Here is a 71,580-nt window from a genome sequence, read left to right on the forward strand (position 1 = left end):
CCATCTCAAATGTGTGTGTCCCTCTGTATTTTATCTCATTTGAGCTTCAGAGCAGACCCATGAGGTAAGGATAAACAGCCCCACTTTTACTGGGAGAAAACAGAGGCCTGTTCCAAATGGGCTAAGTCACTAGTGCTAGCCTAACTAGCACGTAGAGACCTGGACACCCAGGCTTCCTGACTCCCCAGCTCTCATCCCCTTGTGCTTTTGCTGCCCTCCAGGACCCCACAGAGGGACCGCCCAGCCCACCTCCCCCTCCCCTTTCCCCCTCCCCCTTCCCTCCCGCCCCCACACCAGCCGCCCTGTCCTTCTCCCAAGTGGCTCCTTGAACTGGCCAGCTTGTTCCTGTCTTAAGATCTCTGCCCTGGCCATTCCCTCAGCTCTTCCTGTACATGAATCCTCATGCAGTTGGCTCCTTCCTGTCATTCCGGTGTCAGCTCAAGTGTCACCTCCTCCAAAAAGCCTTCCTTGTCCAACCGACCTAAAATAGCCTTCCAGTCACTCTCTGTTGCATCACTGTTTTATTTTCTTCCCAGCAGTCATGAATCTCTGGTAACTTCTTGCTCCGTTACTATTGTTAGCCTCACCTCAGGTGTATAGTAAGAACTATCAGTTACATCGCACAGAGCCACCACATGCCATGCAAAGTTCCAAAAGCTGTACATGCAGCAGCTTCCTTAGTCTTGGCAGCCATCCCTTACTCCACCTTCTGTTATAATCCCCCTTTTGCAGAAGAGGACACTGAGGCAGGAGAAGTTCAGAAACGTGTCCAAGATTCTACCCTTAGTAAGCTCTGCTCCCAGCACATCTAAAACATCAGCCCTTCAACAACCAAGTTTTTATTTTTATTTTTATTTATTAATTTTTTTTAACAACCAAGTGTTTAAATGGTCAAGACACTTGGACATTTCTCCAAAGAAGATATGGCCCACAGGCACATGAACAGATGCTCAACATTATTAGTAAATGCAAATCAAAACCACAATAAGATACCACTCCACAACTTCTAGGGTGGCTATCATCAAAAAAAAAAAAAAAAAAAAAAAAAAAAAAGAAAGAAAGAAAGAAAGAAAAGGAAAATAACAAATGTTGGCAAAGACATGGAGACTTTGGAACGACGAGTGCAAACACTGGGTAAAGGGGTATTTTACATTTTTTCTTAAAGATTTTATTTATTTATTGATGAGAGACAGAGAGAGGCAGAGACATAGGCAGAGGGAGAAGCAGGCTCCCTGTGGGGAGCCCAATGTGGGACTCGATCCCAGGACCCCAGGATCACATCCTGAGCCAAAAACAGACACTCAACCACTGAGCCACCCAGGCATCTCAGGCCCAAGTTTCGGATTCAGAAAGTCTAAGTGGGGCCTGAGAGTTCGCATGTCTGACAATTTCCTACTGGACCTTGGGGGCCACACTTTAAGAACAATTGTTCTCTATTCCCATTAAACTGCAAGAGAAAAAGAACCTTGATACAACCTAGTACAGAAAAGATAGGGCCCACATTTCATTAAAAGAGAGAGATTTGAACCATCTGAAAACTGAACTACACCAAAAAATGAGTAGTCCATTTTAATCCGTGGAAAAAATCTGAGGAGGTTAACTGGGCTGTATGAGATCTACTGGCTACCTCCTTGGGGCCAATGCTCTCCCTCTCTCTTCAGAGATGAGGTCACTCTGGCTTTGTGGAAGCTCCTCAAACAAACCAGCTCCTTTTCCCACCTCAGGGCCTTTGCACTTGTTGTTGCCTCTGCCTGCAATAGCATTCCCCACCTAAACCCTCCCCTTGTCCTACCTCTCATCTCCACTCCATCTTTTTTTCCAGCTAATTCTCTCACAATCATTGAAGTCACCGCCCCCCCCCCCCCCCAAGAAGCTGTCCCAGACAAGCCACACTGGATCAGGAACTTAAAGATGGTTTAACATTAGGGAAATCACATTAATGTTATTGTAAAAAAATTAAAAATTAAATAAAGGGAGAGAGAGAGACTTTATCTTGGATAATGAAGTAACGCCCAGTAATCTTTTAATCTTTTTAAGCAGTAATCGCTACTTATATGAAGTGTTTACTCAACAAAAGAATTTTCACAATAGCATTTTTGAGGTAAGTACTGTTATTATTTCCATTTTATAGATAAGAGAGCGGAGGCCCAGAGAGGTCGATCAACTTGCCTGAGGGCACACAGCTAGTCAGTGGTAAAGCCAGGAGTGGAACCCAGGCAGTCTGGCTCCAGGCCCGTATTCTGAACCACTGATGTCTGCTGCCATCAAGACAGTCCCGGCACGCTGTTGCTGTCACTCACCTGCCATCTGAAAAGCTGTCGTGAGTAGGGGGGAAGGTGAGGCTGCAGCAAGCTCACTGGGAACTATAGTACCCGAGCCCCTTTGTCTGTGGGCATCGGGGGAGTGTGTTCTGGGCAAGTACATCCATCACAGATGTCAAGGGGAGGAGGTTGAAAGCCAGGCTCTATATGACAGATGCAGACTCGCCTCTATTCCTAAGGGGAGCATTTGCCGCTGAGAAATGAACCATGCCCGGAGGTCCTGGAAGCTCAAAAAGGTCCCTCCTCTGCTCAGACATAAGACCCTGGTTCCCTGTGGGTCCACTGCATTTTTCATTCTGCTCTAGTCCTTCTCTCTATTCTGACCTGTTAGTCTCAGGCCCTTGCATTCTGTGCCCCCCCCCACACACACACACACACACAGATACACAGGTACTCAGCTCCTACTTCTTAGCACCCTGAGAGGCAGGTAGCATGAGGTACTGAGCAGGAGCGTCCTGTCTGCCGCTGTTCTGCGTGCCCCAGGCAAGTCCCTGTGTTCAATGTCAGAGTCCGTGAAATGGCTCTGGCACTTGACGGATGCCCCCCTACCAGGTGAGGGATGCAATGGTGTCTCGGTAAAGACGCATGCTGAGCCCTCAAGGAGCTCAGCTGAGAAAACCACTTAATTCCAGGCAGAAGGATCTCAGGTTTAGGGCACAGGTACAGTGTTTGGGAGAACAAGGGCGATGAGGGGCTTCTTAGCTTCAGACTCCCAGCTGCTCTACCTACCAGTTGCGTGAACTTGAACAAACTGCCTGTGGGAGGCAGAATAATGCCACCCACATCCTAATCCCTGGAGCCTGTAAATATGTTACCTTACATGACAATGGGGAGGCAGGGGCACAGTAATCAACTGGCCCAAAGTTAGTGAGGTTGTCCTGCTTTATCTGAAAGGACCCAACGTTATCACAAAGGTTCTTAACAGTGGAAGAGAGAGGCAGGGGAGACAGACGACGACGTGGTGTGAGAGAGAAGCACTTGTCACTGCTGCCTTTGAAGGTGGAGGAGGCGGACACCCGTTGAGAAGTGCAGGAGCCTCTAGACTCTGGAAAAGATGAGGAAACAGATTCACCCTTGGAGCCTCCAGAGAGCAACGCAATCCCGCGGAGTGAGACTTCTGACCTCGGAATGTAAAATGATAAATTCACGTTGTTTTAAGTCACTAAGTTTCCGGTAATTTGCTGCAGCCAAGACCGAAAATGAATACACTATCAAAATTCTGTAAAGCTCAGTCTCCTCCCCTATAAAGTGGAAATAATAAACCACATCTACTGCGTGGGTGTGATGATTCAACAAAAATCCTAGTATGTAAAGATCCTAGTGCCGGGCTTGGCCCTGAGATCCTCCGTGACTACTCCCTAGACAAGCCTGCCCAGGGTCCCTTGGGTCAGGTGACAGGCCCTCCCTCCCCACTGTAACCCAGGGGACTTGGGCCACTCTCCGAACCACCAAAAAGACGACGGCAGATTCTCTGTAGGACCATTCAGCCCACTTTCCCTTCCCTCCCAATTTCTGCCTGCTTCTGTTGGTCTTTGATAGTGTACTCTCTGATTCTGGGAGTTGGGGGTACGTGAGGGACATGGGAGCCACCATCCATTTTCCACCAAAAAAAATGTATCCTTTGCTAGAAGACCAGGGTGTGCACCTGGTATTAAGTGATGCCTCTATTTCCAGGGCAAGCCTTGGGCAAGTAATCCCTTTACCAAAAAAGGATGGTCCTTGTGAAAAATTGCTAGGTATTTTGTATTTGCATCCATCTATTTATTCACAGAACCATAAGCTTTCCAATGCTGGATTCACAGGCAAGGAAATATCAGCTGTCCTTTTTGGAAGGAAAAGAAAGGAGACAGCACAGAAAGTAGGTTTAACACCAGTGTTTATTAGAGCAGACAGGATGGAGGGCGGAATAGATGACGGGACCCCTTTGCAACCCCCAGGGCTGGGCTTCACTATACCCTGCAAGACTTTCCAGAAGTTCCAGCTCATTGGCCCCAGGTGAGCTTCTCCTTCTGCCCACCCTATCAAACCTGCAGGAAGGCCATGAGGGGCAGGGAAGGGAGTGATACTTCAAGCTATTGGCTTTAATGAGTGATGCACGTTAGTCAAATGAAGCAGCATACATGTATATATATTTGCCATCAATCCCCGAGGCAGCCTTTGCCACAGAGGTCTGAAAACATCCGTTTCCATGGCTGAAAAATAAAGAAGGAGCCTCATCCGGTGTTTCAACAGTAGCCAGGTCGTTGCTTATCAAACTGCTGGCTGGAAAAGAACAAGAAAAGAACCATCTTGTGATGATCGACTTGATAAAAAGGAGAGAGGGAGAGGGCCAACAGCCAGCAAGCTGTCATCTCCTAGCACTCCCTCATATGCACCAGGGCAGCACTGTTTTCCATGCATCCGACTTTTTTTTTTTTTTGCATCCGACTTTTTTTTTAATTATTTATTTATTTATGATAGTCACAGAGAGAGAGAGAGAGAGAGAGAGAGAGGCAGAGACATAGGCAGAGGGAGAAGCAGGCCGGGAGCCTGACATGGGATTCGATCCCGGGTCTCCAGGATCGCGCCCTAGGCCAAAGGCAGGCGCTAAACGGCTGCGCCACCCAGGGTTCCCTGCATCCGAATTTTTTAATGGTCAGAAGGACCACGTCAGGGAGGAGCCCTTACTGTCCTCATTTTGCAAATGAGGAAGCGGAGAGAAAGTGACATTGTTTCCTGTCCCCCCCCCCCCATCAGTCTTTATGACCCGAATCCTCTCTGAATCCACATTCCAAGTTGGTGCATCCCTCGGGCCACTGCTTCCCTGTTTCCAGGTGAGCGCCAGCTGCCTGCAGTGAGGCCCCCGTGGAACCTGGCTTTGCAGGAGCCAGCCTAGTCAGCACCCCGGGGTGCACCCGGAGGCAAAGGCCTTCCTCAGTCAGGCCTTGGAGGGCGCCACCCTGGGGGGCTCGCACCCAAAACCTCTGCTCTCGCCCCACCCACACAATGGCAGTAAGTGTCTCCCTCTATGGAAAGGTGTCAGTCCAACTCCGGCCCCTCAAAAGCAGAGCTTCTCTTCCACTGCCGGGCAGATGCTCCTCCTCTCACTGTTGGCTGATGCCCCTCAGAGGGACTCCACATGCCCCCACCCCCGCCCCCATCCACAGGGAGGGTGCCATCCCAACTACTGCCTGGCATGAGTGAGCGGCTTAATCACGCTCAGTTAGCTCCTCCATAACACGGGGCTAAACATATGCCTTTAAATGGCACAGGGGTGTTAAGAGGATCAAATAGGAGACGTCACGTGAGAGCACCCCGAAACTTACAAAGAACCCTAGTCTAGAGGGACTGCTCCTCCGCTGGCACAAAATCAACAAGAACGGAGATGTACGATTTCTCCCAACCGCAGATGATAAACCACCCAATCATATCCTGTCCTGCTTAGTCCATAGTACAGAGAAGGAGAGACACCCACTAGGCTCACCCTCCAAAGGGATCTGCTACTGTATCTAACAGGATCTGGGAAGGGGGAGACAGTGAGGGAAAAAGCAAGTGGCCTCGCGGGAGCAGAGCGCAGGCAGGCGCGCAAGGGCGCAGGGAACGCTCACAGTCCAGCGCAGGTGGCCTGCAAAGGCAAACCCTGAGCAAGAGGGATGCAGAATGGGTGGGCTGGGCAGACCCCCGGGGTTGGAAGGCTAGGGGAAGGCAGGGAAGATGTGGCTGGTCCTGGCCACAGTGGTGATGGTTGTGATGGAGGTCACTGGTCAAGCCCACGGTTGCCCACCCCCGCTGTAAAAACCAGAGTCTCCACTCACCTCTAGATGTGTATCCCGGAGTGACTTTGGACAGCAAATAGGGTCACATCCCTCCCCTATTTGGGATCTCTTGGTGAGTCTGTAGGGGTCGGTCTGTGTGTCCCCAGGACCTCTCTCATCCTGGCTGCCGCCTCTCCGCCCTGCGTGGCTCTTGCCACTCCCTAGCCCTCAGCCAGCTGCTTAGCTGGCTCCCCTAAGCCACGGCTTTGAAAGCTCCGGGCCCATGCACGTGCCGTCCAGCACCATCTCCCAAAACCAGAAGGCCTGGGTAGGAAAAGGATCATACCAGAAGCTGGTCCTGAGCCCCTTACACGGGATGGACCACATTCCGGTCACAGTGGGGCTTGCAGTGAGGGTTCAGCCAGTGCTCCAGGAACTGCTCCTCGGCGCGGTGTTCCAGGCGGAGCAGATGGTGCATGTACTCCTGTCAAAACAAACCCACACAGCAGAGAGTCTTTTATCCACAGTGACAGCTGAGTTGCTCTGGAGCATGGCACGGCGGTGCCTCTGAGACAGGGCGCGGACAGGCCGAGGGAGGCTGGGAGGTCGGACCAGAGGCAAACCCGTCATGCCCAGGTCTCTGTGGGGGGGGGGGAAGCAGTCAGGCAGCCCGCAGTCGATGGGCAAAATAAAGAAATCTGACAACCCTAAGTGCTGAGAGGGCGTGTGTCTATGGGAACTCACACACAGTTAGTGGGGTGTAACGTGGAGCCACCACTTTGAAAATTGTTTGGTGGCCTACAATCCAGAAATCCCACTCCTCAATTAGATTCTAAGCTGTGGCCCTCAAATATCAGGCATCAGAATCACCTGGAGGGTTTGTCAAAACACAGATTGCTGGGCCCCACCCGCCAGAGTTTCTGATTCACTGGGTCTGAGGTGGGGCTCCAGAATTTACATTTTGGGCAAGTTCCCAGCCAATGCTGATGCTGCTGGTCACTTTGAGAACCAGAGAAATGTATATCAGGAGCTGTGCAAGAATGTTCACAGCAGCAAAACCCTGTAGTAACAACACACTAGCACGGTGCCAAATATCCATTGACAGGAAGATGGATACATAAATTGGGGCAGGGTCACACCATGGAGTATTATACAGCAGTGTCCATGAATGAATTATAGCTACCTATGTAGTCACAAAACATGAATCACTAAATAAAATATTATTTGTGGCTGCATGCATTTGTGATAAAAATCATTTTTTTAAAGAGGCAAGGGATAACTATAAGAAAGCTGAAGTTGCTCTAATACTATTATCAAACAAAAGAGACTTTAAAACCAACAAAACAGGGCACCCGGGTGGCTTGGTGGTTGAGCGCTTGCCTTTGGCCCAGGGCGTGATCCTGGAGTCCCGGGATCCAGTCCCATATGGCACTCCCTGCGTGGAGCCTGCTTCTCCCTCTGCCTGTGTCTCTGCCTCTCTCTGTGTGTCTCTCATGAATAAATAAGCAAAATCTTTAAAAGCAACAACAACAACAACAAAACAGTACTAGGGAGAGAGGGGCATTTCATAAAAACAGCCTAGTAGTTCCTCAAAAATGTTTTTATTTTTTAAAGATTTTTAAAAATCTGATAGTCTCAGCTGCACTCCTCCATCGCTGCCACATCTGTAGGTCAGGTCCTCAGTGCTCCCCACCCAGGCTATGACAGCCTCCTCCTCACCCCTCCACTCCTCACTTAGCCCCCCTACCCCTCCACCCAACACCACACCTGCCCCCAACATCTCTGCTCCATCCTGACAGTGACCAGTTCAAAATGCTGTCCAAAGGGGTCACAGCTGCCCTTGGGCCTTCACCAGCACTGCTCACCTGGACGGAGGAGCAGGTGACAACTCACTCTGCCCTCAGGGTTGGTCTGCAGCCCTGGATAACAGTCACTGTACCCAGCAGGTAAGGGCAGCTTCCTGTAGGAACTACTCCACTTCCCCATGCTTCACAACAACAGAGAGAGGCCCTGCCCCCTGCCCTGCTCCACACTTGTCATTGACAGCCTCATTGATTTCCGAGCTTCTCTAGAATCACTTTCTCCCTCATATGGTTCACCTGAAGGGTCTTTAATGAAGGGCCATTCACGTCCATGAGAACAGGGTTAAGGGGACCACCAAAGAACATTCCAGCACCCAGGGACTAGCAATAGAGGGAAGCCATGGACACGCCTATGCCTATACAAGGCTCAGAGGAAGAGGCCATAGAGGTCATGGAGGGGTGCAGCCTCTGCCGAGCAGGGAGGGAGCAGGGAACAAATGCCCCAGCCCCTCTCTCCTCTTTTTCCTCTTGCCCTCCAAGGCCTGCTGAGCCCACACAGAAGCCAGCTGGCCAGGGAACCCAGCGGTGCAGACTGTGCAGGTCAGCCACCTGAGCAGAGCAGGGTACGGGATGGATGGGGAACAGGATGGAGACAACCAGCAGCCGTACAGGATCATGGGTGCTAGGGTTGCGCCGTTGTCCAAGAAAGGAGCACAGAGCACAGACAGCAGATGCTACCGACGTATGCTGCAGAGGAGCCGCCCACTGAATACACCGGGATCCAGCCTCGGGAGTACAGCTGTTTGCTTTGCGTGAGGTGGTTCTCCCTCCCCTCACGTCCTTGCTCGCTCATGCTCTGCCTCCATCCACGTGAGGGTCGCTTCCAGGGTCAGGGTGGTCTTGTCTTCCCAACAAGGCTCAGTCTTCAACCAAGCCAGCTCAGCCTGTGGGTTTCCCACATTGTTTCTCATTGCATTATCTCGTATAAATGATACACAAGATGGAAAAAATGATAAATGATAAATCAACAGGTTGCTTCTTAAATAAGAGTGAAGTGACAAAAATCTCTTCCTTCCTTAAAGACCTTGTCTCTCCATCTCCTGATCCAAACAGAGAAGCCCAGACTGCCTAGAACAAAAAATCTACCCATGTTGCTTCCTTGATGAAATTACTTGAATGGGATACACAGGGCTTAGGAGAAAATTTTAATTCCTTAATGTGGTTTGTATGGCTCTCTGTGATCCAGCCTGACCTTCCCTCACCATCAATCTGCCCGAGCCTTCCTGGATGGGTCACACTTGCTCTGCTCTCTGAGCTTATGCTATTCTCTCCACCTAGAACACCCCCGTGCCTTCTCTTTTTCCTGACTCACTTTTACCTGACTTTTCAGGACTCAGCCTAAATGTTACCTCCTCCAGGAAGCCTTCTCAGATTCCCTGTGACCTCAGAGCTCTCCAAACATCCCCCAGCATTGCCCTGGTCACTCTCTTTGTCAGTGACCTCTCCCTGAGGGTAAGGATGTATTTGACCTACATCATATTTTTTAGTGGTGGTGCCATGTGGGTGGGCTTACATACTGGCACATGAACTTGATAGTTTCTCCCCAAAAGGGAGTAGGTGAAGATGAGAATAATTTTTAACTTGGAGGTAGGCTGTTGACATTGCTCTGAATGAAGTCTGGGTGCTGTAATTATGGGATGGGAACCATTGCAAAGTGTAAAACAGATCCATATAAACACACATGGGTATCCCAAAACAGCAGGTCAATAATCAGAGAAGTGATATCTCACTTTGGGAGAGAGTAATCATATTCAGTAATATCTGTGCAAGATTAAATTATTTTGGTATGTATAAATATCATAAAAATCCCAAATCCTGAACACTCTCCTATGGTATTGTAAAGCTTTGAGAGAGGAATCCAGTTTAGAACTGTAATTTTTTAAGTTTCTATGAAACCCTATAGGAAGTCTGCATCTTGTATTAAATATAGCCTTAAAAAAAAAAAAAAAGCAGGGATAATGGGTTTCTCAGGGGTTGAGCGTCTGCCTTGGGCTCAGGGCGTGATCCCTGGGGATCCAGGATTGAGTCCGGGGAGCCTGCTTCTCCCTCTGCCTGTGTCTCTGCCTCTCTCTCTGTGTCTCTCATGAATAAATAAATAAAATAAAAACAAAAAACGTTTTTTAATGACAGTGCAAAGGAATGAATTATAAAGTGTCCAAGTTTCCTGAGTTTTTTTTTTTTTTCCCTTTCCTGCAGGACCCATGCAGTTTGAATTTGTTTTGTTTATCATTGTTGTTTTCATCTGACTTGTCAAAATGCATTCCTTGTCCCAGGCAGGGAGTCTCTGGGGCAGCCAAGGAGGAGGCAGATGGTGAGAGGCTCCTGCGGGACCCCACTGTCGGACCACGACTCCCTAGCAGCTTGCAAGGACCTGTTTGTGAGTTTTGGGCTGAATCCTGCCCTTTCATGCCCTGTCTGGGGAGTTTGGGGGCAGAAGAAGAAGAATTGGGGGAAACAGGAAAGCAGTGTGGAGTCTTGTAAATAAAGAACAAAGTTTTGCCAGCACACAGCTGTCCTCCTACAGTTCCCTGCGAGCAGCTCACTGAAGGAAGCCCACATGGCCACCTTCTTGCCTGCCTGTGTGCCAGGCGGTTGGGTAGAGAAGCTAAGAGGTCTGGGTGTGAGCCTGGGGCGGGGTCTGTTCAAGTCCAGACTCTGCCGGTATCGGTTGGCCTGTCCATCTTCATTGCATCCATCTGCACGACAGGGATGGCTCTAGCACCCATTTCCCTGGGCTGTCAGGATTAAATGAAATGATACAGGTTCTGTGCCACATACGTAGTCTCCATCTATGCCTTTCAATCCATTTCTCTCCTCCCTCACCTGGCCCTATACAATGAGAAGCTGGCCTAGAAGTGCAGCCCAGACTCCCTTAGGAACCTGGGGCTTGCAGATGGGTCTGAAGTAGAGACCCCAGCAGGGGATTAGACGTAGGAGAGAGGGATGCCTCCAGTGAAGTCCCAAAGTGTCAGATGGCTGCATCCTCTCCTGAAGGCTCTCTCATTCCGGGAACCTGCCTTTCTGCTTCATGCCCAGGGGCTGTGAGCCTGGAATTTATCATCTCTTGCTAGTTGACCTGAACTCTGCAATGCCTTTGCAAGAAGCCTCTTCCTTATGAGCTGCCCAATTCTTTGTGGTTACAATTAGATAAGAAAGATCTGAGTCTGTCTTGAAGTTGTAGGTGGAGCCCCTTTCCCAGGAACTGGTCTGCAGGAAATTGTCAATAAATGCTGGCGGAATGAAAGACCAAAGCAGCGGTCCTCAAAGTGGGGTCTATGCTCCCCCTCAGGGCTCCATGAGGTCAAAACTCTTTTTAGGATAATCTAAGACATTATTTGCCTTTTCATAGGTGGATAAAACTGGTGCCTTAACCATTTTAGTGATGGTGACAACCATTATCACTGTCCTTGTGCCTTTTACCATCACACACTCACAGTGAGAATACATAAATAGATATAGAATATTCTAAAAATGCCTGTTTCTCTGAAGAACACCCCTGTGAGGCAGACGAAAGTGACCCAATGTGAAGCATGCAGGCAGCACCTCTGTCGCATGGCCAAGTACAGTGGTTTCCTCAAAGAAGAACCCTTAAGTGACTGTTGGTGTCAAGGACTAGCTGTGTTTGGCAGGCATCTTTTTGAAAATGAAGTGAGCCTGTCACTTCAAGGAAAACAACTGACAGTACTAGTTACTAAACGATAAACTTCTTCCCATGAGTCTGACCGTTTCCCAATACGTACAGATTTTTCTGATGAGATCAGTGGGGATTTTAACAAATGTCAGCCACTAGCATATAGCATTTGTATGCCTCATTTTTTTAAAAAAAGGATTTTATTTATTTGAGAGAGAGTGTACGAGAGAGAGCACGAGCAGAAGGGGCAGTGGGAGAGGGAGTAGCAGACTCCCCGTTGAGCAGAGAGCCTAATATGAGGCTCTATCCCTGGACCCTGAGATCATGACCTGAGCCAAAGGCAGATGCTTAACCAACTGAGCCACCCAGGCACCCCACATTTGCATACCTCTTATATGCTTATTTGCATCCCTACTCATTTAATTTCTGTCCCATTCAGCCAAACCTCCAAACAGGCTTTTTAATGGCAGTGATCAAGGTATACCTAGTATAAGGCTTAGCACTTGGCACATAGTAGGACCTCAATAAAGATCACTGGAGAAATGTACAAATGAGTAAATGAATAGATGAAATTACTCTTTTTCCATAATCCCTCTAAACCCCTCTTGGAAATTTCCTCAACATCTGTGTCAATCTGCTCATTATAATGGCCCAGGCCAAACATACATAAAAAGCATCAAAGAGTAATATATACCTCACACTCCTAAATAGCAGCTGAAATCAGCATTGAAGAAAAACAACCAAAACAGACACACACATAGAGAGAGAAAGAAACAAGCACTGGTTTCCATGACATTTCCCTATTTATTTAAAACGTTAGGAAAATGGATATGCCACAAAGGCCTAGAAGCAATCATTAGTCAAAGATGAAAAGCCAAACTGCAAATCTACTGAAAAACCACAAATTCAACAATTGCATTGGCTGCATTAGAAATGACCCAGCATTAATGATAAACTCAAATGTTCCTGGATCAAGAAAGAAAGGATAGATGGAAAATAAGTTTTAATTTTTTTTCAGATTCCTTTCTTTTAAGGGGAAAAAATTTAAAGCAAAACAAAAACCAGTATCTGCATTCCATGTCCAATCCCAAGTGTAATGATTTAAGTAAATAATCTCCAGTAATTAGAGAGGAAATTGGAAGCGATCCTTTGTGATGGCACTGGTGTGATAATGAAATTAAATACTCACTGGAACCTGATCTAAGCAGAGAATTATTATAGAGTGGACAGTTAAGCTATCAAGGCAGGAACTTTTTCCAAGAAGGCAAAATCCTTCCTCTGACATTTGCGTGAAATTAAAAGTCCATCAACATTTGGATGAATTATTTTGCTCATTAGTACAAGCAAGATAGTCCTCTATGCAGGACGGGGGCTCCAAACGTAACTTTAGGGCTCAGCGCTAAAAGAAAGCAGATCAGTGATGTGTGCGATTTACATCATTGTCACTCCAAACTGGCCTTTGACATCATGGGGCACAAAAGGGTAGTAGAGTGACTACACATATTTGTCAAGGAGCTAAACATGAAAGCATATTTTAAGAAGACTACTTACAATAAAGCTAATATGATTTATACATGCCCAACAAGAACTTTCCTTAAAGAAACACAGGCCGAATGGAAAGCATATTCCCAGGGCACATGACCACTTATGAATACACTCACAGAAGACATAATTTTAGCTCCAATGTCATCTTTCTAAAGAATTTCCATGGCTCACCCCAGCAGTTGGCAGATAATTTCTTCCCTAAATTTTGGGATGATTACAAGAAACGTAATGAATTTAAGTGAGGCCATAGAAAAGATGTCTTTGAAATAACCTCCTAGTTGTAGGATAGAGTTATATCCTCCACAATTTCTCCCCTGGAGAGAAGAAAAAAAAAAAGGGAATGGAAATAAGTATAATGAGCATCTAGTAAATGCCAAATACTGTGCTTGGTGATGAGGACCCAGAAATGCAACAAAAAGTCCATCTGCTCAAGCAGTTTAGAATAGTCTAGTAAGAGAGACAAAAAAAAAAAAAAAAAAAAAAAAAGAAATAGCTATCTTGTGTTATGCCAGAGTGGTGCTCTAATTCATGGTGGGGAGGGTACGAGCATCAGGGAGGCCTCCCAAAAAAGGCATAATTTACCATGAATCTCTGTGAACAAGTAAGAGTTAACCAGGTAGACGAGAGCAGAAGAAACAAATGCAAAGGCAAGTGCGATAAGAGAATTTCAAATTCAAACACCATCATAGCAGACAACCTGCTTCTCCTCAGAGCTTTCTAATGCCAATGAACGGTGCCAAGTTGTCCATACAGACACCTGCAAGTCTGGATTCAGACCCAGCCATCTGTGACCACCTCTTAGCACTCTCCTGTATTGTTTTTGTGAGACTTCTATGTTTATTGAAACTAGGAGACTGGACGTACTTGAATGAATGGTGTCCTCCCCAACATTTATGTTCATCTGGAACCTGCACACATGACCTTCCTTGGAAGGAGGATCTTTGCAGATGTAACCAAGCTAGGATGAGGTCATCCTAGATTAAGGTGGGCCCTAAATCTGGTGACTGGTGTCCTTGTGAAATGAGTGCAATTTGGACACAGGGACACATGGGACACAAGGCCCTGTGATCACAGACAGAGAGCCTGTTTGAAAAAACACCAAGGAAGGACTAAAGAAACCATCAGAAGCTGGGAGAGAAAGCCAGAACAGATTCTCCCCCAGAGCTAGTTCTCTGCCTTCATCCCACCCCACCCCCTCGGCAGGAAAGAACCAAACGTACCAACATTTTCTTTTCAACTTCTGGTCTCTAGACCTAGACTAGAGAATCAATGAGAGAGAGAATTGACGTCTGCTGTCAGAAGCCACCCCACTTGTGCCACTTTGTTATGGCCACCATAAGAGACAAATACACTGAGGAATAGGAAAAAGGATGTGAAAAAAAAAAAGAAAAAAAAAAAAAGGAAAAAGGATGTGAAGATGAAAGTAAAAAATTTGCCCTGAATCTTATCACCAAGAAAAATATGGTCCCTATTGTTTGGCAACATGTCTCTATAAACATGTACAGATAGAAGAGTAGGTAAGTGTGGTAACTTTAAAAAACCTTGTTTCTTGGGCGCCCAGGTGGCTCAGTGGTTGAGCGTCTGCCTTTGGCTCAGGGCGGGATGCTGGGGTCCTGGGATCGAGTCCCCCATTGGGCTCCCTACAAGAAGCCTGCTTCTCCCTCTGCCTATGTCTCTGCCTCTCTGTCTCTGTGTTTCTCATGAATAAATAAATAAAGTCCTTTGAAAAAAATAAATAATAAAAACTTTATTTCTTTTCATTTTGAAAGTACTGGCCAGAGTATAGGGACCCGAGTACTCTTACGCATGCTCGAGGTGAGGGTTGGTACAGTTGATTAGGCCATTTGCCATATTTAATTCAGCTAAAAGTACATAAGCTCTCTGACCCAGCCAGTCCATTTGTTATCATTGCACTCGGCAAAACACATGTGCACACATACCCTGGAAATAACCAAAAGTGTCCCTTGTTCTGGGAAGGGCTAAATAAGTTAAGTTGAAAAATGTCTCCATCCATTTGGGCTGCTCTCACAAAACACCACAGACCGGGTTGCTTATGAACAACAGAAATGTATTTCTCATGGTTTTGGAGGCTGGAAGTTGGAGATTAGGGTGCCAGCATGGCCGGGTAAGAGCACCCTTTCGGGTCACAGACTTCCCATTGTAGCTTCACTTGGCAGAGTGGGCTAGGGAGCTCTCTGGAACCAAATACCATCACATGGGGGGCAGAGGGGTGGTAAGGACATTGACATATGAATTGGGGAGGGGGAACCACTGACATTCAGACCACAGCATGATACATTTCTACTATGCTTCAGCTAAAAATGAGCAAGATGAAGACATATTGCTGAATGAAAAAAAAAAAAATAGCAAGTTGCAGAACAAAGCCAACCCTACTTACCATACAGCCTCACTGCAGCTGCGAAGGGATACGTTAAACCTGATGCATTCAGAGCACACTGATGAGGCCAGCTTGCAGAGCGGAGGACGAGGTGGAGGCCGAGATGGGGACAACAGGCCTCTAGGGCTTGGTAGGCCACTGTAGAACTAGGGATTTTATGGGGCATAAGGCAGGGAATCATTGGAAGGTTTTGAGCCAGGGAGGGACAAGATCTGGTTTACATTTTTAACATCTGATTCTTGCTGCCCTCTTGAGAACAGACACAGAGGGATCCAGAGAGCAGGCAGGGAGGCCAGGTAAAAGAGAATTTCTCTATCTCCCCTAGGGACCCCAGTGTTAGCAGTGGAGGGTGAGGAGTGGTCAGAGTCTGGATATGGGGCCCACAAAACTAGGGGAAGCCGGCACTATTCATCCTGATGTGGGAGGCAAGAGCAGGAGCTGGTGTCAGATTCAACGTAGGGCTGTTGGGTCTGAGCTGTCTGGAAAATGTTGCCAAGCAAGTGGACGGTCACGTAAATGAGCTGGAGCTCCCGGGAGAGGCAATGTGCAGTTGTCGCCATAGACATGATATTTAAACTCACGAGACTGATGAGGTGGGAAGACAGGCCCTAGGACTCTCTGACATTTAAAGGACTGAGGATCCAGCAAAGCAGATCCACAAAGTGCCAAGCAGGCAGAGAAGTCGGGGGCAGGGTGTCCTGGGAGACTGGAATCCAAAGGAGCAGAGTACCCAGAAGGAAGGGGGAGAAGTCAATTTTGTCATGCAAAACAAACACAGGCTGGCTCCTGGGCCTTGGGGTGTCAGGAACAGAGGCTGAGAGCCCCCCTCGCAGCTAGCTCTGCAGGACTGAAGTTACTGCTCTCAAACCACGGTGTGCACGGGCCCCCTGGGGCCTGTGGGAGGTGCAAGGAGGAGTGTGAGGTTCCAAGAAGCCAGGTGGCCAGGGCTGGGGACCACATTTTGAATAGCAAGAGTTTAGACCCAAACCCCAAAGACCAACAGAAACAGAATCATAACTGAGGCAATATTCAGGGAAGTCTCAATATTTTTTCCACTTTCTTCCTTCCAAACATAAACCTAGCCCTTCTTTCCATGCATTAATTTCACCCAAGGCGGATTTTTTCCCCTCCCTTGGGATCTTTTTTTTTTTTTTAGATTTATTTATTTATTTGACAGAGAGAAAGAGAGAGAGAGAGAGAGAGAGAGAGAGCACAAATAGGGAGAGGAAGAGAACCTACCGAGCCGAGAACCCGATATGGGGAGCCAGATGTGAGACTCGATCCCAGGATCCTGGGATCATGACCTGAGCTGAAGGCAGACGCTTAACTGACTCAGCCACACGGGTGCCCCTCCTTCCCTTGGGATCTTAAAACTATTCTAACACGAGGTCTTTGCAAACTGTTTGGGGTCCTAATGTAGACCCCAAAATGATTCAACTGACACCTAATCCAGATGGCTGCCTCCTTCCCCTGCAGTGAATCTCAGCCTTCTGTGAGTGCCCATCGAATTCCTGTGAGATCTAGAACCCACTCCCCCAAATCTCTGAAGATTTGGGAGCCATGTTTCTCCCAAATCAGTCCCATAGCCTGTTTTGCCACCACTGTAGCTTCCAGATTTGAGTGATTACCATCCTCTTTTGTCAATCACACAGCACACCACCCGCCACCTGCCATTCCCCACAAAGAACCACTAACACAAGGTTGCCGAATCAGCAGGCTTCTCCTAAGGTCTAAGGGTTGCAGAGGGTAATGACACACAGAGCACAAAACAGCTGCAAATTTAATGCCAGGAACTGCTGTAAATAAGTGTCCCCTACCCCTTCCTGCCCAGCTGCCTCCATACATTCAACATCCCTCCTGTTTTCTTCCCCAGAGCCATATCTCCTCTCAGCCTCTGTCCTCATCCCCACAGGGTTCCACCTTCTTCTATCAAGGATCCCAGCACCATGCTTACACTCCTTTGAGGCCAAGACCAATGCTCCCTGCAATGCAGGGCCACACCTTTCCAAGAGCATAATGTTCTTGCCACTGCATGGTCAGAAAAGAACAGTCCTTGCGGTGAATTGCGGTCAAAACAGTCCAGCCCCTTGGAAGCACGGGCACAGCTTGCCTGAATGTGTCTCCAAAACACCTGTCTGTCCACAAGAAGCCAACATCTGTTAATACTTAGGCCACGTGTCAAGATCATAAACATTGCTTAGTAAATACTCCTGAACAGGGGATGCTGCAAATCTTCATACTTGTTTGCATTTGGAATTCTGTCCAAAGCTCCACTCATTCACCCCCATCACTAGCCTCTCCTCTCTGTACCGGTTTTCTTTTGCATGCTCCCTCGGAGGGAAGAAGTGAGATGAAATAACCCAACTGGTCATCTCTGTGATTTCAACTCAGGGGTGAGCATGAGTCTTAAGGCACAGTCCCCAAGAGTGCATACATTTCCCAAAGATCACTCTCTCTGCTCATTTCCACCTGGTCATCTCCTGAGTCACATGGCAAGGAGGGACCATAACCTGTCCAAAAGTGTCATTTCCCATTACTCATGGATAGTGGTAGCCGAAGGGCAGCTTTGACGAGACTGTGTCCCAGACCTCTGTCCCAGACCTCACGGCTCCTGGCAACTAGCTCCAATCTTGTCACTCCCTTGCCCAAAATTCCTGGTGGCTCCTAATGAGTACAGAATGGAAGTCAACTCTCCTGTGACAGCTATGGCTTTCCAGCCTAGCCCCACAGGATCTTCCGTTGCCATCACCCGTCCTTTCACATATTCCAAGGACTCAAGTCAAGGTTGAAAGTGGAAGAGAGAGAATTGGAATCCAGACCTTCTGAAAAATTATTCTGCAGGATGCCTGGGTGGCTCAGTGGTTGAGCATCTGCCTTCGGTTCAGGGCGTGATCCCGGGGTGCTGGGATCGAGTCCTGCATCGGGCTCCCTGTGTGGAGCCTGCTTCTCCTTCTGCCTGTGTCTCTGCCTCTCTCTCTCTCTCATGAGTAAATAAATAAAATCTTTTTAAAAATTTTTCTGCAAGGTCTTTTCCAAAGCACACACACACACAGCCTCACATACATACACAGTGATACACACACCCATACATATACACTCTTACACACATACTCTCTCGCGTATATTCACATCCTCACATATACAACAAATACACACACCTTCACATACACACACACCCACACATATACAACACTCAGGATGCGCGTGCACTGAATACACAGGGTGGTGCATTTGCAGGACAGTGCCCTTTCCCTAGCAAAGGGACATCTAAGCAGAAGGTTTGCACAGAGAAACAAGGAGGGTAGCAGGTATCTTGGCAAAAGATAAAGAGCAAGGAAGTGTGGTTCCTTCCTCACAAATCAAAGGGACTTAATTAAGCCCTTAGTTCCCATGCTGTAGGGTTTAAGCCTGTGAGGCAGTCCCACTCACCAACCCCTGACCTCCCCTACGGCCACAGGTTGCCACTCAGGACCAGACAAATGTGGGCTCACCCTGTCCGTCCAGGGCTCCATCACTGTCAACAGTGATGAAGAACCAGGATCATCACGATGTCAGCTGTCACCTAAAATGAGTAAATCGCTTCTTCTACATGACAGGTGATGGGTATTCACTTTGCTCTCAGCGAATCCATGAAAAGGAAAAGTCAACAACAAGACCTGATATGGGGGAAGAGGTCAAATATAGGTCTCGGATGTTGGATACAGTGGTAGCAGGGCCACCATGAAGGGAGGAGGCTCTGGAGCTTTAGAGAAACCCTCTAAATAAACTCCTCTGGCTTCTCACCGGGGGGCCGCATCCTGCAGTCCTTGGCTTTTCCTCAAGTTGCAGACTGGCACCAAGAAACCTGGCTTGTTCCCTCAAAGCTCTATTCAGTACCCTAAAATACAAGACCTAGAATAGACCTTTTAGCCAGATTCACTGCAAATTCTCTACACTCTAGAGGAAAGTGAGCTCCAGAAAAAGGAAACTGACTCATCCTAAGTCCAAAGCCCAAAGTCCATGACTAGTTAGTGGGAGAATGTGGACTGAATGGCACTGGGTGGAATATGCTTCCCACCTCCCCTCCATCCCTTGCCTGAAAACTCCTCATCCTTCAAGCCTCAGCCGGTGGACACCTCCTCCCTCCTTCCAGGTAGAGCTAGAGACCCTTTCCTCTCAACCTCATTAGAGAACTCCAATCTAGTTGAGTCGCTGTGACTCTGTCTCCACACAATGGACATGGGCACCTGGAAGAAGGAAGACTGTCTAGTTTGTTTTATGTCCCCAGTGTCTGGCACTTGGTAAGGCCCTATCAGTGTTAAGTTTAATGAAGTGCACATCAGGTCAGCAAGGAGCACGCTCTGCATGCACCCCATGAGCCTCCTACTCTCTCTGACTCAACTGAATCCAGACTGGTGCCTTCGCTCTCCATGTCACTCAGTTCAACCTTTAACTGTTCCCTAAACATTTCGTGCTTTTAGCTTTCATGTTCCCGACTAGCCCACAGGAGCTGGTATTACATATGCCAGGTCTCTCCCAGAAGGCCTGGCACAGTAGTTCCCAGCTTCGGGCTGCACGTTGATACCACCTGAGGGGCTTTGTCACCCACCCAATGCCCAGGCCACACCTCAGGCCATCCCCTCCTGGGATTGGGACCCAGGCATCAAATTTTTAACTTTCCCAGTTGGTTCCAGCATGCAGCCAAGGTTAAGAAACACATTCCTAGAAAAATGTGATACCAGAAATTGCTTGTTGATTCAGCTGGTTCTGCATGTGGGTAAATATAATATAATATAATATAATAATAAATATAATATAATCTAATAATAAATGATAGTGCAAGAGATGCATAGAGTAGCACAGAATAAAAGAGAAAGAGGTTGTTCAGCATGGTATAGCCAGGGTTCCTCACTCTTGGGACTGTTGACATTTTAGGCAAGATCATTCTTTGTTATGGGAGCTGCCCTGTGCATTATAAGATGTTTAGCAGAATTCCTGGCCTTAACCCATGAGACACCAGTAGCAAACCCTCCCTCTTCCCACCTTACCTACCCCACCACCACTGCCCTCTCCCCTCTCCCCCTGCCTCCTCTGCATTGTGACAACCAAATGTCTCCAGACACTGCCAGATGTCCCTGGGGATGGAGGAGCAAAATCATCCCTGGATGAGAACTACTGATATAGACTAGCCACCAAGTATTTATTGCATATTTATTTCCCACTTCAACTGTAGGTCACATGAGCACTTTTCCAAATTCGGCTGAGTGGCAGAGGATTCTGGACACTGGGGTCAGTGTTTGGGGAGGGACATGCAGGGCTGGGTTATACACAGGAGGCATGAGGGGTCAGCAGTGAGTTCTGAGGCAAGAGAGAATCACACAGAAACTAGATATTGTAGGCTCAGTTAAGAGAAGTCATTGGTGATCAGCCTATAAGATGACCAAAAACAGAACAAAACCAAAAAAGTCAGACATTCAGTAAAATCACAGAGTTCGAAGCAAGATGCAGGTTGTCACAGGTGAAGACCAGTGGCGACCAGAGGTCAGAGGAAGGAAGTGGTCAGAGAAGGAGCTTTGGGAAGTTCTGGGCAGGGAAGGACCACACTCAGCCGTGTTGGGGACACAAGACTAGAATGGCAGGGAGGGTGACGCTGGAGGAGCGAGGGAGGCAGGAAGCTGATCTGCGTGGTCCAACCTCCCCTGCTACAACCATCCAAACTCACCTGTTGCCCAATGTCTAAGATGCCTTCAGCCCCTGTGAAGGCTGCCATTCCTCTGAGCCAGAGCTCAGAGGAACCAGGGGCAGATGCCGACAGAGAAAATGCCCAGTGGCAGACTCTACTGCTGATTAGAGCCTGTCTTCTGAGACCTGTAGCCTCCTAGGTTCCTGAGGAAGAGCCTCTGGAACAGCCCCTCCAGACATCAGGCCAAAAGCACAAGGTGCCAGTTGGAGCCCCTGGGGACCCTCGAGCCAAGCATTCCGCTCCCCACACTTTCTGGGTTTCCCCAATGTCTGCCCACATTCCTTCTCAGCCCCTTCGAGTTCCTCCTCTTCTGCTCACCTCTGAGTGTTGGTGTCCCCAGACTTCAGTCCTCGGCCTCTTCTCTTCTAACCACTTCTCAAACCATCTATCTGAAGCTCCAGTCTCCACCTCCCCATTGTCTTCCACCAAACACAAGATAAAGTCCACGGAACTCCAACCCTCCCTGATCTTGCACCTGCCCCACCAGGCCCCTTCTACCCTGCGCTTAGATATTTCAAGCCACATCTGACTTCAAGAGAGAAGGGGAGAGGGAGAGAAAGACAGACAGACAGGAAGAAAAGACAGACAAGGCATGCCCACTCCTGACAGCCTAAAGTCCTTGATTCATTTCTAAGCCACTCTGTATAACAGCCATTCACTGACTTCTCTGTGTCTGCTATCAACTCAGAGCAGAATTCCAAGCAACTGCTCTGACAGCCTCTGCACCTTGCCTGGTCCCTGGTACTTAATAATCAAAGGAGTAGTTACTGTTTGCTGAGTATTATTATTATAAGTGCCTTACTAGGAATTCCTTTATTTTATCCTTATAGTTATTTTATGTTATTATTTGGAATAACAATATTAGAGGAAGGTAAGTAATATTTATTGTTAGCCCGCTTTTATAGATGAGAGTACTGAGGTATAGAAACATGTGGAAAGCTGCCCAAGTTTACACAGGTAGAAAATGGGAAGCCAAGCCCACACAGTCTGACCCAGAGCCAGCACTCTTCAGCACTGCGCAACATTGCATTTTTTTTTTAATACTGTACCTTAATAAGAGATTTTTAAATGAACTCATCCTGGTAAAAATAATAATAAAAAAAAATACCAGGAATGTTAGTACTTCTCCAGGGAATGGGGGGACAAGCCAGACCTGGGGTCAGTGTGGCAGGATCTAATAGCACCCAGCACAACCGACAAAATGAAGGCAAGGATGGGTTCAGGAAGACAAGGCAGGGGCAGCCTGGGTTTAGCGCCACCTTCAGCCCAAGGCCTGATCCTGGAGACCCGGGATCAAATCCCACGTCAGACTCCCTTAATGGAGCCTGCTTCTCCCTCTGCCTGTCTCTCTCTCTCTCTCTCTCTCTCAAACTCTCTCTCTCTCTCTGTGTGTGTCTCTCATGAATAAATAAATAAAATCTTAATAATAAAAAAGAAATGATGAATACCCACCATTTGCTTCGACGTGAGTGGAACTAGAGGGTATTATGCTGTGTGAAATAAGTTATTTGGAGAAAGACAATCAACATATGGTTTCACTCATATGTGGAATATGAGAAATAGTGAAAGGGACCGTAACTAGGGGAAAAACTAGAGAGGAAGACAAACCATAAGCGACTCCTAACTCTGGGAAACGGAGGGCTACAGAACAGGGGATTGGTGGGAGGATGGGGTAACTGGCCATTAAGGAGAGCATGTGACTTGATGAGCACCTTATACTGTATGTTGGCAAATTGAATTTAAATTCAAATAAATGAATTAAATAAATTTATAATAAATTATTTAAATAAATAAAAATAAGTAATAATTAAATTAAAATAAATTCATAAAATGATTAAATTAAAATTAAAACGAAATACATAAAAATAAGTAATAATAAAAGAAAATTAATTAATTAATCAATTTAAATTAAAATAAATAAAAATTAAATAATTAAATTAATAAAATAAATAAAAATAAGTAATTATTATTAAAAGAAGAAGAAGACGATGACGAAGATGAAGACGAAGACGAAGACGAAGAAGAAGAAGAAGAAGAAGAGATCACACTGTCCCTTCAAGTAGCAGGAGGCTGGCACTCACCCGCATGGGTTCATCAGGGAAGCCAGGTTTGCTTGGCCTGTCCTGGCGTCGGGACCTGAGAAGCTGTTTGGCCTGCTTTTCCGTCAGAATCGGGGAGGACCCTGAAAAAGTCAGGAAGGGGCCTGAGGGACTCTAGGCACACAAGCTCATGCTCCAGTTCACAATCTAAGACAAAGGATTTGCAAGTTCAATTTCGGTCACACACAAAAGTTCTTTCACGGCGACCTGTCCCAAAGGATGTGGCATTCCAGAGGGCTCTGAGAAGAATTGTAAATTGTTTCTAACATGGTAAACTCAGAGCAAAAGCTGTACAATTTCAAGAGACTTACCTATTGCAATAGTGTATTTCTTTAAAAGTGGGTGCTAACTTCATGAATATAGAGTTTTTTTCTTTTTTTTTTTTTTAAGTAATCTCTATAACCAGCATGGGGCTCGAACTCACTACTCTGAGACCAAGAGTTGTATGCTCTACCAATTGAGCCAGCTGGATGCCTCTGGATAAGTTTTTTAAAACATATTTTCCTCAGTTCTCTGGTCAATGTGTTTCTCTTCCATTAGATTTGCTTTGATTTTTTTTTAAAGCCCCAAAACACTAAATCAACTAAAAGTTGTTATTGGAAGATTCTCCTTGAGAACAAGATTGTGTTAAACTTGATAATCACACATGATCCCTTGAAGAAGATATTATGATAATAAAATTATATATTAAGTTTTAATAATCACACATAAACTCCAAATGATATCATCAAATAAGTCTGTCAGGTCTTGATGATCTCATATGAACTCTAAAAGATGCTATAGTTGGGGTGCCTGGTGGCTCAGTTGGTTAAGCATCTGCCTTCTGCTCAGGTCATGATTCCAGGGGATCGAGCCCCATATCGGGCTCTCTGCTTAGTGGGGCGTCTGCTTTGCCTCTGCCCTTCCCCTCCACTCATGCTCGCTTGCTCTCTCTCAAATAAATAAATAAAATCTTTTTTATAAATCAAATAAAATATAGTATAGTAAAGATTTATCAGCATTTCTGAGAATTACTATTCAAATACATTTAAAGATTTAAAAAAAAATAATTTATCTCTAATGATAGCAATTCTGGGAGCCTGCTCCTGGAGAGGGGGGAGGATTGAATTATTACATATTATGTATTCTTTGAAATGAAAAAATATTTCAAAAATATAAAATAGGCTTATTCCAGTTTATCACGTCAGGAGAGAAGTAGGCCGTTTTCAGAGTTTATGCTCACCTGCGAAGTCAGTCAGTAAGGTAAGGGAGAGGACGAGCACAAATAGCTTCTCCATCCTGCCTTGTTCGCGTCTCAGCCTCCTGCAGAATGAACGGCCCGGGAATGGGCCAGCCTACTTGAAGAAAGCCACGTCCGGCCCAGGCTTGTTTACGCTGCAACTAGCTGCACTTACGGTATGATGCTAAGTGAATATGACCGAGTTTTTAATATGACCACTAAACTATTTTCCTCTGAAACCCTGTCAGTTTTCATCCTGAGCAAGGAAATTACCCCCTCTGAGATGTGACTTGCATAGCATGAATTTGAGAAGGCTGCACCGATACTCGCTTCATTTAAACAGACACGGCCATGCAGTAGTTGTGTTCGTAGCTGCAGAGTATGCTCCACCTGTCTTCATCTCTTTCACTAATCATCTCTTACATTTGCACATTGTATGGCATTTCTCCAAAGCCCGTCCACCAATTTGATTTGCCCTTCCTGAGAGTTTCGGAGGTAGGAAGGGAAACTGGCAAAGTGCAGAGTAAAGGGGAAAGGTTTTTCCCAAATGACTGTGGAGCCAGAAAGATCAGGGTTCATGTCCTGGCTTCACCTCTTTCTAGCAACGTAACCTTCGGTAAATCACTTACCCTTTCTGAAATTCAGTTTCCTCCCCCGTAAAAGGAGATAATAGTCCCTATCTTGTGGGTGTTATTAAAGATGAGGGGTAAGAAAGATACAGATGCAATGAAACGCCGGGACACCTGCACCCCGATGTTTATAGCAGCGATGTCCACAATAGCCAGACTGTGGAAGGAGCCTCGGAGTCCATCGAAAGATGAATGGATAAAGAAGATGTGGTCTATGGATACAATGGGATATTACTCAGCCATTAGAAACGACAAGTACCCACCATTTGCTTCGACGTGGATGGAACTGGAGGGTATTATGCTGAGTGAAGTAAGTCAATTGGAGAAGGACAAAAATTATATGGTCTCATTCATTCGGGGAATATAAAAAAATAGTGAAAGGGAATAAAGGGGAAAGGAGAGAAAATGAGTGGGAAGTATCAGAGAAAGAGACAGAACATGAGAGACTCCTAACTCTGGGAAATGAACAAGGGGTGGTGGAAAGGGAGGTGGACGGGGGGTGGGGGTGACTGGGTGACGGGCACTGAGGGGGGCACTTGATGGGATGAGCACTGGGTGTTATTCTATATGTTGGCAAATTGAACACCAATAAAAAATAAATTTATAAAAAAAAAAAAGATGAGGGGTAAGTAGCAGCTAGCACCATCTCCATTTAACAAATAAGAAAGTGAGGTTCAGAGAGATGGAAGCACCATCAAGTTTGCACATTATTGATGCTGGGGTAGAGCCAAACTCTCCAGTCTTTAAAGACCACTGTTCTTCCTGCAATGCTCAAAAGGGCCTCCTGCAATATGCTGTCAGTAAGTGGGGTAAGCAGCCCACTCCAGACTTAGGGTTATTTTTCTAAAGACAATAAAATCTCAGTAAGCTGACATCCTTTTTAAATTCAAATCATCTGTAAATATTACATAAAGAAATTATTAAATAGGAGCACCCGGGTGGCTCAGTGGTTGAGCATCTGCCTTCGGCTCGGGTCGTGATCCCAGGATCCAGGATCGAGTCCTACATCGGGCTCCCTGTGAGGAGCCTGCTTCTCCTTCTGCCTGTGTCTCTGCCTCTCTCTCTCTCTCTCTGTCTCTCATAATAAATAAATAAAATCTTTAAAAAAGGAATTATTAAATATATTCTTTAAAAAAATATGTCCAGAAGGTATGTAGCACTGGTGAGGATGAAATCCTCAATTCAGAGGAGTAAGCTGCTATTTCTGTGGTCACTTGGCCAGCTCAAAGGAAAACAATGACCTCTCTGTAGTTGTCCGAGTTAGTGCTAATGTTGTGTAACTGATATTGAACCTAAATGTTCTGCGGGCTCTGATGGTATAAAGACAATTTGAACAGATTGTAAACTGGGGCGGGGTGGGGGGTTGGGGGGGAATCATGCATTGTCCGCAAAGTTGCTCAGATTTAGATCTTTGGTTTTTTTCTCTCTGCCACATCCTTCTGTTTTTATATCATTTTCAATAACTGAGGAATTTTAGGAGTATTATTTTAGGAATAGATATTTGTCACATTAGACATCTTGGGATTTTTTTATGTGCATTGTTAAATTTTTCATTGCTTTTGCTCTTCATGGTCAAATCGAACACTGACTGTATTATTTTATCAAATAAATATCTTCAGTGGAACAAAAAAAGAAAATATATACCTTTGTAGAAATTTCTACTGTGTTCAATGTAAATTGGACATATTAGAAACTAAGAAAAGTATTTTTTAAATTCAGTAACTTTTGTCCGTATCAGTAGTGTTCACAAAAAAAGCATAATGTGGGGGCACCTGGGTGGCTCAGTGGTTGGAAAGGTATCTGTCTTTGATTCAGGTCATGATCCTGGGGTCCTGGGATCGAGTCCCACATCAGGCTCCCCACAGGGAGCCTGCTTCTCCCTCTGTGTCTCTGCCTCTCTCTGTGTGTCTTTCAGGAATATATAAATAAAAAAATCTTAAAAAAAAAAACAAAAACATAATGTAGTATACAAGCCACATACATAATTTAAATTTTTCTAGTAGTCACATTTTTTTAGTAAAAAACAGGTGAAATTTTTTTATATTCTATTTTATATACCATGAAATATCCCAAATATTATTTATGTCAATATGTAATAAAGCTAAGCAAATTACTAATGAAATATTTTGTGAGGTTTTTTTTTGTATCAAGCCTTCAAAATCCGGTATGTATTTTTATATTCATGCATTTCAGGTGCTCAGTGGCCACATGTGGCTGGTAGCTACCACATGGGACAGCATGGATCTAGATCCTTCTATCTCTACCACCGGCATCTAGGCTACTGTTGTTTCTCCTCACTCAGCTTCCGTCACCAGGCTCCCAACTAGTCTCCCAACTTTCCTTCCTACTCATTTCAATCCATTCATTCTCCATGCAGCAACAAGGATGACTTTTTTTTTTTTAAGATTTTATTTATTTAATCATGAGAGACACACAGAGAGAGGCAGAGACATAGGCAGAGGGAGAAGAAGGCTCCCTAAAGGGAAACTGATGCAGGACTCATCCCAGGACCCCAGGATCATGAAGTGAGCCAAAGGCAGATACTCAACCACTGAACCACCCAGGTGTCCCTGGGTGACTTTCTTAAAATAGAAAATGGACCTCATCACTTCCCTGATTAGGAATCCTTTCTTGGGGCACCTGGGTGGCTCAGTCGGTGAAGCATCTATCTTCGGCTCAGGTTGTGATCCCAGGGTCCTGGGATCTAGCTCCTTCCAGCTCCCTGCTGAGCAAGAAGTCTGCTTCTCCCTCTCCCTCTGCCCCTGCCCCCGCCCCCTCCACCGCCTCGTGCAAGCCCTCTGTCTCAAATAAATAAATAAAATATTTTTTAAAAAAACTTTCTTCTCTTCTCACTGGACTCAGAATAAAATCAGAATCCTTACCATGCATCACAGAACCCCGTGGTATCTCCGCCTGCTGCCCTTTCCAGCCCCACTGTGACCACTCCCCTCTAGCTCCCTGCAATCTAGCCACACTTAACAAACCCTTTCTCAGCACCTTTGCACATGCTCTTCCTCCCCTTTTAATGACTGGATCCTTCTTATCCTTCAGGTTTTGATATGAAATTCTCTTGCTCAGGCAAGCCTGCCTGTACCAACCTCATGAAGGTTCCCTGCCCCTTCCCTGGCCCCACCATTCCACTCCATTTTCATAGTACTCACCATAATGTGTAAATACTGGTTTTGTTTACTTTTAAAAATCTGGCTCTTCCACTGGACTATCAGCTCTAAAGAAGTATTACTTTTGTACTTTAGAAAAAGAAAAAAAGGAACCTCCAGTGGACAAGAGAGGTGCTTTTAGAGACAAGTCAGGGGCCTATAACCCACCCTGGGAGGCGGGCTCAAGGTTTCAGGGAAAGGGGCAGAGGGCTCTTCAGGTGTGATGGCTGGGCCACTCAAATGTCCCTCTGCCGATATTGTCCTAAAGGGATAACTATAGGAAAACTGAAAGAGCACGATCACTCTGTAATGAGTGTCACTCTGGTGGGAATTCTTTTCTACCCTCTACCCCGATTCTCAAGGAAAGCAGCCGCGGGATCAAAGGGGGTGAATCTGCAGGGCTGTTGAAGCTGCAACTCCCAAAACCTCCACAAGGTGGCAGCCTAGAGAGCAGCACCAGGGGATAACCAAGGTCACGGGAAAGAAACACAAGGCCATGGAGGTTAATTCTTCTAGAAGCTGCCAGGAATTCACTGTAAATGAAGAGAGATGGCCCTGCTGTGCCTCAGACTGTTTTCCTAGGATTTTAATCAAATCTGAAGATCTTCATTAGATGCAGAGGCCTAGGAAAGCTTCATTACCAATTACCAACAGAAAGAATGCTACCAACCAAAATCACGTCGTCCTTACACAACTGATATTTCCATTTGTGTGGGTTTCCTGTCTTTTTGTAAAAGGAATTCTTGGGGTACCTGGCTGGGACAGTCAGTACAGCATGCAACTCTTGATCTTGGGGTTGTGAGTTTGAGCCCCACATTGGGAGTAGAGATTAAAAATAAAATCTTTTTTAAAAATTAAAAAATAAAAAGAATTCTCAAATTGCACTGCTTAAGGATCAGTGATAAACCTGACACCATCAAGCTCCTGCCATCATCACACCAGATACTCTCTTAAAAGGATAAGACAGTGAGGTCCCCTGGATTGCTTACTGGGTTAAGCATCTGTCTTCAGCTCAGGTCATAATCCCAGGGTCCTGGGATCAAGCCTCCCGTCAGGCTCCCTGCTCTCTGAGGAGTCTGCTTCTCCCTCTCCATCTGCCCCTTTCCCCTATTCTCTCTCTCTGTCTCTCAAATAAATGAGTAAAATCTTGAGAAAAAATAAAGGATAAGATAGTAATTTCTTTTTTTTTTTAAGATGTATTTATTTATTTGAGAGAGAAAGTGTGCGAGCAGGGGAAGGGGAAGAGAGAGAGAATATGCAAGCAGACTCCCATGGAGCACGGAGCCCGACAAGGGGCTCAACCCCAGGACCCAAGCTTAAACCAAGGGTCAGATGCCCAACTGACTGAACCATCCAAGTGCCCCAAGACAGTGATTTCTAATTCTGACAGCTTTAAGAACTTCAGAGACAAGAGAAACATCTTTATTTTTCTTTTAAAGATGTTATTTATTTATTCATGAAAGACACAGAGAGAGGCAGAGGCACAGGCAGAGGGAGAAGCAGGCTCCATGCAGGGAGCCCGATGTGGGACTCGATCCCAGGACTCCAGGATCACGCCCTGAGCCAAAGGCAGATGTCCAACCGCTGAGCCACCCAGGTGTCCCAGGAAACATCTTTAAAAACAAAAACAAAAACAATTATAGAAAGATCTGAATCTGTCCCAAGAGAATTGTAATATGTTCACATTCTTTAGGCCCGGAGTCAATTAAATAACTTCTAATATTCCTTTTTGTAGTTGTTTTCATTTTTTTTTGTCTACCTTTCCCATTAGACTATAAACTTTATTTTTTACAGTATACATATAATTCTTTTATAATATTTATAATAATAACTGCATAAACTGCACATGAATAGTATACATGTTAATCTACAGGCACACCATACAAGCAGATGTTAGATTTGGGCAGGTGTGGTGGATTAGAGCATCAGCATTGATTCGTCACCACCGCCACCACATATGTATGCTCTTTGCCATATGACTTTGCAACCTGCCCTTTGACTGTGGGCTCAACCAAGGAACTTGCTTCAGACAATGGGGTGGTATCAGACACAACGCAAACAAGGGTACCTGCAGTGTGTTTGTGCACCAAGGTGCACCCTCTTGCATTTCTGCCATTGCTCAAAAAAGAGCTTCCCCCAAATAGCTGCCCCTCTCCCCTTCAAGCAGAGGCTCAGAATTATCTCAGTTGGAAAGGATCTGAGCAAGAAGCTCAGCCTACTGAGCAGTAGACCCACTCAACCCAGCCCCACTCAGCTCACTTGGCCTCTGGCCCCCACAGCATGAAGCACAGCCACCCAATACCTGCAGATCCTTAAAATTACATGATTGTTATTTTAAGTCACTGAGTCTAGGAGTGGCTTATTACACAGCATCCTTATGACAACAGCTAACTGACACAAGGGTTCCTACAAGATGGGTCCCAACACAGAAGCTATTGAGTCTAAGTTTATTATAGGGTCCTGACAGAAGCTTCCCTCAAAAATGAATGAATATCTAGTGTGTAGGCCTTTTGATATAATGGCAAAGATTGTAGAGCAGAGTCATCAGTGAACCTGAGCTTGAATCCTGGCTCTGAAACTTCATACCTAGGTTATACTGAAGCTGTACTTGGGCAGATTTCTTTACTACCCAAATTACTGTTTTCTCATTTATAAGAAAAAAATAGTAATTATAACTTACCTCTCACAGTGTTTTGAGATTTTAAAAAAGAAAGGAAAGTGTGCCAGGGTGGCTCAGTCAGTTGTTGATTGTTTTCCTTTGGCTCAGGTCATGATCTCATGGTCCTGGGATTGAGCCCTGCATTGGGCTTCCTGCTTGGTAGAGAGTCTGCTTCTCCCTCTCCCTCTGCCCTTGACCCCCTACTCGTGCTCTCTTAAATTAATAAATAAATAAATAAATAATTTTTAAAATTAAAAAAGGAAAAGAAATAATAGAAAAATTAATTTAAAAATAAATTAATAAAAAAGAGAAAGTATATGTAAAGTACTTGACAAATACAGGAAGGCTCTAATACTCGGAAACCACTGTTATTATTATTATCAGTAGTATTATTATTCCTCCTTCTCTTTGTGAAATCACTTTTGCTTATATTTGCATGTCCATCCCATTCCCAGGCATGTGATAGAAAGTCGACAAAAATGTTTTTGATGATCAAATGATGCAGAGATTAATCACACATATATTTAGATATATAATTCTAGGGGCGCCTGGGTGGCTCCATCAGTTAAACATCTGCCTTCAGGTCAGGACATGACCTCAGAGTCCTGGGATTGAGGACCAGCAGGCAGAGAGCCTGCTTCTCCCTTTCTCTCTGCCTCTGCCTCCAGCTCATGTGCTCTCTCTCTCTCACTCTTCTCTTAAATAAGTAAGTAAGTATGTAAATAAATAAATAAATAAATAAATAAATAAATAAAATATAATTCTGCATATTGTTGAAATAAAAATCCATCTTTATTAGAAAAGAAAACATGGTCCCTTTCCAAGAGGAGTTGATTCCCTGCTCCATGTTTACACCCCATGCCCCTGGCTTCCCTTTTCATACCCTCAGTACTTCTACACAAACACATACCTTCCTGTTTGGAGCAGTAAATACAATGGTAAGATGGTTTGGCTTTGGACAGGAGCCCAGCCGGCCTGCTGCATGCTTCCACAAGGGGGCTGTAATTTCTGCTCTGGGCCCAGGACGTTGGCCCCGGCTTCCAACTGCCCAGCAGGTAGGGACAGCCAAGGTCAGCATCAGATCCCCAATGGCCAGTGCTAGGCTTCCCTCCAACCTAAACAGGAATGACAGGCAAAGTGTAGGAACGTACGGTGGTACAAATAAACACACTGGAGGAGTGGATTGTGGATTGAATAATTTGTGAAACCACTTCTAAGGCTGCTGTCACATTACACTTCATTCAGGAAAAGTGCTAAACCTTCAATTGGGAGAGAAAAGCTCGATTCTGGGAAAAAGGTACTGAAATCTGTGTTGTTTTTCTCTGTGGGATCTCAGTTGGGACGATCAGCTTCAGAGAGATTGAGACACTCTGGCAGTGGTTCTCTAAACTAGAGCTGCATTAGAATCACCTGGAGGTTCATGAGACATCTGTAACAGCCTCTCATGCGGAAGGTGAAGACAAAGAAAACCAATGAAAAGCCATGTGGGGCAATCAGAGACCAAGCGAGGAGAGAAGGGGGAAAAAACTATCCAACAGTATCCTCTGAGAGACAAGAAAACATTTTTGCTCCCATGAAACGTGAACAGCATGCTGTAGAAGAAGAAGAGGAAGAAGAAGAAGAAGAAGAAGAAGAAGAAGAAGAAGAAGAAGAAGAAGAAGAAGAAGAAGAAGAAGAAGAAGAATCCAAAATCAAATCAACAATGAAAGAAGCTCTTAGAAATTAAAAAATCAATTAAGATAAAGCTATGGAATTATTTTAGAAAAAGAGCAAAATTGAGAGAGAGAGAATGAGAGAGAGAAAGAGGTAGAGGGAAGGTTCAAAAAAAAAAGCAAGAGAGAAAAAATATTTTAAAGATGTCATTTATCCAGGTGAGTTGAAATTTTATGGCCACACAAAAACCCACAGACAGACGACTATAGTTGCTTTATTCATAATTGCCAATTCTTGGAAGCAACCAAGAAGTCCTTTGGTATGTAGATGGATAAATAAACTGTGATTAATAATATTCCAGCAATGGAATAGTATTCAGCACTAAAAAGAAATGAACTGTTGGAGTGGCTGGGTGGCTCAGTCAGTTAAGCATCCAACTCTTGGTCTCAGCTCAGATGATGACCTCGAGGTCCTGAGATCCAGCCCCATGTCGGGTTCTGTGTTCAGCAGGGAGTCTGCTTGAGATTCTCTCTCTCTCTCTCTCTCTCTGCCCTTCCGCCCACTCATACTCAAGCTCCCTCTCTCATTCTCTCTGTAAAAAAAGTAAATAGGGCAGCCCAGGTGACTCAGCAGCTTAGCGCCGCCTTCAGGCCAGGGCAGGATCCTGGAGACGCTGGGTTGAGTCCCACAACAGGTTCCCTGCATGGAGCCTGCTTCTCCCTCTGCCTGTGTCTCTGCCTCTCTCCCTCTGTGTCTCTCATGAATAAATAAATAAATATTTTTTAAGTAAATAAACAAAATCTTTAAAAAAGAAAAAAGAAATGAGCTATTACGCCATGAAAACAGAGGAACCGTAAATGCTTATTACCAAAGGAAAAAAATCTGAAAAGGCTACATATGCTATGACTCCAACTCTATGACATTCTGGAAAAGGCAAAATTATGGAGATGGGGGGAAAAAATCAGTGGTTGCCAGGAGTGGGGATTGAAGGGAAAATGAATAGACACAACACAGTGAATTTGTGGGGGTAGTGAAACTACTCTGTAGGATATTATAATGGTGGGTACATGTCACTATACGTTTGTCCAAACCCACAGAATGTACACCAGTGATCCCTAGTCTAAGCTATGGGTTTTGGGTGGTGATGGTGTGTTAACGGAGGTTCATCAACTATAGCAAATGCACCACCCTGCTGGAGGATGCTGATACAGTGAGAGAGGCTCTGCCTGTGTGGGGTCTGGGGGTACACCAGAAATCTCTGCACTTTCTAGTCCATTTTGCTGTGAACCTAAGCCTGCTCTAAAAAATAGAATCTATTTTTTTTTAAAAAAAAAGGAGACAGTAAAGAGAGGACAGTCTAGGAGGTCCAACATCTAAATAACAGAAGTTTTAAAAAGGAGATCACAGAAAATAGGAGGAAATGAACCATATGATTCTAGAACCAAAGGATATGAGGTGCTAGATTGAAAGCACCCAGCAAACCTGGCAAAATAGATGAAAACAGCCTCACACCAGGCACATGTCTGAAATTTCAGAACTCTAGAGAAAGAGAGAAGATTCTACAGGTTTCCAGAAAGCACAAACAAGTCCCATTCAAGGGATCAGGAATAAGAATAACCTCAGACATCTCTGTGGTAACATTAAAAGCAAGCAGAAATGGAGCGATGTCTTCAAATGTTGTGAAGAGAAATTATTTCCAGCTTAGGATTCTATGCCCAGATAAATAATCAGGTATGGAGGGTGGAACAAGGATATTGGGAGACATCCAAGGACTCAAAACTATACCTTCCATGTACCTTTGCTCCTAAAATTCCTGATGGGTGTGTTCCACACATACACACACACACACACAGGAATTCACCAAGAAAGGGGAAGTCCCCGGACCCAGGAAACAGAAAATTCACAGAAAAACAGTGAAGAGAAATTCCAAGATAACCACTGTGCTCTGACACAAAGGGCAGGCAGGCCAGGTTGGCACAGGGGCAATGTGCTCCATGAGGTCCAGACACACTGTGGATAGACTATTGGTACTTTGACAACTATGAGCTGATGAGGTTCCTGCTCCCTCAGCCCCATGCATTTTTTTTTTCAAGATTTTGTATTTATTTGAGAGAGAGAGAGAATGAGCAGTGGGGAGGGGCAGAGGGAGAGGGAGAAGCAGGCTCTCCACTGAGCAGAGAACCCAATGTGGGGCTCGATCCCAGGACCCCTGGGATTATGACCTGAGCTGAAGGCAGCCGCTCAATCGACTGAGCCACACAGGCACCCCCCCGCCCAGCCAGATTTTCGCCAGATGAGCAAACTACAGCCCTACTCGGTTGTCCCCATTGTGGTTAGCAATCTTCCCAAGACCATGCTCACTGACTTCCCCAGGTGGTATCTTCTCGGAGAATCTGGATTCAGACTCTGTCCCAGACCACTCAACGCATCAACTCCAGGATCTTTCATATATTAGTGCTTTTACTCCTATTTCCTGACAGAGCCAGGTTTGTGTTTGTTTTTTCGAAAGAAAACTATATTGTTTAGGGATACTTTCAGGGATGGCAAAACTATCAAAGGCAAGGGAGTGGAGAACATAAAGATTAGGATAGTAGTCTCCCGATGAGGATAGCAATCAGATGGGCAGAGGAGAGGCTCCTAATGTTCAACATGTTAACCTGTGTGGTGGGCACACAGGTGTTTATTACTGTTTTTAACTTGCATAGATGTTTAACTGCATGTATGTGCATGTATGTTTCATAAGATCTTTTGTGTGTGTGATCTATTTCACAATTAAGCCAAAAAAATGTTCGAACAAGTAAATGAAATAATTATGTGGGGAATTGTTAGGCACACAGAATCTCAGCTGCACTACAATTCTGATTCGGGAGAACTGGTCAGGACCTGGGAATCCACATTTTTAGAAAATGCTGCTGTAGGTGGTGAAAGAACATATCTTGAGACATCTGCCTATCTTGAGAGCATGACTGGCTTTGGCTTCAGACTAACTGGAGTCAAAGCCCCAACTCCACTGACTCTTGGCTCTATGACATCAAACAGGTTTTCTTCATCTGTAAAATGAGGATGATAAACTTGGCACAGTGCCCAGGCTCTAACTAAGCAGGCAACACAGGTTGGCTATAATAATAACTATTATTATCATTTCCTTTAGTGTAAGAGTGTCTCCCTCAGGGGCGCCTGGGTGGCTCAGTGGGTTAAGCGTCTACCTTCAACTCACATCATGATCTCGGGGTCCTGGGACAGAGCCCCACATCTGCATCCTCTGTAACTGGGCTCCCTGCTCAGCAGGGAGTCAGCTGCTCTGTCTCCCTCTGCCCCTCCCCCCAGCTCATACTCTCAATCTCTCTCTCTCTCTCAAATAAATAAAATCTTTTTTTAAAAAAGTGTCTTCCTTAGACCTGCTAACCTCTATTAATCTGTCCCTATACAGATAAATTTCCCAGATGATTTTCACTTAGGAAAGAGAGATTATGATTGTTTTTAAAAAATTTCCATAACCCTTAAACTTTTCATATCCTTTAGCCAAATGTGAGAATCTGAGCAAAGAAACCTAACCAGAGGAATTATATATATCATAGCACAATATTTAAGACAAAGAGCCAAAAACAGAGGTAAGGTCACAACTGTGAACTGTCTTCATAGAATGGAATATTAAGAAATCACTAAATATAAATTCAAAAAAATGTGTAGAAGTTATTTTGGAAGTGAAAAAAAAGCCAGAGAGCATATCCACCATACAATCAAAATTACGTATAGAAAAAGTAAACCACAGTTTACTTGCCAAGATCTGCAAGTACAGGTTGTCATTGGGGTGAGAGATGAATGATTCTTCTTCCTTTTTTTTTCTTTTCTACATTTTCCAAATGTTCCACAATGGAAATTTTTTTTTAAAACCCTCAATTTTTAAAAGTGTATTCTTTGTTATGCTTTCAAATCAAAACTACATTAAGAGCTCTGCCTCAATTAGGATCCACAGATGTGTACGGCCAGGATCGATCTGCTCCAGGTCTCACCGTGCAGCCTTACGCTCTTCCCGCTTCCCCCACAGCCAGCCCCCAAGCTTCATAATCCAGATGGTCAAACACTTTAGATAACTACTCAGGGCGTGACCTGGAAACCGTCAACATCAGCATCACTGAACCATGGGTCAGAAATGCAGACTCTCAGGCCTCTTCCCTAAAAAGGGAATTAGAATCTGCATTTTAACAAGATCCCCAGGGGCAAGGTTCTTAGAGAAATAACAAAATAAGAGACACTCTAATGGTTTCGTTTGGATTTGAAGCTCACTTGGACCACTAACTTAAAACAAAGGGACCTCAGTCCCAATATCGGCTTCGAGGCTTCAAGCATGTTTCTCTGCCGCTCTGTGCCTTGGTTTTCCTCATCTGGGAAATGGGGATGATAAACTCAGCCTGGTGCCTAGCAAGTGCAGAGAAGGAGGCTGCAGTGCAAGTAAGCCATTGCTGATAGGTCTAAATAAATGCTTCTCGTCAGGCTTGTTACAATAGGCCCGGCACTCTGGGAGAGCTCGGTACCCGGCCCACAGCGCGTGTGTAATAAACAACTGGCAAGAACGCAGGCGACATTTATTAATTCCTGACTAGGATTGTTCCATGCTTTTTTTTTTTTTTTTTAGGATGTAACACAATCAAAGCTGCCAGTTTTCTCCCTTCCATCATGCAAAACCGGGCCAGCTCCCACCTCCGCCAGGCAGTACGCTTACTGTCAATTCCTAGGGCTACAGCGGTGCACGGCTCTACCTCGCAGCCCTCTACCGCCGCACCTGACTGTGACTCCGCCCACCGCCCAGGCCACGCCCAGGCCACGCCAGGCCACGCCAGGCCACGCCCAGGCCCTTCCGCTCGGCCCCGCCCCCTCCAGGCCCGTCGGCCTCCGCGCCGCCCCTCGCACCTCCGCCGCGCCGCGCCCCGCCCCGCCCCGCCCCGCCCCGCCCCGCCCCGCCCCGCCCGCGCCGTCCGGCTCGGCGTGCGTGCGGCCTCGCGGGGCCCTCCGCTGGCGTTGGCGCCCGGGCAGGCTGCGGAGCGAGGGCGGCCCCAGGCCCGGGTCGCGGAGCCGCGTTCCCACCCACGCGAGGTAGGGCCGGAGGGGCGGGGGGCTGCGGGCTGCGGGCTGCGGGCTGCGGCGTGCGGGCCCCGGGCTAACGGTCGCGGCCGCGTCCCTGCCGAGCAGCCGCCGCCTCCTGCGGCCGGCGCGGCTGGGGCGGGGGGGCTGGAGCCGGGCGCGCGCGCGTCCCGGGAGGCAGCGCCCCCGCCCCCACCCCGCCCCGCAGGCTCCCCCGGAAGGCGGCGCGCGGCCCCGCGAGCCAGCCCGGGTGTACCCCGCCTGTTCCTCTCCCAGTTCGAAAGCGGCGTTGGACGCGATGGAAGCGGAGAGGCGGCCGGCGCCGCACGAGGGCCTGTTTGCCGACGGGCACCTGGTCCTGTGGACGCTGTGCTCGGTGCTGCTGCCGGTGTTCATCACCTTCTGGTGCAGCCTCCAGCGCTCGCGTCGCCAGCTGCACCGCAGGGACATCTTCCGCAAGAGCAAGCACGGCTGGCGCGACACGGACCTGTTCAGCCAGCCCACCTACTGCTGCGTGTGCGCGCAGCACATTCTGCTGGGCGCTTTCTGCGACTGCTGCGGGCTGCGCGTGGACGAGGGCTGCCTCAAGAAGGCCGACAAGCGCTTCCCGTGCAAGGAGATCATGCTCAAGAGTGACGCCAGGGCCCCGGACGCCATGCCCCACCACTGGATCCGAGGCAACGTGCCCCTGTGCAGCTGCTGTGTGGTCTGCAAGCAGCAGTGCGGCAGCCAGCCCAAGCTCTGCGATTACAGGTGAGGCCTTTGTGGGTCCTCGCGGTCCCGGAATGCGTGGTAAGCCACGCGGCAGGATCCCCTGGAGCGGGCGCAGAGGCCTACCTTGACCTCTGCCAGTGGCCTCCACTGCCCACTGGAAGGAAACAAGTTCATAAACGTCCCTGGTATCCGACAAACAGGGCAGCTTTGCAGTGGGCATCGGCCTGGACGATACCTCCATGCCCTACTCCTCAGCCCGCGTGCCCTTTTAGGTAATGACACTTGGGCCTTAATTCGGATCCAGAGATCTCCAAGTGCTGCATACTTCATAGCCACTGTGCCTAGTATTTTAGCGTTTATTCCTATTGATTATCTCCATTTTAAGTAAGGAACAACGAAGTATGGACACAATTCGCTTTTCTCTGGACTCGTGAAACTGATCGTCCTCCGGGTGGTATTATAAATGGGCAGTGAAAACCAGTGTCCTTCCATGGCAGCCCTGGAAGCATCTTTTTCGAATATAGACGTCCCCACTGTAGCGAAAGGTAACACTTAGAGGGGCTCTCCTTTTGTCACATGGCCTGGCAGGACATGTAGCATCTCAGACCAAAGCCTTTGGTTAAGCCAGAAATATTTTAGCAGCTTCTAAATACACACACGACAACACATTAATGTTCTTAAATACTATCTGAAAATAGGGGAAGATGCCCTTTGCTCTTGTTAGAGATTGGTAATGAGGGAGGCTGCTTCTGCAGATCATTTGATCTAACTCATTTTACAGTTAAGAGAATTATACGCGGTGGTAAAATAGACCTGCTCTCTGGGATTTGTAACCCCCAGGATAGGGTTAGGCATACCGACATGCCTAGCCTTGGCTCAGCCTTACGTCTGGACATCTTCATTGTTATGAGTTTTACTTCTGACAAGTGGAAAGGGCTCTCTAAACCTATTTAGAAACTAAAATAGAAACCTGACACTGGATGGCAAGTTACTTTTTTGTTTTTGTCTTTATTTTGTATTTTACTTCAAAATCTTTTTTTTTTTTTTCTTTTAACTTAGCATGAGCACTGTTAGGTCAACACCTATTTTTATACTTCAGATTTAGACTTAAGAAAATTTTTCAAAAATATGTTTTAAACAACTACAGAGTTTTATAACCATTGATTTTATTTGTTATCTTTCAAATTTAGAAGTCCTTTTGGCATCAGCGAGAGCTAGGTTATAACCCAGCGTCTTTAAGTAAACTTTGTAATTCTCTCTGTAAGTCACCTTTAGCTTCAAAAGCTGGAATTAGTTGGAAAGAAGACATGACTTGCATCTTATTTCCTTCCCTTCTTTGTGTCTGTGCAGAATTAGATAAAAATGGCTTCTATAAATATCTTAACTGTGCTTTAGATACTCCTTAACGAATAAGCCTAGTGCTCTGATCCTCCACCTGAATAATCTTAGAAACGCATTATCAGATCCAGTCCCTGCTCTACTTAAACCCTTTCAGTTGCTCTGGTCACTTACCCTGATGAACCTTCAGTGTGAACTTCAGGTGCTTACCACGGTACCCAGAGTCTCATGTGCTCTCTGGACCCCACCTGCATGACAAAACGCCGAGCTGGTTGTGGCTTCCTTAAAATATCAGACTCTTTCATTCTGCCCTTCCCTTTCTCAAGGCTGTCCTCCCCTGGGTAGCTTCTAGTTATCCTTAGGGACTCATCTCATGCCCTTTCCTCCAAGAACCCTTACCTGATCTTCTATTCATCCCCAAGCCCACATCTTTTCTTCTCGGTGATGACATTCTATCCTATATTTCAGTAGTTTTCAGAGTAGGTTCCCCAGACCAGCAGCATTAGCATCATTTGGAAACTTGGTAGAAATGCAAATTCTAGTGTTGCCAGATTAAGCAAACAAAACATTTGCAGTATTTGAGACAGACTTATACCCGTTATACCTGATAAAAACTATTTATCTGAAATTGAAATTTAACCAAACATCTTCTAGTTTCCTGGCAACCCTACGTCTACCCCAGACCCACTGAATCAGGAACTTGGCCTGGAGACCAGCAATCTTTGCTCTAGCAGGACCTGCAGATAATTCTAAAGTTGAGGAGACACTGCTGTATTTATGTACGTTTCATAACATCAGCCTCTGTCCTTAGTGTTGTATCCTCCCCTTTGTGCGCAATGAATGTGAGGATAGATCTTTTCCTCACGAGGTTCTTCTTACCAGTTACTGAGCCATCTGTTCCCAGCATGCTAGAACCCCTCACTAATGGTAGAAACGATCTCTGTATAATTTAGGAAGTGTTTATTATTCCCATGGGGAAAAGCGCACAGTGTCCTGAATGTCCCGCAGTGTGCTGATTAATTTTAGCCAATAATCTTATGCAGGATTACTGTCTGCTATGACCTTCTGTAGGAATGAGATATTTCAGAAAAATAAACAAAATAAATATCTATTTAGAACCTTTAAACACAAGCCAGACTGTCCGTCTCTGGATTTTATCCAGCCGTGGCAAGCGCCCCTTCCATGTCTATATCACAATCTAAGTAAGTACAAGACTTAAGAGAACTGCATAGACTCAGGTAATAAGTGATTTTATCACACTGCAGTTAAGCTCTGCAGAATGAGTGACAAAGGCCCTTTAATTTACACTCATTAGGTCATTATTTAATTTTCACATAGCAAATACCCATTTTGTGCCAGGCACTGTGCCAGATTCTACTTTCCCTGTAGGCTTTTTCTCTTGTGAGTATATTCTCACATCCACCCCAACCACTATAATGTGTGTCTGCACCTGGTGTCTCACACGCCTTCCTGGTCTTCCTTTTTTCCTTCCCACTTCTCTTCTGACTAAAATAGGGAATTATAATTATTCATTACATTTTTTTAAATAAACCTTTGTTCCCCATAGTATGCCATCTCTTATTAGGAAAACTTAAGGTACCTTTTTATTTATAAGACCTTTTCATTACATCCTGTCACTGCATGCCCCCTTCCTCCCCCGCACGTGTGGGCTCTGGCGCACAAACATGCTGATTAATGAAACAAAGCTTCTGACTTTTAGCAGGTAATTACATCGACTACTTCAGTCTTGGCTTTGATCTTAAACTTTATGTTTCTGTGTTCTCTTGGTATGTATTTATTCATTTCATTCATTATCTGAAACAGTGAAAAGGTACCAGATCACCTTCTAGAGCAGAGGCAGACGAACTTTGTATAAAGAGCCAAAACTAAGTATTTTAGGCTTTGCAGACCATTACTTAACTCACTGTCCATCATAATACAAAACCAGCCCTAGACAGTACATAAACGAAACGGTGTTGCTGAAGTATTGGAAGGTAAAAATCTCATAAAGTCTCTAATACTTTTAAATGATTCAGCAGTATATGAGTTCACATCAAAAGAGGTAAAGCAATTGTGGGAAAAAAGATTAAGGATCAGAGTGAAAGGTTGGCTTAAGGTCATTTTGCTATCCTTTCGACTTCTATGTAGGTTTAAAATTTTTCAAAGTAAAAAGATAAGCAGTTAGTCAATGACATGATTGTTGAAACTAAAACATCAAGACATTAGTAGTGTCTTATTCTCCCATCAGGTTTGAAATCTAGGTTAAACCCTAATAACAAAATAAAGAAACCAGTCCCAATTTTGACTATGGTAGTTGTAAGGAAAAGTCTAATGTTTCATAGCTTGCAAGCATTTGGCTCTAGCTTTACAGAGCCAAGGCTGATAATAACCATCATTTTAGTTAAAAGAATCTGTTGTGAAATTTATGAGAATGTAGTAAATGATAAAGATGTCCCAAATCAGCTGGGATAGAAAAGATTATGAATTGTGCTGGGACAGGTACTCTTTGGGGGGTGGGGGGGGAAGAAGCGAGATTTTTGGGACGCCTGAGTGGCTCAGCAGTTGAACGTCTGCATTTGGCTCAGGGCGTGATCCCAGAGTCCCGGGATCAAGTCCCACATCGGGCTCCCTGCATGGAGTCTGCTTCTCCCTCTGCCTGTGTCTGCCTCTCTCTCTCTCTCTGTCTCTCATGAATAAATAGATGATATCTTTAAAAAAAAAACAAAAACAAAAAAAATGAGATTTTCGTATCATACTATATACCAAAATAAACACTAGATATATTAAAGCAGGGGCTCTTAGTTCACAGATGAATAAGGTTCTAAGAAACCTAGACACTTCCATGAGTTTCTCAGTGGAACCTCTAGCCCTAGAAGCAGCACGGTAATTAAAGACATAGATAGATATGGGGGCACCTGGGTGGCTCAGTCAGTTAAGCACCTGCCTTTGGCTCAGGTCATGATCTCCAGGTCCTGGGAACAAGCCCCCACATTGAGCCCCCCCATCAGGCTCCCTGCTCAGTGGGGAGTCTGCTTCTCCCTCTGCCCCTCCCCCTGCTTGTGTGTACGCTTTCTCTGTCTCTCTCTCTCTCTCTCTCTCAAATAAAATCTTTTTTTAAAAAGATGTAAGTATGAAAACTGAATGGGTGGGATGGGGGTTTAGCGGAATAACGATAGGCAAGTGTCTTTTTGGAAATGGTGAAGGACTTCAGGGCATAAAAACATTTAAATAAACCACAGAGGGAAAGAGATCTATCAAGAAATAATTTTTTAAAAAGATTTCATTTATTTATTCATGAGAGACCGAGAGAGAGGCAGAGACTGAGGCAGAGGGAGAAGCATCTCCATGCAGGGAGCCCGACATGGGACTCGATCCTAAACTGCTGAGCCACCCAGGCTGCCCAAGAGATAAATTTTTTTTTTAAGATTTTATTTATTTATTCATGAGACACAGAGAGAGAGAGAGAGAGAGGCAGAGGCACAGCAAAGGGAAGAGCAGGCTCCATGTAGGAAGCCCAATACAAAACTCGATCCCGGTACTCCAGGATCACGTCCTGGGCTGAAGGCAGACGCTTAACCGCTGAGCCACCCAGGCGACCCTCAAAAGTACATTTAAAAGAAAACTGAAAAAAAAAAAAAAAACCTGAAACAAATTTGCAATAAATGTGACAGAAGGGGTTGATATCCTGCAAAGTAAAAAGTACATGCAATTATTAAAAGTTAGTAAAAGATGAATATGGGTCATGAGTCAATTCACAGAAGCAGGCAGAAAAATATACAGCTTCACTAGTGATCAAAGACCCCCCAAATTAAAACAAAAGTCTTCTATCCAATTATCAAAGAAAACATTTAAAACACTAATGTGCAGGATTAGCAAGTGTTAGATATGATGAACATCTCCATGCACTGAAAACAAGGACACTAGACAGACATATCAGTGACTATATTGTATATTTAAAATGAGTGTACATATTATGTGTCAACTATACTCAAAAAAATTATGGAAGAATTATTAAAGAAAAAAATCTTAGGAAAATACATGCCCTTTGAGCAGGAAATTGACTTCTAGGATTCCAGAGAAATAATCTCATTTCTGTTTATGGTAGTTCATCATGTTGTTTATACTTAGAAAAATAAATTATCTAAATGTCTTGTACAGGAGACTATAGAGTAAAAAAAAGTGAATGTTCTTCTTACCCCTGAGTCCCACTTTTCTTACTGGAGGAAACCTATGTGAAATAATTCAGGGGTACTCTTTCAGGTTATTTGCAATAACAATATCCTCTTTTTAAAGTTAATAGCACAGTAGATGGAGTTGGTATACTTTGCAGTACACATGTATTGTGTATTGTGTATTTAAAATCAAGTATAAACAAAACATATGCAGGTTATTTTATAGTTTACTAACAGATAATGCAGATAACACTTCTTTCAGCAGCAAATAGGACTCCTGAGTAAATAGCAGTAATCACTTGGCAAATCTGAACATCCACCGGAAAAAAACAACCTTAAAATAGAAGTCCAAAAAAAGTCCAAGTTGACCTTGGGCAAAAACCTTTTATCCTCTTTTTTTTTAATTATTCATTTAATTATAACCATTATTTTCTGTCAGCCTGCTTTTGTCTATACAGTCAGCTCTGCCTTATTTGTGAGTGGATTAAATTCTTAGCAGATTAATAATGGAAACCCGGGACCTTTTCCAGCACTATTCTGTTTATTTCACACACATGGCCATCCAGAGGTAAATCTGAATATAAATGTCTTCTGCCTGTATTTCAAATGCAATATATAGACTAGTTTTGTATTAACTGCCAACAAGAAATTGACTGTCTTACTCTACTTACTAGACTGTTCAAGGATGTCCTAACGTAGGAGGTTTTCAAACTGGACCCAGGCCAGTGGAGCATTTCATTAAGCAGCAAGGACTTTTAGGCCTCACAAACATATTTCAACCAAAACACAAATAATTGGGCAGCCCCGGTGGCGCAGCAGTTTAGCGCTGCCTGCAGCCTGGGGTGTGATCCTGGAGACCCTGGATCGAGTCCCATGTCGGGCTCCCTGCATGGAGCCTGCTTCTCCCTCTGCCTGTGCCTCTGCCCCTTTCTCTCTCTCTCTGTCTCTATGAATAAATAAATAAAATCTTTAAAAAAAAAAACACACACAAATAATTCGGATTCAGAACCATTGTCGTAGACCCAGTTTTTTTGTTTATGTGGATTATGTCTACAGGCATTTCCATGTTTCACATTAAAACTGAGAAATTGTTTAAACATTCCTTTTTAAAGTAACATAACAATATTTTTATGAAAAAGAAATGAAACTTGAGAAGAGTGACACTGTTTTACTTTTTTGGTACATTTCTTTGGCTTAGAGGCCACCTACATACTCCTATCTGCTTCTGCATTGGGTCTGCACACTCCTGAGAGAAGGAAAATGGAATAGCATCTTGGTATTACTATTAAAGTGATTTTTTTTTTTAAGTTGGCTCCACACCAGGCACGGAGACCAACATGGAGCCAGAACTCATGACCCCAAGGTCAAGACCTGAGCTGACATCAAGAGTCAGACACTTAACTGACTGAGCCACCCAGGTGCCCCTTATTATTAAAGTGATTTTAACCTCAGAGTCGTCTTGGAAGGATCTTTGGGGGCCCTGGACCACACTTTAACTTTTTTTTTTTTTAATTTTTATTTATTTATGATAGTCACAGAGAGAGAGAGAGGCAGAGACACAAGCAGAGGGAGAAGCAGGCTCCATGCACCGGGAGCCCGACGTGGGATTCGATCCCGGGTCTCCAGGATCGCGCCCTGGGCCAAAGGCTGGCGCTAAACCTCTGCGCCACCCAGGGATCCCCTGGACCACACTTTAAAAACCACTGTTAGATTACACTGCCAAGTATATTCAAACTTGATCACTCCTTTTCACTATGCAGGCAGTTACAAATCTTTTATTTAGTAGATTTTATGTTCTAATAATGATGAGATTACTACTAATTTTTTTTACAGGAACAATCTGTTTACACATCAGTGAAATTATGGTTTAAAATTAATTATTGTCTTTGTTTCTTTCTTCCCACAGGTGCATTTGGTGTCAGAAAACAGTACATGATGAGTGCATGAAAAATAGCTTGAAGAATGAAAAATGTGATTTTGGAGAATTCAGAAACCTCATCATTCCCCCAAGTTATTTGACTTCTATCAATCAGATGCGTAAAGACAAAAAAACGGATTATGCAGTGGTAATTAGAGTTCATTTTTCCTAATGTAATTGATTTTCACAAGTCATTGAAGTCCGTGTGCAACAAGTATGGGGCATTGAGGGAAGAATCACTATGGTGAGCTGTAGAACCCCGCCTAGTGGTCAGAGATGTGCCACAGGGTTTGGCTCTGGAGCGCTTTCATGTTGAAAGGGAAATTGGAAATGTTCTCTTACTGGTTTCTCAATCGGTGCCTGCATCTGAATCACACGGGGAGCTTTTTGAGAATAAATTCCCAAGCCCCCGCCCCCCCGCCCCACCGCCATCACCAGGTTTGGTTTAGTGGGTGGAAGGCAGGTCCCAGGAATATGTATTTCTTTAGGGTCCTCAGATAACTCTGATAAACATCCAGCTTTGAAATTCTTTATTACTATCTGTGAAAAGAAAACATGGATTTTCCTCACACGTTATTCTAACCGAATTTTTTATTTGGAACTTTATGTAGGGTGCCTAAAGATAGATTTACATTGCACATTAGGTGCTCCTTACAAATAATTTGAACATTAAAGGTGTTAACACTTTGCAGGATATATGTGTATGGAAACGGATATAAATGTATCTCTCAGTCTTTATGTAGTTCTTAAGGGATAACTTTAAAAAACTGCATTTATTTCCTACTTGAATATGCCAAAATAATTGAACTATTTTATTTTGAAATTATATTTTATGTCTTTTCCAAGTTAGGATTTTATATCTTAAATGTCATCTTTGTCAGTATTCCTGCTGAAGAAAAAGACATTTTAAAATTTTAAAACAGTGGGACACCTGGGTGGCTCAGTGGGTTGAACATCCAAGTCCTGGTTTTGGCTCTGGTCATGATCTCAGGGTCCTGAGCCTGGGCTCCTCCCTCAGCATGGAGTATGCTTGTCCCTCTCGCTCTGCCCTGGGCTTCCCCCAGCTCACACATGCTCACTTGCTCTCTAAAATATTTTTTTTTTAATTAAGGCATTATGTTTAATGTTATACATGTTTTTTTAAATATACAGTCCCTTAATATGTCTGAATTCAATCTGAGACCCTGCAGGATGAGAAATGGTAAGTAAGGCCAGGGAGCATCTCCATTCAGGTTTACATCCACAAGGAGAAGGGAGAGGGAAGAAATGGATTGGTTAAAAGAACATGAATTTCATTTGACTTTGGCCTTTGTGCAAATCTGAATTCTTAAAACTGATTTTGAGTACCCCATTTAAAAAAAAACCCTTGCAAACTAAAATACATTAGAATACATCCAGAAAAGGACAAAGTAAGAGAGCAGAGAAAATCTGTCTATTCTGTGAACAGTTGAAAGAACTTAAAATGGATCACCTAGAAGACAAGGCTCATAAAAGATACAATGCTTCAGGTGTTTGAGCAGAAGTTTTGTGGAAGAACAAATAAAACTATTTCTGGTTGCTCTAGGAAGCAAAATTAGAATAAAGAGACATTATTGAAAGATTTTTAACTCCGTTTAAGTCAAACTTCCTAATAATTTGAGTTAATAGTGGAATGGGCTACCTTGTTAGTTCCTTATTATTTAGGCATCGCCCAGGTGACTTATCTAGAATAATGGAGAAGAGAATTAAGACATAAGTGCAAGTTGAATTATTCTCTCTGAGTTCACTTTCCATTCCTAGAATTCTTTGATTTATACATTGTATTCATTGTGCTGGGATAGTTGGTTTTCTCCCAGCAAATTTACAGCACCCATTACCAAGAAATGAAAATTTTATTGCTCAGTATCTTTGAGATATTAAACCCTTTTCACTTACATTAATTTTTTTTAGCTAGCCTCTAAGCTTGGAAAGCAGTGGACCCCATTAATAATCCTGGCCAACTCTCGTAGTGGAACTAACATGGGAGAAGGGCTGCTGGGAGAATTTAGGATCCTCCTAAACCCAGTCCAGGTAACGAAAGAGAAAAGCTTCTGTCTATATTAATCTTGTCATGTTTAGCTTTTCATTTTCCCTAAATTGTAGTGGTGGTTAATGCTTTAAACCAGTTGTCACTCTGTTATAGGAAAGAATTATAAGAGTACCAGACCATTTGAATATATGGAGAAAGGGATATTCTCATGGTGGGGATATAAAATGGTGCATCCACTTAAGAAAACAGCGCAGCAATTTCTTGAAAAGTTAAACAGAAATTCACCATACCACATAGCAATCCCATTTCTAGCAGACTGCCCAAGGGAAGTGAAAGCATAGGGGACATCCCACAAAGACTTTTAATGCAGATGTTCATAGTAGCAATATTCATAATAGCCAGAAAGTGGAAACAACCCAGCTGTCCATCAGCTGGCAAGTTGGTAAAACCAAATTTGCACCTACACAAGGGAATATCAGTCAGTGATAAGAAGGGACAAAGTACTGATGCATACATGCTACCATGGGTGAATCTCAAAAACGCGCAAAGTGAGCCAAGTGCAAGGACCCATATAGTTTGGCTCCATTTATATAACCTGTCCAGAAAAGCCAGGAGCACAGAGACAGAGGAGGTGCGTGGCTGCCTGAAGCCAGGCAGTGTGGGATCCTACATCCAGTGCTTGCATCCAGACACCAAGGGATCTTCTTAGAGCAGTGAAAATGTCCTGAACTGGATTATAGTGGTGCTTGCACAACTCCATAAACTTACCAAAAATCACTTCATTGTCCACTTTCAGTGGGTTCATTTTAAATGAGAGTTTTGTTATATGTAACTTATACCTCAATTTAAAAAATAAGAATCAGGGCGCCTGGTAGCTCAGTTGGTGAAGCGTCTACCTTCAGCTCAGGTCATGATCTCAGAGTCCTGGGATCGAGTGCTGCATCAGGCTCCCCGTTCAGTGGGGAGCCTGCTTCTCCCTCTCACTGTGCCTGCTGCTCCCCCTGTTTGTGTACTCCTCTGAAAGGAGCTTGTCCTCACAGATGGAGGACAATGTTGGATAAAAGTAATCTTTCCTTTTCTTTCATTTCTAGGTTTTCGATGTGACTAAAACTCCCCCAATCAAAGCCCTGCAGCTCTGTACTCTTCTCCCCTATCACTCAGCCCGAGTGCTTGTTTGCGGCGGGGACGGCACAGTGGGCTGGGTCCTGGACGCAGTGGATGAGATGAAGATGAAGGTATCTGTCTTTGAGACCTGTACGCCTCCCACAGCAGCAGCTCCGAAATAAGGGTTGTGGTATTCAGGCTGCCTTTCTTTCTACACTGAGGAGTGTTAGAAGACTTTACCGGTTTTGAATATAATGACTAAGCAGATCTTCTTACCTTCAGAAAAGCAACATATGGTTCAGTCTATGAGTTTTACCAAATACTGTTACCCCACAGATGGTCTGAAGAGAAGCCTCTCACCTGTATCTCTGGTTTTCTAGGGACAAGAAAAGTACATTCCACAGGTGGCGGTCCTGCCCTTGGGAACAGGCAACGATCTGTCCAACACCCTGGGCTGGGGCACAGGGTACGCAGGGGAGATCCCAGTCGCACAGGTCTTAAGAAACGTGATGGAAGCAGATGGAATTAAACTAGACAGGTGAGCAGTATTTCCCCTGAACAGTGGATTTCTGGAGCTTCAGGAATATCGTTTGGTTTAAAGATGAAGACTCGTGTGGTTATCGGATGTCATTTAAATGTACAAGATGGTGTTAGTTGTCCTCATCCACAGGCACTGGGCTTCTATTCTCTTACTATCTACTGTGTTATTATTGGAAGGACTGGAGTCACGGAGGCTGAGGATATCCCTCAGAATTTGCATCGTCATTTAGGCGTGCTTATTTTTTCAAATCCTGTTTTCATAGAAGAACATCATCTATAGGCATCCAGAATTGACTGGTAATAATTATAGTTAACTGGTGGTTAATTTAGTAATAATTACCTTTTTTTTTTTTTTTTGTAACTTTTGTTTTTTAGATGGAAAGTTCAAGTAACAAATAAAGGGTACTACAACTTAAGAAAACCCAAGGTATGTTTTTCGGGCCTCAGTAGCAGATGGTTTCAGCAGACATGGGGAAGTGCCCCTTGTACACGTATGGCCCAGTGCCGGGATGCAGAGACGTGGTGCTTATTACCTCAAGGGACTGCTCCCAGAGCAGAAGAGAAACCCACATGTTCAGCCCTCAAGTTGAACTGCAAAGAGGGCCATGGGGGAAAACACAGGGCGGGTGCACTTCTTACCTCCTCAGCAGATCAGGCAGGAAAGACTACAGGGGAAGTGATGTGTGGAGGGTCCTTACAAGGCAAACACAATCTAGAACAACAGAGAAAGGCACACAAGGCTTTCCAGGCAGAGGAAGTAGATCCTACAGGTTGCAGATTCTGGGTAGCAACAACTACAGAGACAGTAGCTCAGTAGCTCTGTATTTTCCAGCAGATATTCTGGGGATGGAAAATAGCCTGGAAACTTGCACAAGGGCAAAACACTGGGACTCTCAGCAGGAAGACAGTTAAAAGATATTCTAGAGGTAGAATTGAGGGGCAATGTGGCAGCTGTTGGATATTAGGGAAAGAGAAGATAACACATTATACCATGTTTCTGGTTGTTTCAGCTGGATGTATGGAAATGACATTAACCAAGCTAAGAAAAAGAGAAAGAGTTTCAGGTTTGAAGAAGAGGAAGATGAGTTAGATTTGGGGCACACCACCCTCGAGGCTGTGGCACATTGGATGGAAGTTGGAAGTGCAAGCTCCAGGCTCAGGAGCAAGAGACAGAGCTGAGATGGAGACTGAGGGGTTTGTGCAGGGTGGGAAGTAGATAAAGCAGGGACCCTGAGAGTTGCAATGAAAGTGAAAAGCACATGTGATGGGAACACAGGCGTGGAAAGCCTGGATGCAAAGTAGAGCTGTGCTAGACGAAAAGATCTGAGGTGTAGCATGTGAACCAGAAGACCAAAATGAAATTCATATAGGTTGTTATTGGCCTTTGAACTGAAGCTTTATTTCTGGAAACTTCACTGGGTAGCATCAGCTCTAAGTGAAAAGTAACTGCAGAAGGTATTAAATTTTCACAAAGAACTCAAAGACTAAGATTCACATTTTTTACATATGTCATAGACTTAGACTGAAGCATAATCTGTTGCTTACTCTTACCCTTTTGCACAGGAATTCACAATGAACAACTATTTTTCTGTTGGACCTGATGCTCTCATGGCTCTCAATTTTCATGCTCATCGTGAGAAGGCACCATCTCTGTTTTCTAGCAGAATTCTTAATAAGGTGTGTTGGATAAAATAACATTTCCTGCTTATCACTGAAGGTACAGTAAAAATCAATAGTTCGATTCTATCTCGCACTCTTTCAAGTAGATTCAGATAGAACTTATGGAAACATTTACTTGCTCTGTTTTGTGTAAGACTATCAAATTAGATCCTTAAATGTATTTTATCAGAGTAATTTATAACTGTGACAAGCTTTCTAAAATTCACATTTTGCTTAGGTGACAACTAATGGAAGTTGGAAATGGAAAGACGCATGTTGCTTATCTTATTTACGTAAATGTAAACTAAGGGAAAAAATTTTAGGCAGGAGAAAGTTTGGGTGAAGGCCTCAGTGGAAAAAACAGATTCCTGTAGCCTCAAAAAACTCCCAAAATGCAGATGAAGTAAGAGAAGCAGCAATTTGTTTACTATGGCTTTTAACTATGATCATCACTCTAATTTCTAGTACCATTAATTCCTTCGGTGGAGGTTTGATTTTGGAGTTTTTTAAATGACTTGATAATTAAGCAACAAGATGTGAAAATTAAATGCAAAACAGTTTTTCTCCTGGTTTTGTTTCACAGACATTTCAAATTTACAGAGTTCTTTCCTATTCATATAGTTACTAAGGCAGTGTTGCTGTTTGTATGATTAGTGATTAACATCTCAGAGCCTCCATCAACCTTCCTATATCCAAAAGTGATTATAAAATGTTCACTAGAATGATGTGTATTCCTGTTTCAGTGAGTAATTCTACCTTAGGAAAAGGTAGAATTTTCTGATTTTAATATAGTATTTCTTTGTAAAAAGTAGCTTTTTGGATAAACTGAGAGAAAACATCACTTAGGCGAACCGCTCCCTCTCAAATTCCCTGAAAAATGGACTAATTCAGCTCAAAAGTAATGGTGCCCATTATTCCCATGAGAATCTGGTCCATTCTAAGGAAACATGGCTCAATGGTCATGTCAGGAAACTTTGGTCTTTGTCTTGCTTTCAGAGCCTGGTAGGTTGTTTTGATATCCCTTTTTCTGTCCATTTCTCATAGGCTGTTTACTTATTCTATGGAACCAAAGACTGTTTAGTGCAAGAATGTAAAGATTTGAATAAAAAAATTGAGGTAAGTTTTTAAAGTTTTAGGTGATCTGTGGGTTGTAAACTTTTTTTTTTCTTTTAATAGAAGTGCTGAATTTTCTGTTAACATATTTCACTAACATACATGGAATATTTACTATGTGCCATGTAATTTATTAAATGCTTTATATGCATTATCCCACTAAATTGTCACCACAACCCTATAGGGCAGGTACTTTTATATTCTCATTATGCAGAGGAGAAAACTGTGTGAAATTAAGTAATTTGCCCAAATTCACGCAGTGTCCATCCATATACACCCATAATCAGGATCTGAACCCGAGTTTATCCACCTCCAGCCCATTTAACTGATACTGAACAGCTTCCCTTCATACTGGATGACAGACGTGAAGCAACCTCACACAGTGCCTGACCTCGTCAGTGACTCTCAGAGGAAGTTTAAACGCAAAGTTGAATTTATATTAGGTTGCCATGTTATCTTTCTTCTATACTAAAGTAAAGATGATATACAAGCAGTAAAAGTAGAATGTTAATGAGTGCTTATTGCTGCAGTATCCCTGACATCATGATATGGCAAAGTCTTATATGTATATTCCTTGCTTGCTTCCAGAAAGAATCTGTAATGGCTAACCATACCAACAAAGACATTAAGCCAGAAAAGCCTAGAACTAGTAAAATAAGTAAAAGGGAAAGCCAGGCAAACAGCTTGGAAAAAAGAAAAATAAGGGAATATGAGGAGCCTGATGATATGTACACCGAGGAAGGGCGTGGCGGTCAGGCTGATGCTGAGCTCACAGATTTTGCAGCCACGGCTCAGGATAGATAGCAAGATTTGCCATTAAAAAAAAAAGTTTTATCATCTACTTTATCATGTTTCCTTTATCCTGGCCTCTGATAGCATTGGTAAAGTGAAGCAAACATGATAATACTTTATTTTTATGTGTCTAATATTTTATTTATACAAAAATTATTTGTGGGGGTGCCTGGCTGGCTCTGTCAGTTAAGCATCTGCTTTAGGCTCAAGTCATAATCCTGGGGTCCTGGGATTGAGCGCCACATCTCAGCAGGGAGCCTGCTTCTCCCTTTCCTTCTGCCTGTCATTCTGCCTACTTGTGCTCTCTCTCTGTCAGATAAATAAGTAAAATATTACAAAAAAAAATTTACTTGTGAAGCCACCTATAAAATGCCAAGCACTGTCTTAGGTACTGGAGATACAGTGATAAATCCCTCATTCTGGGCAGCCTGGGTGGCTCAATGGTTCAGCGCCTGCCTTTGGCCCAGAGCATGATCCTGGAGACCCCGGATCAAGTCCCGCGTTGGGCTCCCAACATGGAGCCTGCTTCTCCCTCTGCCTGTCTCTCTCTGTGTGTGTCTCATTAATAAATAAATAAAAATCTTTTTTAAAAAATTAGGAAATTTGACAAGTCAGAGATTAGTAAATAAATAAATAAATCCCTTATTCTCACTAAGGTTATGGTGTAGATTGAAGGAAGATACTTAAACCACGCTGCAATACAGAATGAGGGATGACATGATAAGGAAAGTATTTGATCTTAAAAGAATAAGAGCAGCGCATAACCCAGAGGCTGGAGAAACTGTCTAGGGAAAGGGACCATACCAAGTCTTTCTTGAAGAAGTGACAAGGTGGAATCTGAAAATTAAGTAAGAGATAGCTAAGTGAAAAAGGAGGTGAAAATTGTTCTAGGCTGGGCAACCCTCTCAGATGGGTTTTGGGAGCTTTGTGCTCTATCATTCAATAACCTTCACTCTTGCTCAGTCAACCTTTACTGCCATTCCCCCTCCAAAAAAAGAAGATTGTTCTAGGCTAAGAAGAACACGTGTAGAGACCCAGAGGGAAGAAAGAACATGGTGTCTTTGAGTGAGTTGTAGCTGGAGCATAGCTTGTGGCAGGGAGAGGGGCAAGAGCTGAGGCCAGATGACAGAGGGGCCATGGTGGCCTGTCAGAGAAGTTGGATTTTGTGCTGAGCACGAATCAGGCACTGACAGGCTGTCATCGGGGATGGCATGTTTGCATTTTGTTAGTGCTGTGAGAGCGATGAGGAAGAGGAGAGACAGCTGGCTGGAGCACGTGGGGGAGGAGCTTGAGGAAGTGCCCTCCCTCACTCCCAGGTTGTCACTGGGAGTGAGGGAAATGGTAGCTACTTAGAAGTGGAGGGTGAAAGCGAAGAAGGCAAAGATGGCCCTAGCTTTGTGGCTTAGGTAGCTGGGGCCTGAAGCCTTCTCTCCTGGGAAGTAGGTGGTTGGGGCCATAAAGAAGATGCTTCATGTTAGCTCAGTGCCATGCATAGCAGTTTCAAGGGCTGCAATTGGTTGAAGTGTTTTATGGGCAGTAGGATACACAGTTTTGGCCCAGTGCTTTTCCCGGCCCAGTGAGCTAGAGCTAGCAGCCCCGAGATGGCAGTTAACGACGTGGCAGTGGCTGAGCTTCTCCTCCATAGTCTGCAGCCTGAGAAGAGTGTGGAGCCTTGGACATAGCCAACCTGAGGCAGGAGGTGGGACTGTCAGTGTTGTTTGAGAAGGACCACCCCAAGGAGAGTCTGGCTTCCAGAAGCAAAAGAAGGGAGTAGTTCAGGTGCCACAGCAAATCAGAAGAGGCCGGAAAAAAGATACTGAGATTTAATAAAAACTGTGCCATTTTAACCTTGGTAAAAAAAAAAATAATAATGAGGGATGCCTAGGTGGCTCAGGGGTTAAGTGCCTGCCTTCAGCTCAGGGCATGATCCTGGAGTGCCAGGATCGAGTCCCACATTGGGCTCCCTGCATGGAATCTGCTTCTCCCTCTGCCTCTCTCTCTCTCTGTGTCTCTCATGAATAAATAGATAAAATCCTAAAAAAAAAAAAAGAATGTTACCATTAATGTATTATAATAACCACTGAATAGGAAGGCAGATTCCTTGGTGGGGGGCTGGGGGGTTGGGGGGCGGGGAGGAAGGAATCTGTTACACGTGCGTCTCTCACACCCTACATGTATGGAAATGGATGTGAATCCTGAGTGGATATGTCTGGAAATAGCATGCCCCATAGTAACTAACTCCTCGGATTTCTTTAAAGCTAGAACTGGATGGCGAGCGAGTAGAACTGCCTAACCTGGAAGGTATTATAGTTCTGAACATCGGATACTGGGGCGGTGGCTGCAGACTGTGGGAAGGGATGGGAGACGAGACTTACCCTCTAGCCAGGTGGGTACACTTGTGGTCACTTTTGATATGTCATGTTCCCTCGTTCTCTATAAACTGTTAATATTTTGTGTTCAAAATTTTTCGTTTTTCCATACCTCATTAATACGAATATTTAATAAGTCAGTTGTCCACCTTGGTGAAAACGTTGTTGTCCTAACATGGCTGGTTGTATTTCATGGCATCACCTAATCGGTGTTTCCTTTTTCCACCCGTAGGCATGACGACGGTTTGCTGGAGGTCGTTGGAGTGTACGGGTCTTTCCACTGTGCTCAGATTCAAGTGAAACTGGCAAACCCTTTCCGAATAGGACAAGCGCATACGGTGCGGGTAGGTGGAATGTTGCTCTGTGTTTCATCTGTACGTAGGCTCATGGTCTGAGTCCATTTCTAAGCCACTGCTGCGTTAGAAGATCTGCACACTATAGCTTCCCTTGAAGGGTGCTCTACAGCCTGCACTGTTGTTCAGCCTCTGCTGAAGGATTGGGTGTGAGGGGGAAGAGACAGGAAGTGTAGAAGAACCAAAGCTTTCAGTGGAAAAGAATCCCTTAAACCATTGATGACCAAAGATAAATTCAGATTAATTTTGTAAGAACGAAAGACTAAGAACTCCTTGAGAAAGGTTAAGGGGCTGTGGATGGTAGTATTAAGGAGGACCCCCTTCTGAACTTTTGGGGACTGACTTTTGTCTAATTATCTCCCCCATACCAGTTGATTTTGAAGTGCTCGATGATGCCCATGCAGGTAGATGGGGAGCCATGGGCCCAGGGGCCCTGCACCGTCACCATAACTCACAAGACACACGCACTGATGTTGTATTTCTCGGGAGAACAGACAGATGATGACATCTCCAGTACTTCAGATCAAGAGGACATAAAGGAAACTGAGTAGGCGGATGAGGAAATGAAAGAGTAAAATCCTCACCAACAAGTAGATACATAGTCATCCGGAAGTTAGAAATTCTCTACCAACTGTTTAGTCTTAATTTCACCAGTAGCATAATGGGGATACATTTATGTAAATAGCATTTCCCAGACAGCCAAATTTCCAGTTGTTTACAGATGCCTGTTCCTTTTTCAGCAGAACACCCCATTCATAATGCACTAACTTTAAAAAGTCACAGAATGTTAATTACTTGAAGGTGAAGTGTTTCTTGTGGCTTTATGTTGGAGAATGGGCCTTGCTCTGAGGCATGCACCCTCATTCCTTATTCTTGAGCACACATTTGATGGACATGTTACCCATCCAGCAAGATGTAGGTGGAAAAATCATTGCCATCTTCTTAATGTGTGACACCATAACATTTTTAAGTAATTAACCCACTTTTTTGAAAGGATATGCTTAGTGTCAAACCAGCATGGTTAATGCAGGGCCTCCTCCTGCAGCTTGCCCCTGACCACTTCCTGCCTCCCAGCACTGAGTGGATCCATAAGGATCTATTTCCAGGAAACCTAAAAGGACAAGTGTTAAAGACAATACTTAAATTTTTTGTTATAATTTTTATCTTGAGAGCATTTTCAGACCCCCAAATGTTGTTCAGTTAATCTTACTAATGAACACGTTGAACTGAAATTCAGCATCTCATTTATGACCACGTGTAGCCAGCCGACAGTCACATAGGTGAGATGGTAAAGATGAACATTCAGAGCACTTTGGATTGAAATGTAGGGTTTCTGCGTTGGACTGTTGACCAGTTTCTCCTGAGTAAAAGACAGTATCAACAGTTCAAAAAAAGTACTGCAGAAAATTTGTCATAGTAATTGTTCAAAAAAAAGTTCAGTCATGATTACTAACTTCTAAAAGTCCAGTGGTCTTGTAGTATTTTGAAGTACAGTAGTTTTTGATATCCAAAGTACTTAACAGAAATTTCCCTTGGGGAAGTGGACAGATTCCTGTGCTAAAATGTTTGTATTTATTTATTTTAAAATGAGAGAGATATTTTTTTATTTATTTATTTTCTTCGTTGTGGTATACTTGTGGTTAGTGTTTACAATACATGGCTTTATTTAATATGTTAAATTTATCACATAGTCACAATTAGAAATGTAGCCTATTGACTAAGTAATTAAAACCCATAATTTAATTCTCCTGACATATATATTACCCAGATAATCTCATTTTCCAAATATATTACTCAATATTTTTTAAAAAGAGGGGAATGAAAGCACTGGCAAACAACTTTTGCATAACTGAAAGTTTTGTTTCATTGTTTTTATTTGACCCTCATTTGCCAAAAACTTATGGAAGGGCTAGTCTCATGGTTCACCGTTAGAGGGCGCTCTTCTGGTGTGAACCAGCCTGGTGTTTTTCTAACAAATGGCCCATTTTGTGGGCTTGGTGGTCTTTCATGACATTCATCTCTGAAAGACTAGACTGTATCTCCCAAAACAACATTAATCTTCTTTAGGGATCCATTTTGGATCTGTCATCCGTGAATTGCCATAAACTTAAATTTCATTGATCCTCAGGCTGGGGCCATGTTTTGAAGGAAAAAAGTAATGATACAGTAGTCAGTGCATTATATATATATAAAATGCTTTTATTCGGGTTAAGTTAACCTCTCTTCCAGATCTAAACAGGAGATGTTAAATTCTAGTATTGAAAGATTTTGTGAGTAAATCTGTTTTCACCTTTTTCATACGCCTTTGTTGAGGTTGGTGGGAGAGTTTTATAGATTTTCTTTTATGGACTGATCATGTTTTGAGTATAGTGAATTTTATTCCTTAACTCATGGTCAACATTGTTACAGAAACCACATTTTATAAATACACTGTTAAATTCACTTTGCTTTAGGCTGTAATTTATCTATAATATAATTCTATAATGCTAATTATAGAATCCAAGTAGTTAGTTTGGGATATCAGAATTAAAATAATCAAAATAACTATTTTTTAACCGTTAAAACTATACTCTAACCCTGATGTTACATTGGACTTAAAACAGGTTTATGTATAACACCCTTGTGTATTTAAACAAATTTTTTCAATTTTCATAATCCAGTAAGGTTTTTTCCCCCCTACTGACCGTTCATGAAGTTTTTCTGTTGCTTTATTCAGTCATTCAGACTTCATTTTCATTTAGGAAAGTTATTTCTGAATATCATTATCATAAAGTACCATTTTAGCAAAGCCCATTTACTTTTTAGGTACATTTACCCAGCATTTCAAATAAATGGATAGGCACATGTCTGGTTTTAAATAAGGGCAGTTTACAAGGCTCATGTTTGCAAGTTATATATTAGAGTAGCAGATGTCAACACTACCAGGGATTCTGTACTTTCCAAAAATAACTTGCCATGATATTTTCCTGTTCATTTTAAAGTGTCTTGACTTAAACATAATAGCAAATTCTACATTCTCAGGAAGAAATACACGAAGTAAAGCATATCTCCTTGTCTGTTTTTAGATTTCTCTCCTTTACCGTCTTAGTACATTCCTAATTCCTTAAACTTAGTGGCTTAAACACTGAATACCTGGCAGCTCCTAGGGATCCCTCCAGTAGATGGTGATAATTTTCAGTGCTTTGTTATGTTTAGCAGAAATCAAACTGACTTGTGTTTTAAAATACAGGTTGTCTAATAGGGAGATTACGTGATCTTAAATGAGTTTTAGGTTTTCTGTAACAATTAGCTGTGAACTCTTAATGTAGCTAATGTTTATACAAATTTTATAGTCAAAATTATTTATTTTTATTTTTGTAGGGTTGTCAAAACATGTAGTATTTGCTTTTTGAAATATGTTTGCCTAGAGTTGTAAAATATTCTGTGACTCAGAAATTGTAAAGTCCTTTTGGCATTGTAAAAATTAATACTACCAGCATGTCAAAAGAAAAATGGTTTGCATTTGTAATATAAAGTAAAATTGTATTTACTGTATATTATGGAATTTTAAATTTGCACTAAATAGAAGACTTTAAAGGTTATATTAATTTACAGATTCACGTGGATCCGAATTCATAATTTGTACTTGTTTGGCCAAAAAGGTCAACAGAATAGGTGATAATTTTGTGTGGTTTTTCCTTGAAATGATAATATTGAAGCAAGAACCAGCACTTTATATTCAGAATTTTTTTTAATTCTACCTAATTTGGAACAATAGAGTATAGGTAGATTTATCTTAAAAATATCTAGGAATTTAAAAAGAAAAAACAGTGGTGTTACTCTGTCCCAATCTGAATGAAGGTATGTTCCCAGCAACAAGATGGAAGAGGTGGTTTTGGTTTTAAAGTTTGTCCCTACTTTCTCAAATTTTCCCTTTAGGGCCTATCTCCTGTTTCTCAGAGTGTGATCTACGGGTGGTCTGCAGCATCAGAAGCCCCTGGGGAGCTGACTGACTCTGATGCTGAAGCCCAGCCCCTGACTTGATGAATCAGTGTTTCAGGAGATGGGACATAGGCATCTCTGGTTTTATTCACAAGGACCTTGAGTGCTCCTGATGCACACTGAAAAAAAATTTTTTTAAGATTTTACTTATTCATGAGAGAGACAGAGAGAGATGCAGAGACACAGACAGAGGGAGAAGCAGGCTCCATGCAGGGACCCTGACGTGTACTCGATCGCGGGTCTCCAGGATCAGGCCCCTGGCTGAAGGCGGCGCTAAACCGCTGAGCCACCAGGGCTGCCCTGAAATTTTTAAACCTACTGGCCCATACCGTACCTCATGTTGGCTTCTGTTGAATCGATACCTTGCAGACAAATCAAATTAATTGGATGTTCTTAAAATTGTCTAAGAAAAATTTTAGGAAGGGAGATTCCACTAACTGCTTTCTCCCCCCACCCCAAATCATTCTTCTAAAGGAATTCTATGAACAGTTTGTTCATATCCTATCCAAATTAATCTATCCGACTGCTTAAAAATTGGTAGCCTCAGATCCTTCTATGGAAATCGGTTTTGGACTGTGATCCATGGAAGCTTAGAGCACAAGCAGTGCTCAGGGATCAGTGGAGTAGACCCCCTCGGAGCTCCTGCTTTCTCTCTTCATTCGGCACAGCCCCCTGCTGGATGCTGCTTAAAATAAGTTTCCGTAGATAAAATCCTTCCTCTTCTTGAAAAAAAGGATTCCACTGTATTTTTTTTTAAGGGTTTAGAAGCCACTACTCTGATGACTTTTGTCACCTGGTTAATTTTCTGCTGATTTGTATATATTCAGAAACCTCATGTTTTTGGTGAAAAATATTTTGGAGGTCTTGGTTGCTGCTTGGAATATGACAACTTGGCTATTTCAAAGTTTTAAAGGCATTTTGTTGAATAGTAAAGCACTGGCTTAACCTCTGTTCCTCATGTTTCTAATTTTAGTGAAGAAATGGTCTGAGAATCCAGTTAATTTTAGTTCTGACAGTGTGCACGTGTGTGCGCGCGCACACACACACACACTTACTCCCAAGGCCCTGACTGTAGTCTGTGTGTGAGGCTCACAGGAATATCAAAAAGGTACGTTCCAGGGATCTGGAGAAAGAATCCAAAAATGTCACTGTCTCATACAGAAGTTCACAAAACTTAAATGATTGAAGTTAGTCATCTCCAGAAACATGTGAAGAAAGTGAGTCACCTAGAAGCTGCAGTTTCAAGCACATTGTTGACACCAGACACTTCCTCAGTTTCTGCTGGGGCCTGGGCTGCCTCCCCATGAAAGGGAAGCGTGCATACACACTGAGCAGGATAGACCATAGAAGTTGCCACAGTGTGGTGCTTTTTGGTGACCAGTGTGGGGAGTTGAAGAGGAGAGCTGGGAAGTTAGATTGCTGTCCTTGTTCCCCTCACACTGTCCAGGCTAACAGGGCATCTGACGGATGTGATCCGTCAGATGCCCAGACCATGCCATGTATGAGAACATTCCTGCTGGAAGGGCAGCCGTGCTAGTGTCAGAGGACGGTGGCTCATCAGAACATTTGATCTTGTTCCTCTAGTTCTGGGCCTGGCAGTCTCTCTGTAGAATGGTTGGCTTGAACGAGCCCTACAGATAGGGCGCACTCTGGTTTGTAATTCTATTTTATACAAGTCTAGAGCAGCCTGGATCCTTGGCCCTGATCAACTGGCAGGTAAGCTGGCGGCACTTGCTCTCGGAGCCCAGAGCGTCAGCACTTGGGATGGCCCCGCTGACACAGCCCACTGGCCCTGTGCACTTTCTCCCCCACCCCCGGCCCCAGGGCCACAGACCTACCACTTAACTACCCTGCTGTACTTGCCTTTGTTGCATTTGCTCTGTATTGTGGTCGATGCCTACAGACAGAGAAATGGAATTAAAGCATTTGATATGTTGAAAACGTTTGCTTGTTTTTTAATAAAATTTAAAGTTCACTCCAAAAAGCGTGATCCTGCGTTTTTTGACACAACAGTGAGATAAAAGAGGCAGCTTTGAATTAGTTTCCCAGAAGATGGTCCTTGGTCTGCAGCAGGACAAACTGTATGGGAGACTCTGGGTCAGCTGCTTGCAAACAGAAAGAAGAATGAGATTCGTACCGCTAATGGTTCTTGTAGCCTGGGGCAAAGCACTTGTACTTGAACGCACATTCATTCTTGTCATCTTTACCCAAAAGTTCCATTCTTACAAATTTTTTGAAGTAACTTAAAATTCCCTGTTCACTTACCTGCTTTTTTTAAACAGACAATGCCAAGGACAGTGTACCTTTTCCTGATCGGTCAGTTTAAACATGAATTACCCCGCTTGGCTGTGACCCCCACGGAAGTTCACAAGGAAGACTCTATTAACTGAAGAACCCTGGACAAGTACTTTTTTTTTTTTTAAATGCAGTTTTATTTAACACATTATTGGCCATTTGGGTCCTATGTTAGATGTTTTTACTTTCAACTCATAATCTGCAGTGCTGCAAGTAGACATTATCAAGTCCATTTTACAGATTGCTCACCCAGAGCTGGATGCTAATGCCAGGTCTTCACGCCTGCTGCTTTTTTTACCCTCGACACACCCATCAACCCTGTACAGTATGGAAAGCAATGTAAGGTGTGGGCAGACACGTCATTATGCTGGGCACTGAGAATGCTAGGGTTTATGATAAGCCCTCAAAGGGACTCCCCCCTCCCCCCCCACACAAGGAAACTCATCACGTACATAAAAAGACAAATTACTTGTTCAGAGATTTTGATGAACTGAAAGCATTGCACATTGGCCACAAGAATGTAATTTTTTCAGTAGGGTTTTGGAACTAGGAACTAGAAACTGAATTAATTAGTCTGTGAGAAAGGTGTGTACACTCTGAGCTCTTGAGGGCAGGGAGCTTATCTTGTTCATCCCTGCATTCAAATTAACGAGGATTTGCACATCTTTTGTGAAGGTTCCGTCTGTGTTCGAACACTTACTCTGCAGGACAGTACTTTCAGCATCCAATTTCCAGCATACAGAGCACACTCCATAGGCTTCAAACAAATGAACTTGCTAGGCACAGTCCTAGGGCAGTCCAGGCAAACAGCATACCTGTGTGTATCTCATGCCCCGTTCCCCGGGAAGTGGCCCCAGTCCAAGATTGCCAAAGGGCCATGTAATCATTCCTCCCTTGTGGCTGATTGGACCCAGGAGCCCGTCAATTGACCAGTAACCAGATTCTCTGCCGGGCTTTGTTTTCACATAACCCCTGCAAATCCGTACTCAAAGCATGGCCCACAAATTGCTTGCAATCTATCAGGCAGTAAATGCAGAAATTGAGTTAAGAATTTAGACATTTTTATACCTTATTTTGGCAGTTGATTATTGAATAAAGATGATCAAATGTGGCTTGTTGTTTGTATGTCTTTTTCATGTCATTTTTCTCTATTTTATAAAAATACCAATATCTAATGCATTGACGAGCCTCCTGGTCCACCTGGTCCACCACAGTTAGCTTTGAGAAGCCCTGTTTTAAATAAATCCTTACATCCCTCAGTAGAGGAGGGGGCCCAGTTGCAATGAGTCTCCTCACAAAGAAGCTCTGCCTGAACTGTTGCAGGAGACTTGCTGCAATTTGGTGATAGGAGCAGTGACCTTTAATATCCTACCAAAGTGTGTGGCCATGATCAGGTAATGACAAAGGACTTTGAACCAAGGAAACAGATCACAGGAAGGAGGGGGAGAGAGGACAAATAAGAATTTGTCAACTCTATTTCAAATTAAAAAGACTGGTAAGAACTTGTTATTTCAAGATAGGTAAGAAATTGTGTAAACTGGAACATATACGCAGAACCATATGGCTTGGAATTAAGTGGTATAATAATTTATGCTTGTAGAGTGATCATTTATGAAGCAATTTCATATATTTTATTTATTCCTCACAAAAGCCCAACTGAAGTAGGCAGAGGAGATGTAATTTGTTTTCCAAACAAGTACACTGTGATTCGGAAAGGCTAGTGACATGACAGTGTTCACAGAGCTGGGATTCCGGTCAGTCTTGTGACTCCAAAATCTAATGGGGTTTGTTGTTGCTCTAAGTCCTGCCATGTTTTGTCTAGGTCAGGGGTTCTCAGCCTTTACTAGGTCACAAGCAGACCTTGTAAGAAGCCAGTTATAGTTACAGACACACACACACACACACACACAGTGTTACAGCCTTGCTATACACGCACAGCAGAATTTTACAACCAGCTCCAGGGGCCTCCTAGACTCCACTTATGAACTTCTGAGCCACAGTCTCAGCAGAGATGTCTCAGACATTTACTACCAACTGGCGGTGAACTTGTTCTGATTATCCTCTGCAATCTAGTCATTTTCTTTTCGGACTCATCCACAAACCCACTGAGTACTACAGAGAACTCAGCAGCACACGGGTTCAGGAAGGAAGAAAGTGGCACTTGGCCTGAACCTCACGGGAGATGCCACCTGGCATATTCAAAGAGCATTGTTTTGGCCAAGCTGGTGAGAAGAAAAGGTTAACCTGGAGGATTACTGGAAGACGAATGTGGAGATAACAGCAAAAATCGGAGAGCCTTGAACAAGAAGCCAAAGCATCACTGTACGCCTGAAAACCTTGGGGTACCACGTATGAAATGGCATTTTGACATTACTCGGGCAGTACTGTGGAAGATGAGTCACAAGGAGAAGGAATGGAAACAGGAAGCCTAGTTCAAGGACAGTACTACAATCTAGGAGTGAGCGGATGAGGGTTTAAAGGCAGGTGGAGACCACAGATGAGAATAGAGGCAGAAATGAGAACATTTACAGAGGAAGGATTGACAGGTCTGGATGAAGGATACCTCAAGGAAAGGGTTCAGCTGTCTCAAGATTCCAAGCCTTGGAAGAATGAACTTGTTCAATAAATATGAATTGTGAATACATAAATGACAGGGACGGGGAAATGCAGGATTTCAAGTCCACACATACATTGCCAAGGCTAAGCCCTGACTGACTGAATCAGTGAAGTTACAAGGAGCCACTTCTAGATTTAAACAGTTTTTTCCTGGATTCCCCGGGGGAGCTCAGTCAGCTAAGCGTCTGTCATGATCCCAGTTGAGGCTCCTGGAATGGAGCCCTGCGTTGGGCTCCCTGCTCAGTGAGGACTCTACTTCACCCTTTCCCTGGGAGCTTGCACCTTCGGCTTATTCTTTTTGCTCTTTAAATAATAAACTGTTATTTTTATTTTTTAAAAGATTTTATTTATTTATTTATTTATTTATTTATTTATTTATTTATTTATTTATCTATTTGAGAGAGAGGGAGAGAAAGCATGAGTCCCAGGGATCTTTGCCTCACACACCAAAAAGCACACCAGCGACACGAAAGGGGCCAGGTGACTGCAGCATGCGTGGAGCAAGCATTGCCGAGGAGCTAGTTCTACACTGCAGCGAAGTGGTTTGAGATTCTGAGACCCACGCCTCGGGAACCTCAGGGAGCTGAGAGACGCTCTCATGACAGCTTCCCAGGAGGGATGCGGAGACCAACAGAAGCCGGCCTTGCACCAGCTCCTCACCGACCTCGCGTCTCCCGTCGGGGAGCATCACAAGGCATTCTGGCAAGATTCAGTTACGAGGTGCTTCAAGCCTTGGCCTGAGCCGTACCGGCAAGGACGTCACGCTGGCCTGGCAGGCCTGGTCCTCTAGGCGAGGGAGAGCTGGCTTTGAGCAACAGGACATGAGCTCGGTCCTACACACTCCCAGAGACTGGAGTTGCAGGACAGTCACGCCGGCTGGAGCCCCGTGACCAGATTTGTGCGTCATCGTTGGAGAAGTGGGGGGAGCAGCAGGCAGTTTTCAGCCCCAGGCCCTGGGTCCGGGCTCTGGCTGTCACTCACTGCGTGTGCGTTCCAGTTCGCACGGCTGTGTGACCAGTTACCTGAACACTTAGTAGCTTCAAGTACCAATATTTATTTTGCTCCTGAATCTGCAGCCTGGGCGGGGCCCGTGCACTCCTCGCGGGGTCTGTTTGCCGCGGGCTCAGGGGCTCACGCATTCGCATACCCCTCGGGTGGGGACGCCAGCTGGGCCGGGCTCCCGCATCCGCATCCGCACCCGCATCCGCACCCGCATCCGCGGTGTCTGATTTCCCAGGAAAGCCGGAGAGGGAGAGCCCTAGCTCCTTTTGTGACTTGGCCTGTAAAGTCCCACAGTGTCACCTCTATCACTTTCTAGCACCAAGGTGGGGACAAAACTGCCAAGTCTCAACAAAATGAGCAATAAGCTCTGCCTGTTAGAGTGTGGGAAGGTTCTGGAAAAGCATGAAGGGCTGTGGCCGTTTGGGGAATCTCGCTCTTGCTCTGTTGGTAGAGTACACATAACAAAATGTATCATTTTAACCATTTTTAAGTGTGCAATGCAGTGGCCTAAGTACATTCCCCTTGTGCAACCGTCACCACCATCCACCCATCTCCAGAACTTTCTCATCCTCTCCAACCAAAACCACCTACCCATGAAACGCTAACTCCCAACTCCCTGCTTCTCCCAGCCCCTGCAAGCCACTGTCCTGCCCTCTGTCTTCACGAATGTGCCTATTCTATGTACCTCATATAAGTAGCATCATACGCTATTTGTCCTTTTGCATCTGGCTTACTTCACGTAACATAATGCCTTCAGGGTTCTAACTTGAGCCTGTGTTCCTCATCTACAAAAAAAAAAAAAAAAAAAGGAGAATAGAACCTTCTCAGCGTGGCTTGGAAGATGTAATAAGGTAATATGTGTTAGGGTCTGCAGCATCCTGACTACACAGAATGCCTGCAGCCATTACAGTCACTTTCTGACCATGAGATAAGCAGACCTGAAGGAAGACAAAGCCAACAGGCTAAGAATGGCAGTGTGGAAGGAAGGAAAGACCCACTGATGACAATGTTGAGCCACTGAGTCAGTCAACGCTGGAATTGCCCTACCTTGAGACTACTTGGTGCGTGAGATGAAAATTTTCCCAATTTTTTAAAGTTGGGTTTTCTGTTCATTGGCATCAAAAGTGGAGTCCTAATTAATATGTGTGTATAAAGTCTGATACCAGGAATATAAGAAGTGGAAATCAGTGTTAACTATGATGGTGATGGTGATGATGGTGGTGATGGTGATGGTGAGTGGGTTCCTGGAGGGCAGAGTGCTACGGTGAGAATAGCAGGAACCCTGGACACTCACCTTTAAGGGGAAGTGGACAAGTAGAATTGACAGGATGAAATGACAAATAACCAGGAAAGGGGAAGTGAAGTATGATCCAAGTCAAGGAGATGAGAAATATCAGTATTCAAGGGAAGGCTCCACCATGTAGAGAGCTGCCAAATGAACGTTCTTTCTCTTGCATCAGTGGACGTCAAAGGGACCCAAACTAGACACGCAAAAGCCCAGATGGATATACTTATTGATGCCCCCGAAGGTGTTCTTCTAGACCAGTGATTCTTAAAGTGCAGTCTCCAGATCTACAGCATCAGCAACACCTGAGAACATGCTAGAAATGTTAAGTCTCGGGCAGCCTGGGTGGCTCAGCGGTTTAGTGTCGCCTTCAGCCCAGGGTGTGATCCTGGAGACCCGGGATCGAGTCCCACAATCAGGCTCCCTGCATGGAGCCTGCTTCTCCCTCTGCCTGTGTCTCTGCCTCTCTCTGTCTCTCTGTCTCTCTGTCTCTGCCTCTCTGTCTCATGAATAAATAAATAAAATCTTAAAAAAAAAAAAGAAAGAAATGTTAAGTCTCAAGACCTACTGAATCTGAAACTCTGGGGATAGAGCCCAGAAATCTGTTTTAACAAGTCCTCCAGGTGATTCAAATGCGTCGAATGTCTGAGAATCATCCAGACTAAATACCTAGGTGTAAGGGAATTTGCTCCTAAGGATGTTGTGTCGTATGAATTGCCCTGTGGGGAGAAATGGGAAGAACTAAATCCCAGAGCAAAAATCAGTCTGTATCTGGGGTTTGTGAGGGGTATGGAGGTTTTCTCTGTTTTCTCTTTCTTCAAGTTTGAAGAAAGGGCTCTCTCCTCCCAGTAAAATGAGATGGACTCAGACCAGAAAAGATAGGCTAAGCTCCAGAGGGCTTCTAGGGAATATCTGTGAAGGATTTAACTTTTGCTTTTTTCCCCTAGAACTCTGGAAATAGTCATGTTTAGCATCAAGTGTTAAATATTATGACTTTTTTGCTCTAAATTCCTCTGGCTGACCCCAAACATAGTGCAGTCTTTCATGCACATTGGAGCATGTATTCTCAATGTTCATTCACAAACTGACAAACATTTCTTGTGCATCTACTATGTCCCAGGCACTTTTCTGCATGTTTGCAAAATAGCTGTGAACAAGAGACTTGAAATTCCTGTTCTCATGGAGCTTACTTTCTGGAGGGAAATGAGAGAGAAAGACTAAAGGGAAGTGTGGCCTTCCTTGCATTAACTCACACTTGGAATAAAATTCAAAACTACGCCACGACGTCCTCCAGATGACAGACACATTCCCGCCACAAGACCTTTGCTCTTCTCCCCAAGCTTAGCTTCATATGGTCTGACCTTCTACATCACTTCATTCTGGATGTTGATCAAATGCCACCCCGTCAGAGGGGTCTTCCCTGAATATCTTATCTAGACCACCACACACACACATAAATCTATGACACTATGTCCTGACCTTGCTTTATTTTCTTCACAGCACTGTTTCCCTAATATTTATCTGTTTTCTGTTCCTTCTCCTAGAACATAGACTCCATGAAGGCAGGGATTTGGGTTTGTTTTTTTGCCCTGCTGTATCCCCGGCATTAGAACAATACCTGGCATATAGTAAGAATTCCAAAGTATTCACTGAATGAATAAGTCACCCCTCCATTAGGCCAGTGTGGCAACAGTAGCATTGTGGGGAGGGGATCTGTAGTCAGAGTTTCACACAAGGAACCACTGATGACCCACAGAGGCATATCTGGGGCAGGGGCGGGACAAGTGTCCTAAATAGAGCAACAGAAGATGACCTATGACCTGGGGAGGCTCACCCTTAGGCTATACCAGATTTGGCAAGTTGGTGGGGTTTTCACTAACTATTGTTGCTTTGTTAAAGGAACACAGGGCATACTTGGCCGCACAGGGGAAAGGAACTACTTCATGGAAAGGGAAGGATCACAAACACAACAGAGAAGAGACACAACTCTGGGATACAATTCCAGCACCTACTTTTCACCTTCATTTAGTCTCCACCTTGCCAGAAGGTTGGGAATGATCACTTCTAGCATTCTCTCCTTTTCCCCATGGCAAAGCCTGCAGTTTCCTAAGTGTACAACCATACCTAATACTGTTGTACTTAGTTTCTGGTTAATGGCCACCTTCCAGAAAGGTGATAAATGAAAGGTCACTTATGTGTCACTGTTTGAATATGCTAAAGAAATATCCAACTGTTAGACATCAAGAATAATGTCTCATTATGAGTCATTAAGGAATACAAAGGCAAAACAGAAACCACCCCACCTAATAGTCAGGACTCCTGGTAATAGAACAGAGATCTGCTCATAGAAGAGTACAAAATTGTGTGGCCACCCCACAACAGGGAAGTAAATGGGGAAGCTTTTTTGTTTACATTTCATAGAATTCTTTTTAAGATTACATTGCTGGCATCTATTTCTGACTAAAGTTAGTTGACACTCCTATCATTAGCAAATTTCAATTTATATTTTTAAAAATAACTTTTCCAAAAAGAAATAGAGCACATAGTGCATTCAGCCTTTTCATTAGGTCTTGCATAAAGAGATGTTATTCCTTTATAAATGAGTGTTTTATAAAGTGGGAATGCATTTCTGAGCTTTTTTTTTTTTTAATAAAGAAGCAATTTCTGTTAATGAAGCATTAATTTGGTTTGGCATTTTAAGAATTTAGTTTCTGAAAAAAAAATTTAATTTCTGGGGGCACCTGGCTGGCTTAGTTGGTGGAGCGTGCAACTCTCGATCTCAGGGTTGTGAGTTTGAGCTCGATGTTGTGTGCAGAGATTACTTAAAACTAAATTTAAAAAAAGGCCTTTGCCTTTTAAGAATTTAGTTTCTGTGCAACTAAGCAGGTGACACTACTCTTTGTGTCACTTCAAGAGTTTTCACATTTGGTAGTCCCAGGAACATCAAAGGGTAATAATACAATATTATTAATAAATATCGGTAGTAAGGTTCAAATGTTATTGTGTGTGTGTGTGTGTGTGTGTGTGTGAATCTTCTACATAGAGAAGATGAATGTAAAATTACAAGCTGAGTAGTTTTTTTCTTTTTTTTTTTTTTTTTTTTTTTTTTTTTTATTTATGATAGGCAAACAGTGAGAGAGACAGAGAGGCAGAGACACAGGCAGAGGGAGAAGCAGGCTCCATACACCGGGAGCCTGACGTGGGATTTGATCCTGGGTCTCCAGGATCGCGCCCTGGGCCAAAGGCAGGCGCTAAACCGCTGCGCCACACAGGGATCCCGAGTAGTTTTTTTCATATGAACTTTTCCCTATTCTCAAAAGTAAAAAAATAGTAATCTCACAGAACAAAAAATAAATTAACATAGATACTGGCCACTCCAAAACCCACATAGAAGTGTTTGAGGAGAGGTGAAAATAGGAAGAGCATTATGGCAGTTTTTTTTTTTTCAAAGATGACCAGAGCATTATTTCCCATTCTACATGCATAATTACCTTACATGTAAATAGTCTAAACATACCAGGTAAAAACCGAGATTGTCAGATTGCAGATAGAAGCAAGAACCAAATATATGCCATCTATAAGAAATCCACTTTAAATATAATGACATAGGTTAAAAGCAAAAGGATGGAAAAAAGATATGCCTTGCTAACATTAATCAAAAGAAAGCTAGAATGTCTATATTAATATCAGACAAGTAGTTTTCAGAGTGAAGAATTCTAGTGGGACATATAATGGTCACTTCATAAGAATAAGAGGGTCACTTCAACAAAAGGATATAAAAACCCTAACTGATATTTAGGTGCTTATAGGAAAGCTTCAAATTTCATAATATGAGGCTGATAAAAAGGAAAGTAGATACACCCACACTTTCAGTCAAAGACTGTAACTCCCTTCTCCCAAGAATCAATACAATAAATAGATGTAAATCAGTAAAGAAATAAATAAAAGGCTTGAACAACACTATCAACCAACTTGACCAACTGACATTTATAGAACACTCCACCCAGCAACAGCAGTATATACAATCTTCTCAAGTGCATATGAACATTTTCCAAGCTGTATCATATTCTGAGTCATAAATCAAAACCTGATAAATTTCAGGATGCCTGGGTGGCTCAGTGGTTGAGCCAGATGTCTTTGGCTCAAGTTGTGATCCCGGGGTCCGAGGATCGAGTCCTACATCAAGCTCCTTGCGAGGAGCCTGTTTCTCCCTCTGCCTATGTCTCTGCCTCTCTCTCTGTATCTCTCATAAATAAATAAATAAAATCTTTTTTTAAAAAACTTGATAGGGCAGCCCCGGTGGCGCAGCAGTTTAGCGCCGCCTGCAGCCCAGGGCGTGATCCTGGAGACCCTGGATCGAGTCCCACGTCAGGCTCTCTGCATAGAGCCTGCTTCTGTCTCTGCCTGTGTCTCTGCCTCTCTCTCTCTGTCTCTATGAATAAATAAATAAAAAAATCTTTAAAAAAAAAAAAAAAAAAAAAAAAAAAAAAAAAAACTTGATAAATTTCAAACAATTCAAACAATGCGAAGTATATTCTCAGACCACAATGGAATTAAATTAAAAACCAGTAACAAAGATATCTAGAAAACCCCCAAATATGTAAAACAA

General features: G+C 43.9%; 2 protein-coding genes across 3 annotated transcripts; one reads left to right on the forward strand and one right to left on the reverse strand.

Moving 5' to 3' along the window:
- Positions 1-4,180: 4,180 nt before the first annotated feature.
- On the reverse strand, positions 4,181-24,626 carry C9H17orf67 (chromosome 9 C17orf67 homolog). The gene is made up of 4 exons (XM_025440333.3): positions 24,535-24,626; positions 23,295-23,395; positions 6,402-6,539; positions 4,181-4,583 (listed from the first exon to the last, which is right to left on the reverse strand). The coding sequence occupies exons 1-3, from the start codon at positions 24,587-24,589 to the stop codon at positions 6,423-6,425; spliced, it is 273 nt and encodes a 90-aa protein (XP_025296118.1). The 5' UTR covers positions 24,590-24,626; the 3' UTR covers positions 4,181-4,583; positions 6,402-6,422.
- Positions 24,627-37,600: 12,974 nt separating this feature from the next.
- DGKE (diacylglycerol kinase epsilon) lies at positions 37,601-63,179 on the forward strand. 2 transcript variants are annotated; one of them, XM_025440002.3, is made up of 12 exons: positions 37,601-37,724; positions 37,989-38,465; positions 45,843-46,002; positions 47,784-47,903; positions 48,954-49,097; positions 49,347-49,504; positions 49,882-49,933; positions 51,070-51,183; positions 52,210-52,281; positions 55,329-55,456; positions 55,672-55,783; positions 56,164-61,757. In XM_025440002.3, exons 2-12 carry the CDS (start codon positions 38,011-38,013, stop codon positions 56,341-56,343), a joined length of 1,695 nt encoding a protein of 564 aa, XP_025295787.1. In that variant the 5' UTR covers positions 37,601-37,724; positions 37,989-38,010; the 3' UTR covers positions 56,344-61,757. The 2 variants fall into 2 exon arrangements, with proteins under 2 accessions (XP_025295787.1, XP_048970067.1); XM_049114110.1 differs by lacking the exons at positions 37,601-37,724; positions 56,164-61,757 and adding an exon at positions 62,056-63,179 and having other exon boundaries at positions 37,931-38,465.
- Positions 63,180-71,580: the final 8,401 nt, after the last annotated feature.

Source organism: Canis lupus, chromosome 9, assembly GCF_003254725.2.
Source record: "Canis lupus dingo isolate Sandy chromosome 9, ASM325472v2, whole genome shotgun sequence".
In the NCBI taxonomy this organism is placed as follows: domain Eukaryota; kingdom Metazoa; phylum Chordata; class Mammalia; order Carnivora; family Canidae; genus Canis; species Canis lupus.

Coding starts and splice junctions, on each gene's coding strand:
- C9H17orf67 (XM_025440333.3), bottom strand. CDS start 24,589: ATGGAGAAGCTATTTGTGCTCGTCCTCTCCCTTACCTTACTGACTGAC. Junction 23,396..24,534: donor CTTACTGACTGACTTCGCAG/GTGAGCATAAAC, acceptor TGACTTTTTCAG/GGTCCTCCCCGATTCTGACG. Junction 6,540..23,294: donor TCCCTGATGAACCCATGCGG/GTGAGTGCCAGC, acceptor TTGTTTTGACAG/GAGTACATGCACCATCTGCT.
- DGKE (XM_025440002.3), top strand. CDS start 38,011: ATGGAAGCGGAGAGGCGGCCGGCGCCGCACGAGGGCCTGTTTGCCGAC. Junction 52,282..55,328: donor ATTTGAATAAAAAAATTGAG/GTAAGTTTTTAA, acceptor ATTTCTTTAAAG/CTAGAACTGGATGGCGAGCG. Junction 55,784..56,163: donor GACAAGCGCATACGGTGCGG/GTAGGTGGAATG, acceptor CCCCCATACCAG/TTGATTTTGAAGTGCTCGAT.